We start from the raw sequence: 62,445 nt of genomic DNA on the forward strand, positions 1-62,445 counted from the left end.
TTCACATTCATTACTTCTTATCTTACATGCATATAAAACGAAACCCACAAGATCAAATCATGAAACATATCATTATCGATACCATTGAAGCACAAAATTAGCAAATTCAGAATCAAGATCTAGATTATCGAACAACAAAAGACATTTTTGAAAATAATCAAAGAAATCAAGAACTTACCAAGAAAGTAGAAATGGCTCATTCAAGTAATTGTAGACACTAATAATCAAGTTATCATTAGTAACACAGTTGATTTGAGGTCCAGGAAACTGCCCATTTATCATTATTCCCTGCAAATCAACACAAACCCCAAGAACATTCAATAAACCCCCAAATCAAAACACCCAGATTCAATATGTGTAAATTAGAGAGAGAAATCAATCAAATTATACCTGTTGTTTAACACCCATTGGATAAATGTCGCCATAAGTGACTTTCCAGGTGAAAAATCGATATGGGTCTTCCGCATTGATGCCATTTATGGCCAAAAACAGAAGAAAAACGCAAACGAGATTGCTCTTTCTCACCATTGTTAAAAGCTTTCAAGATTTCTTGAAAAAACCCCTGTATATAACCTCTACATACACTCTTTCTGTGTGTATATGTGTGTGTGTATCTACATATAACGGAGGGAAGAACGAGAGAGATGAAGAGGGAGATAACAGTGGCTCGTGAGTTGTCAGTAGTGTGATTGATAATGGAACAAATATATAGAGAAGAAATGAAGAATTTTGAGGTGGGTTTTATCGGGTGTGAGATGGGGTATGGTAGAAATAAATGGATGCTTGTTAGGTATTCTACTTCTATTTTCAAATAAAGTTTAATAAACTAAATTGTTAAAAATTGTTTTAATATGCAGAATGATTGTTTTTTCAAATTATTATTATTATTATTATTATTATTATTATTATTATTATTATGGAATTTGAGACATTGTGTTTTACTTTTTATTGTCAATAAGTCATGATCTTTATGGAAATTTTTAAAAGGAAAAGTAATTTGGACAATATGAGAAAAATATAAATATGAAAGAAACATGGTGTTTCATTTTTTTTAGTCGGAATAAATTACTTTTATAACATAAAATAGTATTTTTATGGTTTAGAAAACTATGATTTATTATAACTATAAAAACGAACACAAAGTTTTAGATAAGAGAAATATACACTCTTTGAATGATACCAACCACGAAAAGTGACAAAGATTCTGAAACCCTAAATCGCCTCCGGACTTTCTCCTTTAGCACTAAAATTTCAGCGGTAAAAGAAATTTAATTGTATTTGTATTTAACAAAATAAATATAAATTGCATTAATTTAAAATTTATGATTCTAATTTACATATTAGACCCTAAAGTATCAAAATAGGACTCCGGCAACCTTCGTATATATTTCTTTTATTTCCACCTTCCTTGCTGGTGGTTATTGCGCAACATTGTAAAATCAACCTTTGTAATAACATTCTTTTTCATTTTAATATTCCTAGTTTCCTACAAGAACAATAAATATGGCAATTAATTAAGATTATTTTATTTAAAGTCTAAGATTGTCAATTAGTTATTACTTTTATTAAAACAACATAATGGTAAAAAAGATACATAAACACTATAAAGATAAATTCTTTCGATTACTATATTAAAGGCGTATTTGACACAAGTAGCTGTTAGCTGGAAGCGGGTAGCGGTTAGCTGGTAGCGAGAAATTGTAGCTTTTATTTTTTATATGAGTGTTTGGAAAAAATAGCTGATAGTTTTTGAAATATATAAAATTACATAAAAGAACAACTGATTAAAAATATATAAATATATAAATATATTTTTAAGGATAATTATGAAAATTGATTTCAAAAGCTCAGTAGCGTTTTGTTAAAGGCTACATGAAATAGCTTTTAGATTTGGAACGTTTTGATTAAACTAAAAGCTAAATGCTCGTACTGTCAAACGAAGTTTTTTGTTTAAACTACAGCGTTTTGTTAAAAGTCAAAATTTAGAAGCTCTCAAACGCTTCCAAAAGCTCCGTGTCAAACACGTCATAATTTATAATCACTATTAAGATGCCTTAGTATTGATAATTTGGAAATTAAGCACTTTAAAAGAGTAGTTTCATATTTGAGTCCCTCTAAGTTTCAATTTTATAATGACTTGTAAGGCTACAAAATATTATATCAATTTACAAAGTTATTCACCAAAATAAAGATACATGAAGGGTCGTATACCACATGCTTTGTGACACACAAAGAGAAAATAAATTGCCCCCGCCTATATAAAGTCCCTTCCCACCTTTTGTGTTGCCACTTTTCGACGAAAGTCAATCAAAAATACTCTATCTCTACAACATGTGAAGCTTTTTGTGAACGATTCAAATAAGCAAACGAAAGTGTTTCAAGTAAGAAGTTCATATCTAAGTTAAGTACATAGAACATCCAATGACAACTGAGTATGCACTTCATCGATCATGAAAGGTCTTGTGAAATGTTGACGACATTGTGGTTTCTTTTAGTACCGTAAGTATACATTGTTGATTCGTAACTTAAAATGGATTATGGTTTGGAGATACCTACTCCATGAATCAAGGCAATAAAGCAAAAGAAAAAATAAATGTAAAAGTGATTTTTGTGTATAATATGTGAGTACAAGCCAAATTGGGACTTTTGAATTTGACATTTTGGTTTAGAATTATTGCTTTGCACATGATGATGCACCCACATATCCAATGAAAAAGGGTCTTAGCCAAATAAAGATGTTTACGATTTTATGCTATTTAAGCATGTTTCATACATGCCATCGCGATGTAGATTATTCATATTTCATGTATATCGCTTCTAGCACGAAGTACATGCATCATCTCTGATATTGTATTTATGACATTTGTAATTGGATTTATGTACTTCATGTTAATTATTTCCAAGGGAATGTGACTCTTGTCATTTATATTTTAGTTAAGATGATACAACTAAAATATGAATCTTGCATTTCATAGTTGTTATTAGTGAATAGTCATAGAACAGTGAAGTGATTCCTTTGGGAATCTAACAATTGGTATAACAATTGCGTAAGACATAATACATGGAATATATTGATATCGCGTTATGTAAAAGCAACAATATAAATGAAATTTAACTAGAAACACATGCCTTGATTTACATAGTTGCAGACCCACCATTATACACCGACAAATTTTTTATTATATAAAAGAATTACTGTAATATATCTAATGTATATATTTCTTTTTAAAAATTGAGTCACATTATTGTGATCCGTAGTTAGTGGATTAAAGTAATGTACACCACTCAATGAAGAGTTGAACATACCATGTTTTATGTTCAATAATTCATTTCTTTTATTTTAGTAAGTTTGACTTTTTTTCTGTTTGGTAAGTTACAAAATGGACCATTGGTTTATGTTCTTCATCAAATAAGATAAATCACTTTTGAAATATATTGTGTATCCATTCAATCGATGAATTAATAATGGGGATCTTAAATATTAATATAAGATAAGATTAGTTTGTGAACACAATAATAAAGATCATTTTACTCGATAGTGGAGTAAACAATCGAAGGATCAAAGTGTTAAATGATTTATCGTTGAAGGGGTGTTAATGCAATATCTAAAATTAAGAGATGGAAATGGTAATTTACAGAATAGTCAAGGGACAATCCTGTAAGTTTTCAAGTCAACGAGACCTTGAAATCATAGCATAATATGTCGTGAATCAATTCCCGCCGGTGATTGTATCATTGTTACCTCCTTCCTCACTTTTGATGGAGAGTGCATGTGAGACATTTAAAATAACATTTTTTGTCCTCTATTGAAGTTATAGTGTGGGACACTGGGATGTGCATATAGGGACAGCAATGGAAAATGCTTTCGTGAAGTTTTCATAATATTTGGAGTTAATTAGGCATTTTTTTTAACGGCAAATGTGATTGACACCTATTTGTACTTTGATTCTTAATTTTAAAAAATTGGTGTGGTTTATTCCCAAATTTCTCAAAAGTTGTACATGTGGTTTCTAGATTAATTCCCAAAGTTTTTGTTATTTAAACGCCTGTAAAATGATCGGTATTCTTCTTTTTATTCACTTTTTATTAACATTATTTGATAACTTTAGGTACCATTTCTATAAAAGTTGAAAAAAAAAACTATCGCCCCATCGAGACCATTTACTCATGTGATTGGCTAAAAAGACACCAAATTTACTTATTCAACACCTTTCTTGCTCCTGACATCTCCATCTACTAGGTCTGGCAATCGTGTCGTGTTCGGGTTGGCGTGTCGCGGGTTGGCGGGTCAAAATATGCCAACCCAAATACGACCCATTTAAATATACAGGTCACGGGTTGGTGGGTCACGGGTTGGCGGGTTTGGAACATAAACCCATATATGACCCACCAACCAATTTATTTATACGGGTTCACAAGTTGGAGGGTTCGTGGGTCTAAATTTTAGATATTTAAGTCTTAAACATCCAAATGAAAATTAAAAACATTCGTAGAAACATGTTGCAGACTTAGCCTTATAAGTTACGACTTATGACCTTAGACCATCCACCACGAGTAATAATGTCGAAACAATCAAATGGTCTATGAATAAATGGTATATATTATATAATACTTATTAAATATTAGTACTTGATACATAAATACATTTAAAAATATAATAATGTTTTTATTAAGAATATAAACGGGTTGGCGGGTCAACCCGTTTATTTTTTAAGAAACCCATATATGACCCGTTTAATAAACGGGTTGGCGGGTTGACGGGTTAGCGGGTTGGCGGGTTGAAAAACTCAACCCAAACCCATTTATTTCGTGTCGTGTCGCGGGTCGTGTCGAGAATTGCCAGCTCTACCATCTACGACAGTCCATGCCAAAAATTCCCAAACCCATAGCTCTTTGTCTGTGTCAATCCTACCTCTTACAAGTCCGATGACTACCTAAGCCACACATAACCGTCATTCTGTCAACTCCAACGCCTCCCGTCGTCATTAGAACCCACACATATATCTATGTGCCATGTAACTCCGGCCAGCGATGACACTCTCTTCTATCTGTTTGTGGTTATTGAAAAATGATTTCCATCACATTATGGCCGGTTTTGAAGCAATGCATGTTTTAGCATCTAGGATCCAAACTAGGGTCATAAGATCTAACCTCGATTTTATCCAATGTTTTTTCTCTTTATTCTATAATCAAGTCTTTAGTCTTATTAATATGAAAATTCGTTATCTTGCTATAAAAATCTCATACATAACCAAAAACAGTTGCTCATTTGAATTGAAATCTAACCTTAAAAATTCATTCATTCAACTCGAAATCTAGCATTACATATTAAATGAAGCTTTGTAGTGGATCACAACTTTATTTATTCATCTCAATTTAAACAGAGTACCGTGACATGTGTGCTAGTCCCTTTGTTAGCCAGTGCCTTAAGTTTTTTTTTTTTTTTTTTTAATTTTTTTTTTTTTGGAAAAGGAACTTCCCTAACGAGAGTTTCCAGGCCAGCTTTCACGCACCGACTAATCCACCACTTCGAACATGAGGCTATGTCTCATGCCCTAGGGTCACTGCATGCGAACTTTCATGGCCACAGTGACTGAATAATGTCAGGATTTGAACATGAGTCAATAGGTTATCCACCGTATTTTTCACATGTCTTACCAAGTTGTCACAACTCAAGTGGTTATCTAGTACCTTTAGTTTTATATGGTCCCAATGATTTTATTTCTTTTTCTGCTTAAAATGTTTTCTTTCTAATTGTTGTGGTTTGCATGTTTCTACCAAATTATAGAAAATACTTAAGAACCTAAAGTTCATTTCACCATTGATGTTTTAATCAACATCAAGTTATAATGAATTTTGTACTGACAGACCGCGCAAGCAAATTTAAAAATTAGTTCAGTTTGATAGGATTTTTCAATTTTAAGATCATGATATTGTATGTAAGATTTTGATCTTTACAATCCCACAGTTATATGTAAGATTTTGATCTTTACAACTTTGCTTCAATCTTTTTTGGAAATTTCAATTATTAAAATTAAATAATTATAAGTTGGGATTAGCCCGCTTGATTAACAAAGTGTCTAAGAGTTACTAACAAGGATCTATTGGTTCTATCCCAAACGTATACTCAAGGCCGGTCCTGAAAAATGAAATATTCTTAAAGGCCAGTACGAACAAGAAAAAAAAAGTCTTTATCTTTATTATAATTTTGTATTTTTAAATAAAGATATATAATGAAAAAAATTAGGTTCTGTGCAGCTGCCCACTTTGCCTCCTTCTAAGTCTCCTATTCGTATACTATAGCATGTATCATTTCAATAGTATTTAGATCTTACAATATATTTAGAGAAACAAAAATTAATTTTTGCTATTTTTCTAACCAAGAGAATACTGATTCTCGATGAAAAACGAAAGAACCACCGACCAAATAACTATACTTTAAATTTTATTGGTAAAAACAGTATATATTTTTCTTAATTTATTTCGGTTATTTATTGTATATTTGGCATCCTGTGAGCTCATCAGTCATCAGCGGCTCAGTGCCTAGAGGTGGACACTTGTGACATTTTTATTTCTCATATATTTATATTATTTTAAAACAAGTCAATATTTTAATCTAGCAATAGTTTTAAGGCACGTGATATTACTCTGTTCTCATTACAATAATTCTAATATTTTCTATTTAATTGCAAACAATGTCTTTCAAGTTTAAACAAATCTCAGAGTAAATAACAAATCTAATTCAAATGGTACACTCTTTGTTTTGAACTTATTTCAAAAAAGAAACATGTTGCCTTTTTATTTATATGGTTTCATTTAGTTTGGGCTACTATCCTTTCTATTCATAAATTCTAATGTGGGTTAATACAATTCAAACACTATCTTGCTTTTATTGTTTTGGAAAATATTTATTAAAGTCTTAGGTTCATTAACGATCATGTTCCGATTTTGAAAATAAATAAATAAATAAACTTGTAATAATTTATATATTTATGATTTTATATGGTAAACAAATCACCTAGATCGGCTAGAGGTAAAATAGGATGACCTTTAAAATACGATCCAAATTTTAAAAAAATTAAAAATTATTTATTTTGTAAATTTATTTAAATCTCATTTTATTATATCACTGTGTAGCAGCCATGATGAACAATTGATAAATAATTTTGCAATTGAAATTTAGGAACAATTTAGGGTTTTTGTGTGATTTCTGGGAACGTAAAGTGGTAAATGAAATGATCATCTCTCTTAAATACCCGGCGTCAAATTTGAATTCAAAACGTTATTCAATTAGAGAAAGTCATGTGTAAAACAGGTTACTTAACCGTCACCATATTAAGGGGTGTTTGGTTTATCTTTTAAGAGGCTAAAAATTCTTTTAGGAAAAGATAAAAAATAAAAGATGTTTGGTAAAAACATTTTTAAAAGCTACTTTTGGATTTTAGATATAAGGAGAATGAACCTTTTGAAAAAGTCAGATTTTTTGCAACTTTTCCTAAAAGGACTTTTGGCCTCTCAAAAGATAAGTCAAACACCCCCTAAGTTGCTATTTGTAAAAGTGATGATCACTTTTTGTCTTGAGCCACGTGAAAATATTTAACCGTCCCATCCAACATATATTTTGCATCCCCCAACAAAATTGAACTGTCAAATGTTTCAACCCTAATCAAGAACCATTCGATGATATGGAGGTATGGATCTTTCACTTATGGGAATGATAAACAAAATCATTTGCCAGACTTTGTGAAATCTAGGTTTGAGTTGGTAATACTCATAACCTCGAGAATTCCAGTGTGTGTGCCAAAAGAATAGATAGAAGCAAATTAACAAAATTTTAGACATCGTGATATCAAAGAAACTTTGATATAAAAGCAGATAGATCACAGACAAAGATACGTTACATTCGTCATCAAGAGATATGTCGAATTACTTATATGGTTTCCTGTGAATTACAATTGAATACTCATTGAGCAGTATCGAATGGTCTCTTCTATAAGGTTCATAGGTGGCTTCATTTTCACACAAATTTGCAACTTGACATAAGTGCAAATAAATATGCAAAAATACTTGGATGATCAATGTAGTAAAAAACAACTAAGCTTTGAAAGTTTTAAAGTAACGAAAGAGTTTTAAAATAATGTTCACATGGAAATCTCATTTTATAAAAATAAAGAGTTAGATCTATTGGGAAAAAATGAATTGGGATGAGTACATTTCATTAAGATCACACAAAAGAAATAAAAATGAGATATTGAACATCGAAAGTGATACAGTGAAACAAATGTTTCGAAATAATCTTGAACATAAAATGTTCACCGTCAATTCATTCAGTTTTGGTTTGTTGGGTTTCACCTTCATCATGGAAAAATGATGTTAGGTCATAAACATACAGTTGTGACATACATATATCCTGGTAGGTTTTGACCAGAGATATCTTTGGCATGTGTCATTGTGCGTGACCGTGTTAGAAATTTTGGATGAAAAAGATTGGATAAGAAAAACTCATTGTACCTCTGTGAATAATTGGATTTAGCAGAAATTTCTTTACTTAAAATGAGAATTGAAAGATGGCTCTTCAACTAAAGTTAATACAACCTAATTGAAAAGAAATTTTCATAAGAAAATTTTCATTAAGGCTTCGTACCCATAGAGTCTCTATGACTTGATGCCAACATGTTGCATTAGGCTTTTAGGGACACCTAACTAGTACAAAAAAAATTCGTAACATACCATTTCCCTATAAATCTTTTCATTAGACATGCGGAAGTGCAACACGTGATTACAATGAATCTCTCCAATCTCAAAGGAAAATAAGAAAACAATGTTTTAAGCTGAAAATTCAATAAAAAAACAAAAATATTTTTGTAATTTTTTATTTTTATAAAGAAAAGACAAAAATAAGAAAATCTTTTTGGATTTTTGAATTTTATAAAGAAAAGACAAAAAAATTGGATTTTTTTTAATTTTATAAAGAAAAGAAAAAATAAATAAGAAAATGATATCACCAATATTGATTAATTGTTATTGAAAACATATATTGCATATACGAACCAATGCTTACTAGAACTATGCACTTCCATCGTATTCGCTAATTGTAAACTGTTGTTGAACGAATCAAAGACAAAGTCGAATGTGAATCAAATCGAACGCTTAACGGAAACAGTAACATCTAAACAAAAATTTGAAAAGTAACGAAAGTTAGTCCAATTAACGAAAGTTAGATCAAAAATTTTGCATCTCAAATTCAGAAAGAAATTATGTAGAATTAGGAATAGAACAAGCTTCTATCATTCCCAACTCATGTAAATTTCTTAAAAATGATTTTTCGTCCAATGGTTTTGTAAAAATATATGCAAGTTGATCAATTGTTTTAACAAAATGAACTTCAATATTCTCATCTTCATCATGATCTTTTATGAAGTGGTATCGAAGTGCAATATGATTAGTTTTTGAATGTTGAATTGGATTATGACATATATGAATTACGCTTTGAGAATCGCAATAAAATGGAATTTTCTTCATGTATATCACATAGTCACGCAATTGACTTTGGATCCAAATCACTTGAGAGGTACAAGCCGCAATAGCAATGTACTCAGCCTCAACTGTCAAAATTGATACACACATCTGCTTTTTCGACTGCCAACTCACAAGTTTCCTATATAAGAGTTGACATCCTCATGAAGTGCTTTTTCGATATAATTGACAACCTCCAAGATCAACATCCGAAAAAAGCTTGAATAAAGAATCTACTATTCAAAGAATACCATAGGCCAAGAGTCATTGTTCGATAAAGACAGCGAAAAATATTTTTCACCGCTGTAAGATAAGGTTCTCTTGAGTTCGCTTGATACCTGGCACAATTAGACATAGAAAATATTATATCATATTAACTTGCAGTTAAGTACAATAACAAACCAATCATGTTTCTATATGTTTTGATATCAAAAGTTGGCTTATCCAACGATGGACCTAATCGAGTGCCGATTGCCATGGGAACTTTTGCTTTCAAGCAATTCTTCCTTCCAAATATTTCAAGCAAGTTTCAAGTGTAGTTTTCTTGATTAATGAAAATTCCATGCTTTGACGAATGTTAAATCCCAAAAAATGATTTATTTTCTCCATCATACTCATTTCAAATTGACTCTTCATAAGCTCCTTAAATTCCTTTGACAACGAAGGATCAGTAGAACCAAATATAAGGTTATCGACATAAATTTGAACAAGCATTAGGTGATCACAAAATTTCTTACGAAATAAAGTGGGATCATCTGATCCTTGCTTAAATTTAGCGACTTTCAAAAAATTGGTTAGAGTTGCATACCAAGCACGAGGTGCTTGTTTTAACCTATATAATGCTTTGTCAAGGATATATCAATGATCAGGATATGTATCATTTACAAATCCAGGAGGTTGTTCCACATAGATCGTCTCTTCAAGAACACCTTTAAGAAATGCACACTTAACATCCATACGGTAGACGTCGAAATTTTTATGAACTGCATAAGCAAGAAAAATTCATACAGCCTCAAGTCTTGTTTCAGGGAAAAGGTTTCCTCATAATCAATTCCCTCTGGTTGACAACAACCTTTTACGAATAATCTAGCTTTTTTTTCGAACTATATTTCCTTCTTTATCCATTTTATTTTTAAAAACCCATTTAAGACCAACAATCGAAACATCATTAGGTTTAGGAATTAACCTCCAAACTTTGTTTCATTCAAATTCAGCCAACTCATCCTGGATTGCAACAACCCAATTGAAATGTTCTAATGCATGCTTGACTGTTTTCGATTTGATTTTTGAAATGAAGACATTAAACATATAGAATTCCTGATGAACATTTAGAACTTCATTCATGGCCAGAACATGTGCTCGTGTTAAAACACCCGAACTTGGATCACCAACAATTTACTCTTTAGGATGATCCCTCGTCCATTTCTCCATAGGAGGAAATGCTAGATCAAACTCTAAATGTGCATCCTTGAATGTATCTTTTTGTAACACTTGGTTCTGAAAGTGCTTCGTTTCTAAGGGCTACGACCTAATCATCAGTTGTCATGTGGTTAGGGCCTTGGGAAAGGAGGTTTTTTTTTCCCATTTCGGATGTGAGTAGAAGGGCATACGAGATCTAAGTATTTGATTGTGGCTTCGGAGGCTAAGGGCATACTCGTAAACTGAGATCTCGGTCTTCTGAAGATTTTGGGCTGTTGTTCGGGAAGTTTTAGGTAATGAGGAGTTGCTCACAGCGTAGGGTTTCTCGCCACCTTTTCATGGATATAAAGTTTGTCGGAAACGGACTTAGAATGAAGAAGTTATAGCACTTTGAAGTTATTGGCATTATTGGTCCTTAATGGAGAAGGATGGCAAGAAAGGACCATGCATGCAAGGTGGCAGGCGTGAAAGTACGCCCAACGTAGATGAGGGGTACGCCCATCGTAGAGAAGTACGCCTAATTTACGCTCAAAGATCCTAAACCCTGGTTTTGGGGGCTAAGCACTATATAAAGAACATAATGCCCTAGATATCAGCCTCCCTCTCATTCTTAGACAGCCACCACGAAAACCTAATCCTCCCTTTAGTGTTCTTGGAGCTTTGGAGGCCATTATAGAGCATTTTAGTGTTGTGAAGCCATTTTCCAAGCAAGTAAATAGCAAAGCAAGGTGGTGGTTCAAAGGAGAAGCTATAGATCCGAGATTGTTGCTTCATTTTAGATCATATTGAGGTATAAAGCCTTGAACTTTCCTCACGTATGCTTAGATCTAGTGTAGTTTGGTTTTGGATTCATTTTGGTCCCAAGTATAGAGCTTTGGTCTAAATCCGACTCCTAGGCTTAGAGTTGCTACTCTCAGTTCTAAATGAGTCCCTAAGGCAGAAAGTTGCCATATTGGATGTCCTATTGGGTTCATGGATGAGTTAAGATCATTTTTATGAGAATAGAATGCCATTTTAGAGTTTGGGCTTATTAGGGTCATGTTAAGTCACCAAGTCAGTGACTTTATGGATTAAGACGCTGAAAAGGACTTAGATCTATGATTGTAGCTTCTGGATTAGAGTATTAAGCACTTAATGGGAAAAGTGGCTTAACAGGGAAGTACGTTGGGCGTATATGTAGGTATGCGTAACGTACACACCACTCATCCAGTACGCTTAGAGTACAAAGGAGTACGCCCCGCGCACTCATCAGACAAGGGCTTAATGTGTTTTAGGCCTCAGTTTGGACCATGCATTGGATTTTGGTTATTTGGGCCTTAGTGGGCCATCAAAAGTTAGATAATTTGGTCCAAGATTATGTTTGGGCTTAGGGTAAGGCCCATTAGAGGGACTGGGCCCAATTTAGCAAATTGGGCCATTAGTGTGCCACTAGTGGGCTTGGGAAGCCTACCTAGTGTTGGGCCATTTTAGATCATGGTTTGGGCCTGAGATATGGACCAAGTTGGACTAGGGGTAAAATGGTCATTTTACCCTAAGAGAATTATTGGTTTGGACTAATTGTCATTTTGGGTAATGGTAGCTCGGGAGCCGAGGGAGCAACAGTTCGGGGAATTGCCAGTTAGCAGCCAGCGAGAGGTTTGTCCGCAGGATTCTTCAGGCAGCTTGTGAGGTGAGTTTTCTTCTGTAGGAACGGGTCTAAGGCACCAATGTCAGTCCGTTTATGTATGTTAGTGTATACCGGATTTAGATCCAATGTCTGGTTAGCCCGATGTAGTTTTTATGCTTCTAAATTATGGTCCGATGTCGGGCGGGGCCCGGGGAAGGTTTACATGTATGTTCCGAACTACGGTTCGATGTCGGGTGATACCCGAGGAAGATATGCATGTTTAGTTATACTTGTTGTCCTTGTGATACTTGTATGTGCCTGGTAGGGAGATGAGTGTGGGCGGGGGCCCATATCTCATCACTAGCTGAGTATGGACGGGGTTCTATATCTCATTAGTAGCAAAGTAGGGGCAGGGACCAAGATAGGTGGGGCCTTGAGACTAGCAGTTATAGTGTTGTGTTGCTTGTTATGTACTAGCTTGATTATGATTATATGTTTGCATGTGTATAGCGGGCAAAGCCCAGAGACAAGCAGGGCCTGGTAGAAACAGATACGTATGCCGAGCGGGGCTCGATGCCAGCCGGGGCCTGATGTCGGATGTGTCCGATACCAGGCGGGACCCAAGGTAGCAGGCTAGACCCAATGTTTGCAGTATGTGATTACGTGTATGGTATGTGGTAAGTTGGGGAGACTCACTAAGCTTCGTGCTTACGGTTTTCAGTTTTGGTTTCAGGTACTTCCAGTTGCAAAGAGAAGAGCTTGGGATGACTGCATTGCACACAACAAGATGTTTTAGCCTGGGATGTTTACTCTGATGTTTTGAAACTCTGATAACAATGTTTGAAATATTATAACTTATGTTTTTTTGAAATGGGTTGATAACTGTGGTTTTAGTATTTAATAAAAATGAACTTTTGGACCGTATTTTTGGGATGTTACAAGTTGGTATCAGAGTCTTGGTTTGAGGGATTTGGGTACACTCTTGGGTGTGTTTGAACTCAAATTGAGGACTTAGTCCGGAAATTTTCAAAAGAAAATCATTTTTATAAAAGATCGTTGAGAAAAGGAAAGAATTTTGAAAAGAGAAAATAACCTTGAAAAGAGAAAACGGTGTGGTGCATGCAATCAGCCGAGCTCAAGTAAGTACTCCCAAATTACACATACAAGTTTATGTTATGATATGTTTATCATCTTTATGAGAACTGAATGCTAGAATAGGACTAAGTATCTAGGAAGGATGTCTTATGTGCCTGTTATATGTGTATCAGCTTTAGGAACTGTACGCTAGTACAGATTAGTCAGTATGATGGTCTGATTAATATATGCTTGATTATGTGCACTCAATGCTCGAATGTTGCTTGCTCTGTGCTCTTAGGAGTTCTAGTTATCTTTTACTAACTAGTAAATGAATATGTTAAGTTACTGATAGCTTATTTTATTTCCTTATTTTTATTAGTTTATTTTAGATTTTTAGCTCTTTTTATTAGTATTGCATTGTATATTCTTTATTTTCTTTATCATGGATCGTATCGGGGACTTTTTATTTTGCATGAGGAATCTTGCAGGGTTTTGGAGCTTATCGCGATTGTGGATTAGAGTGAAGATGGACTTGTGGGCTCTCGAGGCGCCATTGGGCTTGGCGGATCCATAAAAGGAGATTTGGGCTTAAAAAAGATAAAGGCTTAGATGAATTGGGCTTGTGAAGATGGATCATGGATAATGAATTTGGGCTTGGAGTATCCATTTTTGTAGCTAAAAGATGATTAGCTAGTTTAAATCACATGGATATGGAGGGGACCAAAGGAATCTTTGGTAGTGGAAGGGTGGAGTGCAGGAATGAAGGACCAATAGCATATTACATATTACGAGGACTAAATAAATTCAGAAGGTTAAGTTTAGCCTTATTTCGCAGCTTTCATTTGAGTCTGACCGTTGTAGGGTAGAACCTGTCATTCGAAGAATTATCTAGTCTTAGTGATATGTAATGGTATTTGCGAGCTAGTTAGGGGGGATCGTAGGGCTCCCTAATGGCTTTTACTTCATAAAGTCAGTGGCTTTAAGACTTTGCATGGCTTATAAGGTCACCAACACACAAAACTCTCACTCCTCTATCACAAAATACTTATATCTCATGCATGGCTTGATTCCAACGTCCAAGTCTTGATTTTTATGACATTACACCACTAAATACACTAAAAGGGATTGATCAAAGTCTATGGAGCTCAATATCTCATAAAGTCTCCAACTTTGGGACAAAAACCCTAAAATACTCTACTAAGATGCACAAATCAAAAGAGTGAGAAAGTTTGAAGCTTTATACCTCTATATGAAGCTCCCAATATAGATATGCTCAGATCCAAGGGCATGGAGTCTCGCTCCTTCTTCTCCAAAGCTTCTTCTTCACTCCAAGAACACACAAAAACACTCAAAGGATCTCGAATGCACTCACAAGCTCCATGAAAAAAGGTTTAGGGTTTAAGAGGGTTTGAAATATAAGGATGGTGGTCAGGAATGAGGCCATCTCATTCTTTATATAGCGACGCACCCAAAATTGGGGTTTTCACTCTGTGCCTAGTACGCCCAGCGTACTAGGTGGCTCCGCTTAAAGATCATGCACATGAGTATGCTAAGCGGGCACACATGTACGCCCAACATACTCAGCTGCCACCTTTCTCAAATAAGGGATTATTCCTGCCAAAAATTCAAACTTCCATTGCTCCCTCGGTATAACTCCGTTTCCAATGATCCTCATATCCATAGAAAAGGTGATGAGATTCCCTACGCTTCTAGTAACTCTTCGCAACCCCGAGACTTCCTCATGCCCGGGTTGCAGCCCACGAACCCTAATCACGGACGATCCAAAACAGGATGTTACAATTCTCCCCCACTTGAATTAGATTTTGCCCTCGAAATCGCTACTTATCAAACATAGATCGAACTCAACAACCCAAGAAGTACCACCGAAAGGACCTCATATCATACAACAATTCTTCCAAAGACACCTGAACCCAACAGGGACTCTCGACCCCGAAGAAAGACAGACCCTTCTGCCGCTGCGGTACTCGATCTGACTATCCAGAACTTGAAAACCTTAGTGGTCTGTCTCCCTGCCAGACCACGCTCGTAAAACATTATCATGTTAGTCGCTCATCAACTATCAGACTCTAATAACACTCTACCAACTCTGATTCTCTAATCGGTCCCATTCGAACTCAAGAGGAACGGAAAGGTCAAAACCAACTAAGGAGCCTGAACAACTTTCAGAACTCTTCTGAAGGAATGATACTCAAAACTCTGCCCTCAGACAAGGAAGCGGTCAAGCCAGTGCGGAACGATCCTCTGACACCCTTAATCATAAGTCCAATTCATCTCAAATGTCCTTTCCAACAATGAGCACCAGGTCAACTCCGATCCAATAGTTGAACCTCTAAAGGTTACCCACTGCATACCCAATAAAACATTTTACCAGATTCCTTCTCACAATAACTACCTCAACTCATTATGACACACAAGTCACGAAGTTCACTTTACCCCAAGCGAATACTACAACCCCATCTGAAGTTGTCTCACCTCCGACCTCTGTCGTCTACCATCTACTGGTTCCATGTGTCTCACGGTTCTTCCCCTACCAACGAAACTAACCCACTCCAGTCTGATACATCAGATGGAGATCATTACCCCTCAAAATGAAACCCATCTGCGAATCTAGAACCTCATCCCGCCTACTTAATACACGAATTGTCCCAAACTCAGCTCGAGAGTCTGATTCCACAACAAAATTGGAACCACTCATTTCCAATATGATACTCACCCCAAACCCGCGATTCGCGAATTTAAGCACACACCATCTTTTCAATTCCTTCCGATTACGATAATCCCTCCTCAACCCGGGATACAACAATCCTCGACCGACACGGAGACCCCAGTCTCGCCCCTGGTCCAGCAATCAGGTTCCCGAAGACTCAAGCGGTAAGGCTACCCCAGCCTAAGAACTCCTCTACATCATACTCTGACTAGTGAATACTACAGCTCCCCGCAGAACATTATTCACTCCTATCGACTACTGAGTGCTATGGTTCCCCCCGTAGTCTTAAGATGCTCCTGATGGGTTTTAAGCAATTCTAACACTCATAAGTGTACATGCAACCTTAGAAAACCTTGGATCTTTGTTTGTCTAAGATACATGCAAAATACTTTTTCCAAGGTTCATAAACCTATCTAGCATACATGGGGAACTTTATAATATAAAAGATAGCTAGAAATACATACCTTGTTGTTATTATAATTCCTTGAAACCTTGAGAGCCTAGCACCCCAAGTGTCATGCCTTAAATGCTTCACACAACACCAAATGCTTTGGAATAACTTTGAGAGAATGTGTAACACTCTAAAAATTGGTCGAGCCCTCTTGTCACTCTGTGTAGCCGATTTTGGTGAGTATGATGTTCTTTATATAGTGTGTCACATCTAGGGTTACACCACATAAACCCTAATGTGGCATGACTCTTCATTTCCATGACCCATGGGTTTGTAACTCCCATGGAGCCTCCATGGAGAATCCAATGGGTTTAACCCAACTTGATTATCCATGGAGCCTTTTAGCCCACTATATAAGTTATGGATGATTCACATAATCAACCCATATATTTAATTAGTCACCATTTGATCACTTAATTAATTCTAGATTAATTCTTGATCAATATTAATTAAATAATACTATTAATATATTAGAACTTATAATATATTAATAAACCACAAGTGTTAATTCTCTCATTTAGTCTATCCAAATGCATGATGCCATGCAACCTAAATGGACCATGCCTGGTCGGGTCAAGTACATACCAGAAATAGTTATGGACTTAGACACCTTATCCAACGGTCTCCCACTTGGATAAGTCTAATAACTATAACTGCAAGTATGACTTCAGGAACCGATCGACAATCGTAGCTCTTTTCAAGATTTCTCGGAATTGAGAAGATGATGATACGCCATTTCAGATAAATGATCATATAATCCTCTGTTCTAGATATCAGTCGGACAAATACATGGAACAGTGTCTTACTTTTGTCCAGCAGTTTGTTTCCCGATTTCCAATTTGTTTGACATAGAACTTAATTGAACACATCAACTTAGTTCTGATCGGGCCTGGTACATGGGTTAAAACAAAATCATCGAGGGGCCCAGATATCGCTTCTAATCCAAGAAGGAACATATAAACTTCGACTCATATGCTTGATCTTCTACTTGTTAAATTACACACAACCGCACGTTTTATAACATCGAGTTACCAATGCATTTTCGCACGATCAATGCATAACTAACTCATAGTTAACAAGTCATATATCTAGGTTTGAAGACTTATATGATATTACCGTCTCACGATCACTCGAGATAAATTCCATTAAGTGATACAAGTGAGTGTGGGTTGAATCCAATACTCAAAACTTATGAGCACTCATGAGTGTTGAGGCCATGTCCAACATCTTAGACCTCTACAACCAACTCATTACAGTCTTACTTCATATCTACTTCCAACATATGACTGACTGTGGATAATTTGAATAATATGTAAAACTCAACATAGATATTCTGGAAGTCAAAACATGCAAAAGAAATAATAGTAAACGATTGACAAAGGATAGCAACACTTTACTCATAAATAAACACAACTTTTATTCATCATCAAATGTCAATTACACTTTACAAATTTCAAAATTATCTAACTACTAAGACTAATATCATCCTTCAGCCCCATGCTCCTTGCATGCTGGAGATGCTTAACCCTACCCAGTTCCTTCGTGAGGGGATCTGCTGGGTTCTCATCCGAAGATACCCTCTTTTCCACGAGGAGTCCTTCTTCTATACGATGTATGATGAAATGGTATTTTCTGTCAATGTATCTGGATCTCCCTTGATCCCTTGGTTCCTTTGCTAAGGCAACTGCACTTTCACTATCACAGAAAGTTGGATCCATCAAAGATGACTCTCCCACAAAGATTCATGAGAGAGAAGGAGCTAGTAGGGTTTGAGCCAGAAGCATTGTTATTGGAAGACATCTGAAAAAAAAAAGAGGGAATAGATTAGATTATATTTATAGGTAGTCCTTAATAAAACACCTAAATGTAATATTAAGGCTAGGACCCAACACAATATTTTATAACTTAGAAGAGGGATGCCGTAATCTAAACTATAAGATATTTGAAGGTAGGTGAATGACGATTCACCAGTTTCCACCATGAAAAACGAAATATTTAATTAGGTTTTAATTGGTTTAAAAACTCCTAGATTCTTTGAGATTCATTGAACGTTCTTCAATGGCATGTTTCAATCTCGAGTGTGCCCTTCAAGTTTTGTGACTGGGATGCCGAGGATCACAAAACAAGGTGTGAAGTAACCATGCAAATTACTTGGCACCCTTAATGTATTACCCTTCAATCGATGTGCCAGTTAACCACACACCCTCCATCGATACTATGATAAACATTAAGTCACCCTTTACCTACCTTGTTAAGTTCAAGTTAGTGTGCCGATTAACCACACACGCTCCACCAATGACTTAATCGAAGTGCAAAGTGTAATTTCATGGATTAGCACCTTATTCACATTTTTCCTAAAGTAACTAAGATTAGGAATTTATAAAACATTTAGTTACTTTATAATAATCATTATACTTTTTAATGAGAATTTTTAAGTCATTGTCCTACCCGTTCGGCTAACGACCCTCCACCAGTCAAGAAAGCGGTGGGTGAGAGTGGACACCCATTAAGCTGCCATTTTATAGACAACAACCTTATACCCCCCTTATAGACCGGCTTCGTGAATGAGGCCTACTAACGGTAAAACAACTTCTTATACATATATATATATATATATATATATATATATATATATATATTATTAAACTTATAATATTATAAAGTATAAGGGTTGAATTTTAACATTTAAAATTCTAGGGGTTGGAACTAAAGTTAATTAGGTGACTTTACAAGTTCCAAAACTTGAGGGAAAGTTTTGTAACTTAACAAAACTCTTCAATTCATAACTTATGAGATTAATTGGTTCATTAAAATGAGTGACTCTTCATTTTATGTAACCTATGTGTTTCTTTAATGGACATTAAAAGATAAAACTTTTAGTAATCCATAACTTGAGGACAAATTATGGATTCCCTTAAAACACATAATGATCAAGAATTAAAACTAGCAAGAAGTTACACATAATTCCTATGATCATCTAAACTCAAAAGAACATGGATATGAATATCAAAATTTCAAGAACACATAAAATCATGGAATTTTGATATTGGCCATTGTAAATGGATTAGAACAACCATTACACCATCTAAAACAGGTTTAATAACACCAAAACAGTCTAGGGTAATGTTTCTAGTCCATTTCCAGCAGCAAAACTCGAAAAACTGCATTCTGAGGCTCCTACTCGTCGAGTGCACGAACCTACTCGATGAGTATGATGAGTTTTCACATGAACTCGGCGAGTCCCCCCATGGACTCGGCGAGTTCAACATGCAGACAACAAAAAATCAACTTTTTTTCACTATTTTGCATCAAGTATCAAACAAGCAAGCCTAGGCTCTGATACCACTGATGGGTTTTGAGCAATTCTAACACTCCTAAGTGTACATGCAACCCTAGAAAACCTTAATCTATGTTTGTCTAAGATACATGCAAGTTTCATAAACCTGTCTAGCATACATGTGGAACTTTATAATATAAAAGATAGCTAGAAATACAAACCTTGTTGTTATGATTCCTTGAAACCTTGAGAGCCTAGCACCCCAAGTGTGATGCCTCAAATGCTTCACAAAACACCAAATGCTTTGGAATACCTTTGAGAGAATGTGTAACACTCTAAAAATCGGTCAAGCCCTCTTGTGACTCTGTGTAGCCGATTGTGGTGAGTATGATGTTCTTTATATAGTGTGTCACATCTAGGGTTACACCATGTAAACCCTAATGTGGCATGACTCTTCATTTCCATGACCCATGGGTTTGTAACTCCCATGGAGCATCCAATGGTTTTAACCCAACTTGATTATCCATGGAGCCTTTTAGCCCACTATATAAGTTATGGATGATTCACATAATAAACCTATATATTTAATTAGTCACCATTTGATCACTTAATTAATTCTAGATTAATTCTTGATCAATACTAATTAAATAATACTATTAATATATTAGAACTTATAATATACTAATAAACCACAAGTGTTAACTCTCTCATTTAGTCTATCCAAATGCATGATGCCATGCAACCCAAATGGACCATGTTGGGTCGGGTCAAGTACATACCAGAAATAGTTATGGACTTAGACATCTTATCCAACAGCTCCTTCATTGACTCATGAATGCTACGGCTCCCCGCGGGCTTATGAAACCCTCTCACTAACCAGTGAGTACTACGGCTCCCCGCAGTATCACAACACTCTCCCACTAACAAGTGAATACTATGGCTCCCCGCAGTGTCACGACACTCTCTCGCTGACTAATGAGTACTACGGCTCCCCGCAGTATCACGACACTCTCTCGATGACTAGTGAATACTACAGCTCCCCATAGTACCACGATACCTTTCCCACTGACTCATGGATGCTATGGCTCCCCGTAGCCTTACAACAATCTCTCATTCACTGACTCACCATGGGCTCACTCCATGGTTTCTCCTAATAATCCCAAGTGATTACTCCCACCCGGATCCACTTGCTCTCTTACCACTCCATAATCTTATCATCAAGACATCACTACACTTAGTTCACCAACTCATGCTCCGTAGCTCAACATAGATAGGTGCTTACACCCACCCAGCTTATGCACCACCACTCCATGATGTAAATTCTCGAAGGCAAGGCACTTTTCTCAACATAGATACATCCTTAGATAGTCCCACTCTGGTGACACTTAACTGATGGGTTCCCACTAGAACAAGAATTTCTCGATACTCCACTCGCTATCTCACACTCGAGTCTCAACATGACCAAAAATTTGGACATCATACTCGGGTACCTCGGTACACCATCACAGCATCTCATGATGTCTTGTCTCAACCACTGATCTTCCACTTACATAACTCGAAACCTCGAAATACTCCCATATCCCAAATGGAAATATGGAGGAATCGTCAATGACTAAATACACGTTGACGAAAATCCGAAGCTCCATCCTCTACTGATCACCACCCATAGGAAACTACTCATACTGACTCTGAAATTGGTTGACAAATCAATTATTGCCCCTCCTGAAGTATAGATCACAATCTATACCTATACCCGCAAATCTCAGCTATTTCACCCTAAACTCAGCGACCTAACCACCTCGAACTCAACATTTGTAGACCCGAAAAATTCCCTAGCCCCAATAAATTCACTGACCAACGGCCACCCGCCGTGGATTCACTCATCCTTTCTTAAGCACATACCCATACATCATCCCGCCTTGCATGTGACGTCATCCACCAATAACCCAGGTCTCATGTGTCCACACCACAGATCTCCATAACCAATTCCCTAACTGCACTTGAACGGATCACAGATCCCCTCAATAGAATACCCAGTTCTCCCCCACTCAGGGTTCGAACCATCACCAATTGGCATACCAACAATCTACTCCACAGGCTGTTTCACTAGTTACACCACACTTGACTCTTGGAACGTACCACATAATCACTCAATGATCTTCCCAATGGAATCCAAGCAACTCCAAATATCCCGTATCTCAGACAAAAATCTTGGAATCATCCCAACGTGACCACCTCTAGTCATCTCGAAACCTCAGACCGACACACCACTGGATACCCCAACTGTCCCAAACGACTCCTGACACTCAATCTAAAAATAAAACACTATCACACACCTCGTCTCTAATTTCCTCGACCAGCCTCCCAATACGGGAATCATCATAAAAGCAAGAGACCTCACTCTCTTAGTCAATACACAACGCAGACAATGAGGGCCACCGCCCCGATATACTCCTCTTAACCACCTGAAACTGCCGCTAAAAGTATGCCTCCCTTAATTAGGCACCTCCTAGTTCTCTTCCATCTTAGACCCACAAATGACTCTCTCAATGTATAAGAAATATCTCGCTGCAAACATACTTCCCAAAATACTCTGGTGAAAAGGTTGCAACCCTATGCTACCCCACGGGGCTTACCTCCAAACTCTGAAATCGGAAGCTTGATATCTCTTTTGCTTCTCCCAGGAAACGGGGACATCACAACTCTTGCCACAAAAAATGACGCCTCATCTATCAGTTGATTTCTCAACTCAGACCGCGATCCTCCAGTACGCATCATCTCTACTCATCCCTGAGTCTTGCGACTCCAGTTGGCATATCACCGATAAAATCTCTCGGAATCTAACTCAATCTCCCTCTCAAGGTATGATCCATTGAAACTCGCTCGACATGGTCCTCTGGCCCCACACTCCATCATATCTGATCTCAGACTACTCGATCACAACAGGATAACTGGTAAAACAATAAGCACTAACCACCACGAATCATGGTACTCAAACCATGTGATCACTTCTCAAGCTGCTACGAATCATGGTACTCGAACCATGTTATGACCTCTTAATCTTCTACTTAGACTCTCTGGAATTATCCCTGTTTCGAGTACGGGTACTTTGCTTTCAATAGTACGGGCCCATACTACCTACCACATCTACCCATACTTTTCACACGGATCGTCCCAGATTTCCTAAGTAGCTTCTCAACCTTCTCGATCACCAATCCCGTTAAACCTGGTCGCTCCCAACGAATACTCTCCTCTATCAGCATACTCATCTGACTAAGGTCACTCTCTAGGGTCTTCCTAGGTTCTCTCATTTCTCTACCATCAACTGTTGAAGAAAGCCTTATGATGCCAAACATCTACCTCATGAATATCGTCATATTCACTTAGTAGTTGACTCCCATCATCAAAAGTTCCACAAAGCACAAAGCAAGCAACATTCGGGCATCGAATAATCTCTACCAACACGTAAAACCACTCTAGGTTACAACTTCACTTACTCTACTCACACTCAAAAGGTATCGCCAATGTAACGCCCGCGTTTCCAGGCTAGGCATTTTCGTTGATGTAATAGTCTAGGTTAACCCTTGTAACTCTTTTTGGAGTATTAGTGATGAAATATTTGAGTATTATGTGAATTATGTGTATTTGTGTGCTTACTACTTAATTATAAAGATATAATTAATAAAGGATAAAAATAAGCGTCAAAATAAAATGTTAGATAAAGCTGATATCTATGGATAATGTTGTAGTAGTTGAAACGAGGTTTCCGAATATATAAAGAATGCCGAAATCCGAGTTATAACGAAGAAGTTATGACATGTCGAAGTTTCGCGACAGAACCGGCATGATGTTGAATGACGTAAAATAGGAAATTAAGATAGAGTGATATCTAGCCTTAATGATCTAAACGGAAGTTGTAGGGTTCGTTAAACCGAGAGCGTGCATAAAAAGAACGCCCAAATCTGACTTCGTATGAGGAAGTTATGATTTTCCAAAGTTTTGACTTAGTAGTATGCAGCCCGAATCCTCGATTTGAGATCGAGTGATTTTTTAGCCGAAACAATCTAAATGAGATTCGAATATCTCATCGATAGTAGTGAAACGATAAAAAGATAGGCGAAAACGGACGTCGGATGAAGAAGTTATGAATTTCTAACAGAGTTTTCCTATTCCGGCCTATTAAAAATAATATATTAAAATTAAAGTCAAAATTAGCCAATGAAGTCTAAACGAGATTTGTCGAGCATAATCTCACCTACGCGTGGATATAAAGAACGTCAAAAACGGAGCTCGTATGTGAAAGTTATTAAATTTTGAAGTTCGGGGCATGAACCCCAAGGTTGTGTCAGAGCTCACGAGGTGAGCAGATGATGGACGTCTTCCAGGGCAAGTGGCTATGATGAACGCAATGACGAATCGAGCTCACGAGGTGAGAATTAAAAACTCATGAGGTGAGTTTAGCATTTTTACCCTATAAATAGAAATCAAGGGTCAGCCGATTTAGGTTGCTCATCTCTTACTCTCCCACTCTCGATACTCTCTCTAAGCCATATTTTAACCCCCAGAAGCCCCGGTGTTCATCCCGAGACCCGAAGCAAGTCCCGAAGCTCGAAGATCCCGTGAAGAAAAGAGTTTCCAAGCCGAAGCTCTGCCCGCGAGAAGCCCGGTGTGTGAAGTGATCCCGGTTTCACCGAAGAATACTACCATTACAAGTCGTAGTGTTGTCTGATCGTCTTCTGATCAAGTGAGTGTGTAGTTACTTTCTTCTAATACATAAATACAAAGTATTTACTATGAAATACGTGTTATGTGTTTATATATTGGTGTTGATTTGAAGGGGGTACATAATCTCTTTCAAATGCACGATTTTATACAAGTATCGATTTAACGTACTAAGTATATGTGTTATGTGAGTGTATCTATGTTATCTCCTAATCTCATAGATATGATTTATTCTCTATGAAATACGTGTTATGTTTATGTGCCTCATCTTTTATCTGGAATGTGTTTTGAATGAACATACTATACAGGTTTTAAACTATGTATAAAAATGTATATTTTATCTACTAAAATGTTGGGTAGAACATGGGTAGATAGTTGTCTTGTGATAAAAAGATGAGAGGCCTCGATGTTTTTGATTTAGTCATCTAGCGGAGTTTAGATGACAACCACAGACTTTTCTAGACAGTCTTGTGGAACGCTAGCAGGCTCGCCACCTGTAGGTGTTAATGAACTTGGGTGTTCATTCGCTGTACTCCATCCCCCTCATGTTTGCCTTATTTGACATATATTGCTGGGGAAACCCCCAAATGCATGTGTTGTCGCCTAGATGAAATATTATAAGACTAGGTCCCTTGTATTAGTTGTTTTAGGGACGTAAAGTGAGAATAACGGGAATGGGTAATTGGGTTATTGTTGGTTGGTGGAATTAAATATAATTATTTATTGTGGGTTGAAAACCCTATATGCTCACCAGGCTCCCAAGCCTGACCCACTCAGTTTTCTTTGTATTACAGGTAGTGGCGCCAGAGCATAAGTTGGATGACTTGTCAAGTTATTTTTGGATTATAGATTTGTCGTTATATTTAACTGTTGTAAGGTCTATATTGAAATGTTTATGCTTTTGGTCTGTTTATCGGAACATGATATCCCGAGTATTGTAATATAATGAAAAATACATTTCTTTAAGAAATGCTTTGGTAAATCTTAATTTTATCAAATTTTGTTTTGGGAACAAATTCCGCAACTCTTTTAATCAAAGGATTACTCTGAAATTATTTTAAAAACAAAAATTAAACCGGTCTTTTCTGGCCGTGATTTTGGGGATGTCACAGCCAAACTCAAGCCAGTCTCCCCCTCGCGGGTATCTAACTACTCTCTCAGTAGTCTCCTGTGACATCCCATTTTCATGGAAAGAAAAGACCGATTTTGTTTATGCTTTATAAAATTCAGAGTAATTCTTTTAATAAAAATGTTGCGGAATTTGTTCCCAGAAAAACATGATAAATACGTTATCAAAGCATTTTCGAAGAAATGTATTTTTATTCATTTGAAACATATGGGATGTCATCGTCAATACAGAAACATAAGCATAAACAGAACTTACATTCATTTACACTAGTGATCTACATCTCTTTTAAATCTTTCAGTGCAAAGTAGCTTCGTATCGACACCTGTGATACAAATAAGCTGGAGTAGGTCAGGTTGGGAAACCTGGTTAGTACATAGGGTTTTCAACCCACAATAATATAATTATTATATTTAAACATAAAAAAATCAACCCGATTACCCATCCTCGTTATCTTCTTTAATATTCCTTAAAGAATTATCTAAAGGGTCATCTACTATATCATATTTACCTCTCATCTTTTTACCACACATTTCCTTATATGCTCGTTCCTAAGGCATGAATACGTAGTTACAACGTCGCCTGAACTCGTAATTCATAGTAAGGGTTAAAGTATCATCACATGAATATACAGTCACAACATCACCTGGACTCGTAATTCATCACCTACAGGTTGTAATTCTGCTGGTGTTTCCACGGGTTGTCTAGAATAATCCGTGGTCGCCATCTATACTCTAGTAGATGACTACATCTCCAAATTGTCGGACAAGGTTATAGTATCTTTCATCCTACATCACCGATTCATCATCACCTATCCATCACCTAATTATCATCACCTTCCTATCATCACATATCTCTCATCATTTTATTTGATCACACACCAACTATTTCATCTACCTATGTTTTATCCCAACATATTTGTAGATATAAAATAAATATATATTTAAATCATTTATAACATGTATAAAATCATTCATCCATCATAGACAGCAAGTATTTAGATAATATGCACACATATCATGTAATTTATATAAAATACTTCATATCTATGTGTAAGATGAAAGGGACCATGCACTCACTTGAAAAGATGGTGAATCTGAACTTAGACAGCGCTTCGCTTCTTAAAAATAATTTCCTTCGACGAAACCTAGTATTATTACCACTAGAGTTTATTCTATTATTCGCTGAGACTAATTAATAGTCTAGCTATTATTACTATTATATAAACGTTAAACAATACTTATATAACCCATAATAATAGCCCAAGTACTTATTATAAGTTCCTAATAACATTACTATAATTAAATAAACGATATATTAAAAATAGCGTAAGCATAGCTCACTTACAGCGGGTTTTATAGAAAACTGGGTTTTGCTTGGAGCCGCGTTCCCGAGCCGAAAAACTCTTCTTCTCGGAGCCGTCGAGCACTCTGGGGCTTCCGCCTCGTTCTAGGGAGGTTCCCTAGGCTTTTCCGGGGGGGGGGGGGGGGGGGGAGGGTTCGGGGCTAGAGAGAGGTTCTAGATAGAGAGTAAAGAGAAGAAAGAATGGGAAAAGTGTGAAGAAAATGAGGGTGGGAGAGGTTCTATTTATAGGGTGAAAAATGGCTGAACTTGGTGCCACATGTCACCATCTAGTGGCAAGACTTGGGGAGAAAGCAATGGTCAAGATTGTGTCACGTCACCTATTTCCGCACAACACACTTCCGATTTCTAAAATCCGTAACTTTTACATACGAGCTCCGTTTTTAACGTTATTTATATGCACGCATAGGTAAAAATAAGATCTACAACTTTCATTTTGACGCCGTTGGCTAATTCTCGACCGCTATTAAATTTAACAGTACGAGGAGATTATACTATTAAATGTCCGCGTAAAATTCATAACTTCTACATACGGACTCTGTTTTCGTCTGTCTTTTTACCTTTGAGTTCCTATTAATGAGATCTTCAGTTCTCATTTAGGTCGCATAGGCCAAAAACCGCTCGATCTAAAATTCGAGTTTCGGGTTGTGCACTGCTAAGCTAAATTTTAGAAAATTAATAACTTCCCCATACGAAGTCAGATTTGGGCATTCTTTTTATGGACGCACTCGTTTTAACGTATACTACAACTTTGGTTTTTATTACTAAGGCCAAAAAGTACTCCATCGTAAATTCAGTATTTACGTCTGCCGGTATCATGTCGGTTTTGCCGTAAAACTTCGACGGACCATAACTTCTTCGTTATAACTCGAATTTCGGTGTTCTTTATATGTACAGAACCCTTGAGACATATTCTACAACTTGGTTAAAATTATTCTAAATAATATTTTGTAGAAAATTCATTTTTGACCCCTATTATCTCTAAATTGACTAGCTCGGATTTACGGGCGTTACAATTATCTCCCCCTTAGGATGATTACGTCCCGGAATCATCAACGAAACATGGCTCACATGATGACTCCATATGTTATCTCTTCATCCTAAGTAATAACCGTAACTTTGATGTTTCTTCGAACAAGTATCTAGCTTTAAGACTTCCTGATTGCAGGCGGTGCTCGATCTTGCACTTTCTTCCTATCTCACGTTAGACTCCAAATTATGACCTTCAAGTCACAATCTCGATCCTTAGTGGAGACTGCTTCTTCTTTTTAACAAACTTAAGATAAGTTACTTTATTACTACAATGGACCGATTTGTCATATTCTAATGACTTATTATCGTATGTTCCCACACTTAGACGCAGGTCTCTTAGAGTCTTCCAGAACAGACTATACATTTCTTCATGTTCTAATCACATCTTAAAAGGTAGCATTTCTAGTTACAAGCAACTATCACGATACCTCTATCGACCGCTTTGATTATCTTTTATTTCAATCTTCCGGCTGAAGTGAGATGTTACATCAAACTTCGTTCTCTTAACCACGTAACATACTCATAGTAGTCCGATTCAATTCGATATGACCACTAGGGTCGGAATAACAATCATCCTCTTAGTCATTACCGAAATAATGGTAACGACATATTTGAATAAAACGGTATCAATTACTAGCTTCTTGGTAAGCTTGTGACTTTCCCTGATCCAAGCGTGAGTCCTGTGCTTTCGGTAGTATAGGCCTCTACTACCATTCACACCTACTCATACTCGTCCCAAGTATTGTCTCACAGTTTTTCCATGTCACCATACAAGAAAACCACACAACAACTTAACACATCAGATAACAAAATGAAGGTTTTATATTATTTCTTGAAACGATTACATAGGTGTTCAAGTTCACCCTAGACTATGCCTCTACTAGGCAACATCATACGAAACTATGGCTACTACATAATCCGATCTTCGGGTAAGAAGTCCTCATTCTTGATTCCTCGCGTTCTTGTCTGGTTCATCGAGGATCATGTGGAATGCCCTTGGTTTCGGTGGTGCATTTGGTCTTGCAGCTTCGCTTTTCTTTGGACAATTCTTTGAAATATGCCCATCATTTCCACATTCGTAGCACTTCTTGTTGTCGAATGTACAATCTCTGGAATAGTGATCGGTCCTAGCACACTTATAGCATGTCACTTCTCCATCGCATCTTCCGAAGTGCTTCTTCTTGCAATTCTCACACCACTTGGCTTCATTCCTTCGGTCGTCCAGGTTAGACTTTGAGAACTTTCCCTTATTATCAGGTCTTGAGGATCCTTCCAGATTCCTCTTCTCACCAACTTCAACTTTCTCCAGACCCTTTTCTCTTATTTGGGTCTCAACATTCTTGGCTGCCCAGATGGCGGCTTTCAAAGTTGTTGCTTGTTTGACCATTAGACCAAAGTCTGTTGGTAATCCATTGACAAACCTGTTGACGTTGGAAAGTTCCGTTGGAACTAAATAAGGAACAAGCTTCATCTTCTCCATAAAACTTGTAGCATACTCGGTGATGCTCATTTTTCCTTTTTTTTAGGTTCTGAAACTCGTTGTTGATCTCTAGTAGATCCTGCTCAGAGCAGTACTGCATTTTCAGTTGCACCAGGAAATCTTCCCAATACATCTTAATTGCTTCTCCCTTGGGCATCATATCTGCCAATATCTTCCACCAGCTCAAGACTCCGCTCTTCAGTTGCCTGATCGTAAAGACGGTTTTTTGCTTGTTGCTACAGTCGCAACTCTCAAACACCATCTCCATCTCGGAGATCCAGTCCATAATCTCAACCGGCTTCGGGCTTCCGGAAAGACTTGGTGGTTTTGCACTCAAGAAGTTCTTATACCTTCGCCCATCCTTGTCGTTTCCCCACTCCGGGTCATCCCTTCGTACACCTTGAGTCCCTATTTGACTCACTTGGCGGCTGTAGTTCCCTTCCTCCGACTGCTCGGGAATCGGCTCGGTCTGCTCGATGGGCATGGTAGGTTCGTCTGTATTTTCATGCAACATCTGTCTCATTTCCTCCCTTTGTTCAGCTAACATAGCCCGAATCATGGCTTGTACTCTAGCCATGGTGATTGGATAAGGTGCAGCTCCCATTACAACAGGCATTTGCTCAATCACTGGGGGATGTTAATTCCCATTTCCGTTTGCGTTCCCGACTCCGCTTCGGGTTCTAGCCATTCAACCCAGTTACCCGTTCCCGTTATCCTCACTTTTTGTCCATAAAACATCTACTTCAAGGGACCTAGCCTAAGGATTATCATCGGGAAGACACTACTTCTTAGGGGATTCCTCAGCAATATATGTCAATAAGGCAACCATGAGGGGGATGGAGTACACCTGGTGAACACGTAGTTCAAAAACACCTACAGGTTGCGAGCCTGCTAGCATTCCACTAGATTGTCTAGAATAGTCTGTGGTCGTCATCTATACTCCGCTAAATTACTGAATCAGCTTAAACATCAAGGTCTCTCATCAATTATTTCATCATCTATATCATCTACCCATCTTTACCCATCATAATTATAAGTATAAAATACATCTACAGTTTAAATCGAATAAAACATGTATATTTTGTTCATCCAACATAGATATCAAGAACACAAATAATATGCACACATAACACGTAATTTATATTAAATACTTTATATTTATGTGTAAGATGAAAGTAACTACTCACTCACTTGTTAAAGTGACTACTCGTAATTCGAGCAGTGCTTCGCTTCTAACAATTTTATTTTCCTTCAACGAAACTGATGGGTTTTATACAAACAATCCTATGTGTGCATGCAACCCTAATTTGGATCTATGTTTTCACTATTAGACATACAACAAATGAACACAAGAAAAACCCTAGCATGTATCTAAAATTTCGAAATACACAAACAAAAGATTAGAATACATACCTTTGTTGCTATATAGTAATAACAACTAAAGCTTGAAGTTCATTTACTCTTGAGAACAAGTACCACAAATGTAGTACCTCTAATGGCTCACAAATACACAAGAGTGAGAGGATGAGTATGAGAGAGAGGAGAGAAGGTAGCTTGCTCTAGAAATCGTCTCTTCTAGGGTTTCTCAAGGATGGGACGAAATCTTAAGCCTAGGGGGTCTATTTATACTTGAGGCTAGCTAGGGTTTCAGGGTGGAAACCCTAATCCCTTAGCTTAGGGCCTAAGCAAGTCCATGGACCTCCTTGCCTTAGGTCTTGGACGAAAACTCCTAGATCCTTCTAGGATTTTCGGCCTAACCCTAATAAGGGTGATCCAATGGCCCAAAGCCTCAACTATCAAATAATTACAAAACATCCCATGTACTTTTAATCAGTTCCTTTAATCCCAAAATTAATTCCAAATTAATTTTTGATTAAATACTAATTAATAATATGATTTCTAATTAACATATTATTCTTATAATATATTAATAAATCATATTTACGCCCTAATTTATTATTCTTATAATAAATCAGCCTCTCTCCTTAACAGTCATCATGTCCAGTCACCAGTGTAAAGGCAACCCAAAAGGATTATGCTACTATCGGGTCAAGCACATCCCAAATATAGTTATGGGCGACACCTAATCCAACAGAAACCTAGTATCATTATTACTAGATTTTAGTCTAATATTTATTGCGACTAATTATTAGTCTAGATTTATCATTAACTCAAGGTCTACGTCATGATCCATCAAGTGAGGAAGAACCATGTAGGATCATAGATGTAGGGTCCGTTTGGTATACGTAGTATACTGTTTGGAAAGCCCACTTTAAACACCTCACTAAATCACAGCCTAAACATCATCCTCGTAAGTAGATCAATCAATATAACGACTTTGAATCACTGATAAATCTTTTTTATAGGTTCATAATAACGATAATGAACTTAAACATAAGTTATCCTTAAAGTAGGGTAAGCATAACTCACTTACAAGGGGGTTTAGCTAGGAGTCGGGCTCTGCAGGGGCAGAACTTCTGAGCCGACAGCTCTTCTTCTCGGAGCCTTTTGGCGCTCCCGGTGTCGCCTCTAACACTTGGGAAGCGCTAGGTAAGGGGAGGGGCTAAGGGGGGTATTTGAGAGAGAAATAATGGTTTTGGTGTGAGGAAATGAGGTGATTTACGCCTCTACTTATATGCTGAGAAAATGGGTTACACGGGGCGTAATTTTGTTGTACGTGGGGTGTACTCGGTACGATGGGTGTACCAAGCCTTACGTTGGGCGTACCAGCAACACATGTCAAGATCGTATGTGAAGCCATGGGGAGGAAGGTGGGGCTGAGATGGTGTCACGTGGCACTCCGGGGTTAAACCCAAAAATTAATTATCTGCTAAACTCCGTAACTTTCGCATAGAAGTTCTGTTTTTGACGTTCTTTATATTCACGTGTAGGTAGCGATGTGATCTACAACTTTCTTTAGACTCCATCGGCTAATTTTGAATTTATTTTTAAAGTTATATTTTAACAGGCTTAGACAGTTAAAGTCCGTTAAAAATTCATAACTTTGTCATCTGACGTCCGTTTTCGTTTCTCTTTATATCATTGAACTCATATTAATGAGATCTTCGATTCTCATTTAGATTAGGAGCCCTTCTAGGGCTAGTTTCGGTTATAGTTTTGGAAGGATGTTGTATGTATGAGTTGATTTCTCACAGCATATCGGGATTGTGGGAGAATCGCCCAATTTGTCTGGCGTATCTAGAAGATAGTAAGGAGTGACTTCGAGGACGAAATCTAATTTAAGTGGGAGAGAGCTATATTAAGTGGGAGAGAGCTATAACACCCATTTTCCTGGAAGAACCGAATTAAGGTTTCAAAGAGTCAAGAGGCTAGATCTTGGATGAAAAGAAGTCTCATTACGTGAGACATAGAGGCTCACGACGTGAGAGCTGCTGCAACCTAAGCCCATGATCTTTTAGGATTTCCTTCGTATTTAAGAATCTCTAACCTCATTTCAGGATTTCTTATCAGCCTCAAACCCTCTTTCCCCTTAGAAAAACCCTAGCCTTCAACCTTGCTCGATATTTGGTCATTTTGGAGCTTTTCTTAGCTTGGAAGAAGGAGAAAAGAAGAAGAAGAAGAAGGTGATCATGTGTTGAGGCTTGCAAGGAATCATCATCATCATCATATTACATTGTTTCTGTACCATTGTGGGTATCAAAGATTCCTCATTTATTGTTAAATGAGGCTAGATCTAGTTTTGTCCCACTTTTCTTCTTGGTTGTGCAAGTTGGAATGAATGGAAACCGTAAAGTTGGCAACTTTATGGGTAATATAGGTCTTAAGAGTGTTGTGGAGTTCAGATATAGAGAATGGTTGAGTTTTGGAACCTTGCATGAAAGTTGGATGTCTTTTCTTCAATTTTTGACCTAATGAGATCTAGACATGTTTTGGACATATATGTCTTAAAAGTATCAGCTTTCTAGTGTTAAGAGGTTATAAGATCTTCTAGAAAGTTGGGGTTCAAGGCTCAATGGATAAAGGACTTAAAAGTTGGACTTTTGCTTCAGATTGTTCTCACGATGTGAGACATGGGGTCTCATGATGTGAGTGTTGAATGACCCCGTTTCTGGTTAGTTTCTTGGAGCTCATGACATGAGAGGAGGCTTCTCACGACGTGAGGTCGGCTCCATTGGATTTTCTTGACTAAGTTGGCCAGGGTGAGTCAAGATGAGTTGGAATCGAACTGAATGAGATGTTTGTTGGATAAGGTGTCTAAGTCCATAACTTATTTGGTATATACTTGACCCGACCGGCATGGTCCATTTGGGTTGCATCTCATCCAAACTATTATGGATAATTTTATGAGAGTTATACACATATGTTTATTAATATATTATGAGGTATAATATATTAATATGAAGTTACGTTATTTAATTAGTTTTAGTCTTAAATTAATTATGGATTAATTTAGAGATTAAAAGGAATACTAATTAAATTATGGGCTATTTGTTTTATGTAGTGTGGGCTAATACTCATTTGTTAATGGGCTAGGCTTATGTGGAAGTCCATGGATGATCCATGGAGCTTTTAACCCATGGATCCTTGGAATAGGAAAAGACATGGGTTATTAGGGTTTCACCCTAACCATGCATACTATATAAGCATGCTTATGGAGCATGAAAGAGGGCAAAAAAAAAGGATAGCCTAAGAGAAAGCTAGTGTTCTAGTGTGTGTGTGCATGTGTGTGGCCGAAAATACAAGAGTGTGTATACTCTCTCAAAGTTTTCCAAGAGTTTGTGGTGTTTGTGATTCCATTTGAGGCATTCACACTATTGGTGCTTGGCCCTCAAACTCCTAAGAACCCAACACAACAAAAGGTATGTAATCTCTTCTAACTCTTTTATGTTGAAATGTTCCCCATGCCATGTTAGATAGGTTATAAACCTTGGAAAATTATTATTTTGCATGTATTTAGACAAACATAGATCCAAGGTTTATTAGGGTTGCATGCACACTTAGGAAGTGTTAGATTGCTCAAAACCCAACAGTGGTATCAGAGCCTAGGCTTGCTTGTTTGATACTTGATGCAAAATAGTGAAAAAAGTCGAAATCGTTGCTGTCTGCATGCTAGACTCGCCGAGTCCATTGGGGGGACTCGCCGAGTCCAAGGCAAACTTCAACCTACTCGACGAGTCCGTTCGTGCACTCGGCGAGTAGGATCGAAAGAATGCAGAATCTCGACTTTTGCTGCTGGAAATGGACTGGAAACATTACCCTAAATTGTTTTGGTGTTGTAAAACTTATTTTAGTTGGTGTAATGGTTGTTCTAATCCATTTACAATAGCATATATCAAAAATCCATGATTTTATGTGTTCATATAATTCTTGAATTTTTGATGATCATGTTCATGTTCTTATGAATTTAGAAAATGATAGGAATTATTTGCTGAATTGTTTAGAATTAATTCTTAATCATTTATGTGTTTTAATGGAGTCCATAATTTGTCCTCAAGTTATGGATTACCAAAGGTCACTTTCATTTAACACACACTTAAAACACATAAGTTACATGAAAATGAAGAGTCTTCATTTTTATGAACCTTTAATTCATAAGTTATGAAATGAAGAGTTTTGCAAAGTTACAAAACTTGTCCTCAAGTTTTGGAATTTGTAAAGTTTCACACACTTTAATAAACTTTAATTCCAAACCTTAGAGTTTTAATAGTTAAAATTCAACCCTTATACTATTTATAACATTAATGGTTAATTATTATATATATGTATAAGAATAAGTCGTTTTACCGTTAGTAGGCCTCATTCACGAAGCCGGTCTATAAGGTGGGTATAAGGTTGTTGCCTATAAAATGGCGACTTAATGGGTGTATACTCTCACCCACCGCTTGCTTGATCGGTGGAGGGTCGTTAGCCGAACGGGTAGAACAACGACTTTAAATCCTCATTAAAAGTATAATGAATATTATAAAATAACTAAACTCTTTTAATTCCCAATCTTAGTTATTTTAGGAAAATGTGAACATGGTGCTAATCCATGGAATTCACACTTTGTACCTTACCAAGTCGTTAGTGGAGCGTGTGTGGTTAACCGGCACACTAATTAGACTAGTAAGGATCACGAAGGGTAACTTAATGTTGTCATAGATCAATGGAGCGTGTGTGGTTAACCGGCACATTGATTAGGTGATAATATTAGGAGTACCAAGTGAGTTAGCATGGTTATTCACACCTTGTTTTGTGATCCTCGGCATCCCAGTCACAAAACTTGAAGGGCACAATCGAGATTGAAACATGCCATTGAAAAGTTCAATGAATCTCAAAAGAATCTAGGAATTTCAAATCCAATTAAACCTAATTAATCATTTCGTTTTCATGGTGGAAATTGGTGAATCGTCATTCGCCTACCTTTCAAATATATTATTACTTAGATTACGGCATCCCTCTTCTAAGTGTAATATATTGTGATTGGATCCTAGCCTTAATATTACATTTGGGTGTCTTATTAAGGATCCTAAATATCTAATCTGTACTTACTTTCTTCTTTCAGATGTCTTCCAACACTAATGCTTCAGGCTCTAACCCAACTGGTTCTTTCTCTCTCATGAATCTTTATGGGAGGGTCATCTTTGATGGTTCCAACTTCATGGATTGGATTAGGAACATCAGGATGGTTACTCGTTACGAGGACAAGGAATATGTCCTCGATAAGGAGTTAAAAGAACTTGATGAGTCTACTGCTACTCCTGAGGAGATCGCTGAATTCAGGACTCATGAGAGAGATGCTACTAAGGTGGCATGTATCATGATGGCCACGATGACAGCCGAGCTCCAAAAGTCATATGAAGATTTCTACCCTTTTGAGATGCACCAAGACTTGATGGAAAGGTACCATCAGAGTGCTCGTCAGGAGCGGTATGAAATTATCTCCTCCATAATAACTACCCGCATGAAGGACGGTGAATCCGTCACGGGCCACATGCAAAAGATGCAAAGGTATGTGGACCGTTTGCTGAAGCTGAATGTTAACATTCCCGAGGAGTTAGCAATTGACATCATTTTGCACTCCTTGCCTTCTTGTTATGATCATTTTCGAATGACATATCATATGAACAAGGAGGAAGTTACCCTCAGCAAGCTTCAAGGACTCTTGAAGACCGCTGAAACCGGTCTTAAGGGTAAAGCGGTTGTTACCTCTACTACTCCTACTCCAACTTCTACCCCTGTTTTAGCTATTGGGCAAGGCAAAGGGAAAAAGAGGAAGCACTCTTCGAAGGGTACCAAGGGAAAGTCTCTTGAAGGCTCCTCATCCAAGACTAAGAACGATTCTGTCACTCCTTCTGCCATTCCAAAGGATGCTGAATGCTTTTATTGCCATGAAAAGGCACACTGGAAGCGAAACTGCCCTAAGTACTTGCAGGATCTAAAGGATGGGAAAGTGAAACCCACCTATGCAGGTATTTACACTATATTGTCTAATTACTCAACATATTCTAACTCTTGGGTGCTTGATACAGGATGTGGTATTCACATATGTTCTGATTTGCAGGGCCTAAGAAGAAGTGAGGATGTGGAGCACGGGAAGATAAACTTAATCATGGGGAATAGGAAGGCTTCACCTGTTTCCAAGATTGGAGTTTATACTTTGTTGCTTAATAATGGGTTAAAATTAGATTTGAATAAATGTGTATACTCGTCTGAAATGGCGAGGAATATTATTTCTTTTCATGCTTTGTACAAACAAGGTTTTACCTTTTCGTTTGATAATGAATGTGGTGGTATTAATGCTTTCTTTAATAATGTGTTTTATTTTAAAGCATTACCTTGTGATGGCGTGTATGAAACTGTGTCGATTGTAGACAACTTAGGAAATAATGTGTTGTATATTGATTCTTCTACTAGCCTAGATAAAGCATCATTGTGGCATTGTCGTCTTGGACATGTAAACAAGAAACGCATAGACCAACTCCAAAAGAGTGGAGTCTTGGAATCATTTGACCTCAAATCAGATGATAGTTGTGAATCTTGTCTACTTGGAAAAATGACAAAATCACCCTTCACTGGAACTTGTGAGAGGGGTGAAGGTTTGTTGGACCTAATACATACTGATGTATGTGGGCCATTCAAAACCGCCACAAGGGACGCTAATCGGTATTATGTGACTTTTATTGATGATTATAGTAGATATGGGTATGTCTACTTGATCAAACACAAGTCCGAAACCTTTGAAAGGTTTAAGGAATTCAAACAGGAAGTAGAAAATCAATTGGGCAGGAACATTAAGATGCTTCGATCCGATCGAGGTGGTGAGTATCTTAGTACCGAGTTCCTTGACTATCTTAAGGAGTGTGGGATTGTCTCACAATTGACTCCTCCCAGGACACCACAGCTGAATGGTGTAGCTGAGAGGCGTAATCGTACCTTGTTGGACATGGTTCGCTCTATGATGAGTCGAGTTTCGTTACCAATCTCTTTTTGGGGGTATGCCTTAGAGACTGCCGCCCATATCCTTAATCTAGTCCCTACAAAGAAGGTTACCAAAACACCTCATGAAATGTGGACTGGGAAGATTCCCAATTTGGACCACATCAAAATTTGGGGTTGCGAAGCCTTCGTGAGGCGTGAAACTCATGATAAGCTTGAACCCCGAAGTGAAAGGTGTATTTTCATCGGCTACCCACAGAAATCCTTCGGTTACCTTTTCTACAGACCCAGTGAGAATGTGGTCTTTGTAGCACGAAGAGGGATCTTTCGCGAGAAAGAATTTATAAGCCAAGGAGACAGTGGGAGGCAGATTGATCTTGAAGAAATTCAAGAATCAATTGGTGAAGGAACCTCAGACACTAGCAATCAACCTGAGGAAGAAACTCCTGTTGATCCAGCTGACGAGTCTGTACCTCCGAGACGTTCCACACGGGTTAGGAACACACCTTCGTTTTATTATGGTTTTCATATTACTACGGAAGGTGATACGTTTATTAGTGATAGTACACTAGTAAATTTGGATGAACCTAGCAGTGTTAAGGAAGCCATGGCAGGCCCGGAGTCTGCTAAATGGAAGGAGGCTATGGACAGCGAGATACAGTCCATGTATGACAATCAAGTTTGGAACTTGGTTGACAATGTACCAGGCCGTAAAACAGTCGGGTGCAAATGGATCTTCAAAAAGAAGACCGACATGGAAGGAAAAGTGCATACTTATAAGGCTCGACTGGTTGCGAAGGGTTTTACTCAAACTCAAGGTATTGATTATGATGAAACCTTCTCGCCGGTGGCCAAGATTAAGTCTATTAGGGTTATGTTAGCCATTGCAGCATTTCATGATTATGAAATATGGCAAATGGATGTCAAAACCGCTTTCCTTAATGGAAAGTTGGCTGAGGATGTGTACATGAATCAGCCAGAGGGTTTTGTCAATGCAGAGTACCCTAATAGAGTATGCAAGCTTAAGAAATCCATTTATGGATTAAAACAAGCATCTCGTAGCTGGAATCTTTGTTTTGATGAGAAGGTAAAAGAGTTTGGCTTCTTGAGAAGCGAAGATGAGTCTTGCGTGTATGTCAGAGCTAGTGGGAGTATAGTTAGCTTCTTGGTACTGTATGTGGATGACATACTACTCATAGGAAATGACATCCCAACCTTGCAGGAGGTTAAGTCCTGGCTTGGGAAGTGCTTTGCTATGAAGGACCTAGGGGAGGCTACCTATATCCTAGGGATAAGGATATTAAGAGAAAGGAGTAGAAGACTAATTGGACTTAGTCAGAGTATCTACTTGGATAAGGTGTTGAAAAGGTTCAACATGGAGAATTCCAAGAAAGGAGATTTACCGATCCAAAGCAATACCAAACTGAGTAAGACTCAGAGTCCGAGTACAGAGGCTGAGATAGCTGAGATGAGCCAATTACCATATGCTTCCGCAGTTGGCTCGATCATGTATGCTATGACTTGTACCCGTCCTGATGTGGCATTTGCTTTGAGCATGGTCAGCAGGTATCAGGGGAACCCTGGCAAGGCTCATTGGACCGCGGTAAAGAACATTCTCAAGTACCTGCGGAGGACTAAGGATTGGGTCCTTACCCTTGGTGGCAGTGATGACTTGAGAATATTAGGGTATAGTGATGCTGGTTTTCAGACTGATAGGGATAATTTCCGCTCTCAGTCGGGCTGGATCTTTACCTTAAATGGAGGGGCAATTTCTTGGAAGAGTTCCAAGCAGGAGACGGTGGCTGATTCGACTTGTGAATCAGAGTATATAGCAGCGAGTGAAGCAGCGAAGGAGGCGATATGGCTAAAGAACTTCATCGGAGACCTTGGAGTTGTACCAGCTATTAAGGAACCTATAGAGATTTTCTGTGACAACAATAGTGCGGTTACCTTAGCCAAGGAACCAAGAGATCATGGCAGATCCCGACACATTGACAGAAAATATCACTTCATAAGACACAAGATTGAAGAAGGACTCCTTGTGACAAGGAGGATATCGTCAGATGAGAATCCTGCAGATCCCCTTACGAAGGGACTGACGAGGGTTAAGCATTTTCAGCATGCGAGACGCATCGGGCTGAGGGACGATATTAGTTTTACAGATTAGATAGTTTTCCTGAAACTTGTAAAATGTAATCGACGTTTGATGATGAATAAAATTTGTGATTTATTTATGAGTAAAGTGTTACTATCATTGTCAATTATTTACTATTGTTTCAGTTTTGCATGTTTTGACTTCCAGAATAATTAATTTGTTCAAACCTCCACAATCGATCATACGTCGGAAGTAGGTATGAATCAAGATTGTCATGAATTGGGTTTGTAGATGCCTTAAAGGTGTTTAGGCATGGCAATGGTTGCTGCAACATTCATGAGTACTCATAAGTTATGAGTATTGGTATAAACCCACGCTCACTTGTATCACTTCATGGAATTTATCTCGAGTGATCGTGAGACGATAACATCATATAAATCTTTAAACCTAGAGATATGAGTTGTTACCTATGAGTTGGTTGTGCATTGATTGCACGTAAACGCATCAGTAACTTGATGTTATAAAACGTGCCTTTGTGTACAATTCAATAAGTAGTAGAACAAGCATATCAGTCGAAGTTTATCTGTTCCTTCTAGAAATAGAAGAGATATCCGGGCCCCTCGATGATTTTGTGTTGACCCATATACCAGGCCTGGTCAGAACTAAACCGATGTGTTCAGTGAAGTTCTTCGTCAAACAAATCAGATAATCGAGAAACAACTGCTAGACAATAAGCAAGACATAGTTCCATGTGTTTGTCCGGCTGATATCATGAGAACAGAGGATTATGTGATCACTTATCTAAAATGGCGCTTCATAGTTCGACAGAGTCTTCATTGTTCGAGGGAGTTTTCGAGAGCTACGATTGTTGGTTGGTTCCTGAAGTTATAGGCAAATATAGTTATTAGACTTATCCAAGTGGGAGTCTGTTGGATAAGGTGTCTAAGTCCATAACTTATTTGGTATATACTTGACCCGACCGGCATGGTCCATTTGGGTTGCATCTCATCCAAACTATTATGGATAATTTTATGAGAGTTATACACATATGTTTATTAATATATTATGAGGTATAATATATTAATATGAAGTTACGTTATTTAATTAGTTTTAGTCTTAAATTAATTATGGATTAATTTAGAGATTAAAAGGAATACTAATTAAATTATGGGCTATTTGTTTTATGTAGTGTGGGCTAATACTCATTTGTTAATGGGCTAGGCTTATGTGGAAGTCCATGGATGATCCATGGAGCTTTTAACCCATGGATCCTTGGAATAGGAAAAGACATGGGTTATTAGGGTTTCACCCTAACCATGCATACTATATAAGCATGCTTATGGAGCATGAAAGAGGGCAAAAAAAAAGGATAGCCTAAGAGAAAGCTAGTGTTCTAGTGTGTGTGTGCATGTGTGTGGCCGAAAATACAAGAGTGTGTATACTCTCTCAAAGTTTTCCAAGAGTTTGTGGTGTTTGTGATTCCATTTGAGGCATTCACACTATTGGTGCTTGGCCCTCAAACTCCTAAGAACCCAACACAACAAAAGGTATGTAATCTCTTCTAACTCTTTTATGTTGAAATGTTCCCCATGCCATGTTAGATAGGTTATAAACCTTGGAAAATTATTATTTTGCATGTATTTAGACAAACATAGATCCAAGGTTTATTAGGGTTGCATGCACACTTAGGAAGTGTTAGATTGCTCAAAACCCAACAATGTTAGGATGTGACCAAGGACTGGTCAAGATGTAAGGGTGGATAGTTGACATTTTGGGCTGTTAATTTTGACTTTGACCATTGAATTTTGGTCAAAATTCTATTTTTAGAAGGTATACCTAAGGTTTGCCTTGTGTAGATTGATAGGAGGTTTTGAGCACCCATATTTTGGCAAGAGAACAGTTAGTTAAGGTCAGCTTTGTAATTCAGGTGAGTCTCCTCATTGTACCCGTGGGTCGAAGGCACCAATGTCGGCCCCTTAGGATTTGTTATGCTATTTGTCTTTGTGACTCTTGCATGATATGTTGGGTTAGGCTCATTGTATGACGGGCTAGTCCCATTGTATGATGGGCTAGATCCATGGATCAGGAAAGGCTTGGCCCAATGCTTGTTATATAGGGTGCTAGCTGTGTTTGTGACTCTTGCATTTGTATGTTGGGCTAGGCCCATTATGGTGGGTTGGGCCATATGAGCAGGCTAGGATTAATGATAGGTATGATATGTGGTATTTTGGGGAACTCACTTAGCTTTGTGCTTACGGTTTATGTTTATGGTTTCAGGTACTTCCAGTTCAAAATGGAATGTCCCGACTTGATCGTAGCTCATCCACCCATGTTTCCGCAACTTATTGATTTTGGAATTGTACTCTGATAACTGTTTTATTTTGATATACTTTTAAAAGATTGGGAAAAGGGAAATTGGTGTTTCTGGTTGAATTAAAATTGTAAATTTTTTACTTTATAAATTTTAGGATGTTACACCGTGTTTAGTTTGTGGTTAATTTCAAGAATTTAGGGCATGTTGAATGAAATAAAACGCTACATTTTGAACTTTAATAACTTTTTGGGTTTGTTTTTTTTATGTTACACATCAACTTTGGATTCTTTTATCTGATCCGGTTAGGTTGGTTGGGATTCAACCTTTTGGAATTTGGGGAAACAGTCACATATCAAGTAGATTCTAAACATTTCACTAATATTGAAATATTTACCTCTCACCCAAATGCTTTGAAGTTGTTTGAAAAATGTTGGTCAATTGAGGTTATCAGATTCAACCCGGGATACGGGAGAAATATTCCTTTATCACCGCATAAACTAAAACATTTGATAAATATTAAAATAACTTTTTATAATAATATATATTATATCCAATGATTTTTCAACAGAGGAAGATAATGATTTTTATAAGTATATAGAAGCATGTGTTTATATTCTTTGAATCAAAAGAATTTACCAAACAAAGACGTCTACTCTTATCTTTGTATACCAAACAAAGTGAGTACAAGATTGGGCATATCACAATGTAATTCATAATATTCAAGATAACAAATAAATACAACATAAATGTAAATTAAAAAATTGTAAGAGCAATACTAGTATTTTAAGTGGCATAGCTACACATCCCATGCATGCATAAATTTCTTTCATGCACTTGTTACCACAACTCCCACAATGCTTCTTATCCAATCTCGGGTTGACACACTTCCCTTTGCAACAAATTTCTGAATACTTACATTTCTTCCCACACAATCCACAATTCATACTATCAGTCATCACATTAACACATTTCTTCTTGCAACAATCAGGTCCCGAACTTTCTTTTGCCCTACAAAGTCTAGGGTTTTTGTCGCATGTTTGTAACGACGTAAATTTCAAAACAATTTTTCACATTTTAAAAACACACTTTCATTCATAATGGTTATAAAAATGTCATTATATCACATAACAATCCATAACATCACATCCCAAGATCATAACATATAAAACTCCTCATGTGTGTGTACTGATCAAGTCGGCGCCTTCCCGCGATCCTCACCGGTACCTAAAACACATCACACAACACTATAAGCATAAATGCCTAGTGAGTTCCCCAAAATACCACATACAACACATACGCCTTTCCAAGCCATAACTCTGTGGAACCTTCCGGTCCAAGTGTCTCAGGGGACTTCCGTACCGAATCTCGGTAGACCTTCCAGTCTTACTCGTATCGACCTTCTAGTCCGTAACCTCATGACCTTCCGGTCCATGTCCTCTTGACCTTCCAGTCCATATCATCTTGACCTTCCGGTCCTTATCATACATAGCATACATAACACATACATATCACATATCAGTATATAGCACATATATCTCATAACATATAAGACCTTCCGGTCTCACATAGGAACCCTTCCAGGTACAGTATAGTGAGAAGACTCACCTCGGAATCTCGGATATTCTCGCACTCGATCACACTGGTCTAGCCCCCGCCTAAACACATAACAATACTCTCAAATAAATAATGGCTCTCAAAGGCTAGATTAAATCCACTCCACAATTTCCACAGAAGGGTAAAAGACCATTTTACCCCTCCCTGACCCAAAAGTCCAAAGGTTGACCAAAACCCTAAAAGTCAACGAAAGTCAACAGGAGGTAGTACGTGGCACGTACCTTCTCTGTACGCGGGGCGTACGCCAGCGAACCACAATCGGGGCTTCAACCCCTTACGCTGCGCGTACTGAGAGTTACGCCCAGCATAAGTCCCAGTTCAGCCATTTCATAGGTTTTGGTCTTAAACGGTTAAGACACTCCTTCAACTTCCAGATCTGACTCTCTTACAACCTCTTATTCCATAAAGTCGGAACCTTTAAGCCTTTGCATGGCTGTAAAGGTCCCTACACCCTCAAACCTCTTTCCTTTTTCCCTCCAAAGGTCTAGATCTCATGCATGGCTCCATATTTACATCCAAGATTGCATTTTTATGAACATACAACACTTATAGTCCTGAAATATGATAGATCTAGGCCAATGGAGACCATTTGCTCATAAAGTCTCCATCTTGGGACCAAAAACCCTAGAAATTGGTCCAAGAAGCACACAACACAAATAACAAGGCAAGATTTGAGCTTTTTACCTCAGGAAGAAGCTCCAACCTCTGAAAAGCTTAGATCTATTCTTTCCCACAAGCTTCTAGCCTCCAAAATAGCCTCTTCTTCTCTTCCACCACCTTGAAATGACACTTAGAAGCTTAGAATACCAACACTCTAGCTACAAACGAAGGAGGGCACTCTTTTAGGGTTCACTCTCTGGAATGGAGGTTGAGGTCAAGGCCATAGCATTCCTTTTATAGTGCACAAACCCCAAATTAGGGTTTTCATCTGGGCTTGCTACGCCCAGCGTACCCAGGCGAGTCCGCGTCCAAAGTAAGCGCGTGAGTACGCGCAGCGTACTCCTCAGTATGCCCAACGTACTCACAAGCCTAACATTTACTTAAAGGACTTAACATGACAACTTCGGAAAAAGAAGAAGGGTTAAATAGCTTTACCTGAATTTCGGGATGTTACAATGTTATTTTGATGGTTTGAGTTTCTGAGCAAGAAAACGACTAGTCCTTAGAAAGACTTGTTGCTCGGGTTCTAATGTTGGGGCTTCCATGTTTTCAGTATCCAGATTTTCATCATCAATGATCAAAGATTCTTATTTGGTTGCTTGTATCACCAACACCAAAGCAAGAAGCATACCAGTCTTTATTAACTTTGCATGCTTCATCATGTCGTTGCAAGTCTATAAGGATATTAGGGTTTGATAATCAGTTCGGATGAGTTTGATAGGTGCTAATAAAGAATATTTATAGGCATTGATTAGCATTGAAATAAGCATATGGATTAATTTTCTTTATAAATGTGTACACATATGTAGTGGGGTGGTCATATTTCTAATGCTATATTCAAAGTTAGGTTCTTGTAGAAAATTATACTCATTTAGTCCCAAAACAATTTAACTCCTTATTCATATAAAACGTAAAAACGAAAATGTTAATCATCAAATCTTTAACATATACTTTTTCAACTACAAGGAAAATGTTTACGTCATTATGAAAGGAAATAAAGTTTAAATTCAAGAGATCTTTAGAATATTCTTTAAAAATAACAAATCAATATAATTTTACAAATCAAACCCAATCGTTTCACATTATATAATTTTAATTTATATTTTTACATCATATAATTTTTATTTATACGCTGTAATCAACTTCCCATACAAAAATGTATATGTACTTCAACATCTAATGTTGAATGGAGTTAATGAATTTTTAACCATAATAATTAGATTTCTAGAGATACAACTGGTCGGGGACTAGTGTCAGTTCCCTAATGAGCCCACGGCGGGGCGAAGCCAGTTGGCATGCGTAATCTGGGAGGGCTGGTATCGAGGTTTTATGGTGGACCTTGGTATGTCGTACATGCAAGAAGTAATGTTGAACTTGCATCTGTGACAAGTGGTATCAGAGCCAAAAGAGTAAGGGACATGCCAGTATGGTCATACATTTTCGTAGGGTCCGTAGAAGTACAGACTAGCTGGTGGGTTGTTGCGAAGTAAGAGGCGACTTGTCGATGAATGCTCCGCCTCCTTGGAATGAGGTATCAAGGGTGGCTACTTGTCGATGATTCCAACTTGAAGTACAAGGGTTGGGATTCAATGTTGCGGTGTGTGGTCGTACATGGCATTTGAAGGAAGGCCATTTCGAAGGGACAAAAGTTCATCATCCATCGCACGAGGACGTGCGACAATCTTGCGGTAGGAGAGTATCACGGGCCGAATATCTCGTGACCGTGTTAAGAAAGAAGATGAAGTCCATGCCACTAGATTAGCTTAGATTGCGTTTAAAAGGAGGTGTCCTAGCTCAAGGGCGTTGTTATGCTAGTTATTGTTGTATGTCCGAGTCGTGGAAATGTGTGTGACAATGAAAGGGACTGTAGCGTTCTAGAGATACAGCTGGTTGAGGACTAGTGTCGCTTCTGGTTGGGGACTAGTGTCGCTTTCTTGATGAACCCATGACAGGGCGAAACCAATTGGCATGTGTAATCTGGGAGGGTTGGTATCGGGGTTTTATGGTGGACCTCGGTACGCCGCACGGGCAAGAAGTAATGTCGAACTTGCATCTGTGACAACGTGCTACCCCTGACAATAGATTAGTTCTACCACTAATCATAACATTTGTTACTTGATAATCAGTATTAATCTAAATATATTATTAGACCGTCCAGTTTTTCTCTACATAAGTACATAACGATATAAAATTGTGTCAATCCCGAAATTAGTGTTTTACGTTTTCGTACTTTATATTGTTGAAATATGATATTCTAAGAGTGGTCGAAATTACATAAGTTTAATAAAGTATATGTCATTTTCTATTGAACACGGTACTTTAAATAGTCTCATTTCAAAATTAATTCGTTGTAATCCTCATAAATCGTCTAATTCAACCAAAAATATACATAAGTTATCTTAAGACAAAATATCACCAAAGTACAGATTTCGGTTAATTTCTTATCCTTCTTTTATAAAATATATTTCTTTTAAAAATTGTTTTCCAACATTGTACATTTTTATTTTCATTCATGTAGGGTTGAAAAAAATATATAAAAATTTATTTTGTATATATTCCTTTTCACAAACAAAAAACACTCTTATATACAAATATATAATTACACATAACCTTGTTATACATACATAAGTCGGTTTTTGTATTATAATATCAAATATAAAGACGATGAGGTTTTTGTATTTTAAATTCAGATAAATAGATACTTATTTGATTAGAATAACAAACTTTTTAACAATTTTATGAATTAATAAGTCCCATCAAATAAAAGCGGTTGCCAGCCAAGATCAATAAAAGCTATAAGTAACAATCAACTATAGGCCCGATGACATTGTACTATACTAGTACATTTTTTACATAGGCCCAGTTAAGGCCCATTCAAGTTGCATTTACCTTAAATGTGAACAGAATCACTAATTCCAATCCATTGGTTCAAAAACCGGAATCGGTCGTCTTTTGTTTTTTTTTGTTTGTTTATTTATTATTTTTTTTTCTATCTTAATTCTGACTTTAAACTAATAATTTGATTGTGTTCTATACTTGATTTTTAATTTTCGTCTAGGCCAAATGGGTGTATGGAGGTTTTCCCCCGCTTGTAGTTCTCCTCTTCCTGAAGAATATTCTCTTATCACGGCATAAACTAAAACATTTGATAAATATTAAAATAATTTTATTATATTAATATATATTATATCAAAAGACGTTTACTCTTATCTTCATATACCAAATAAAGTGATTACAAAGTTGGGCATAAAAAAAAACGTAATTCATAATATTCAAGACAACAAATAAATACAACAATAAATCAAGATAAAAAATAAATACAACATAAATGTAAATTAAAAAATTATAACAAGAAACAATATTAATATTTTAAGTAGCATAGCTACACATCCCATGCATGCATACATTCCCTTTCATGCACTTGTTACCACAACTCCCACAATGCTTCTTATCCGATCTCGGGTTGACACACTTCCCTTTGCAACAAATTTCTGAATACTTACATTTCTTCCCACATAACCCACAATTCATATTGTCACTCATCACATTAACACATTTCTTCTTGCAACAATCAGGTCCTAGACTTCCTTTTGCCCTACAAAGTCTAGGGTTTTTGTCACATGTCATTTTGGTGGCTTGTTGTTTTTGGGCAAGAAAACGACTAGTCCTTAGAAAGACTTGTTGCTCGGGTTCTAATGTTGGGGTTTCCATGTTTTCAGTATCCAGATTTTCATCATCAATGATCAATGATTCTTCTTTAGTTGCTTGTATCATGAACACTAAAGCAAGAAGCATGGCTATCTTTATGAACTTTGAATGATTCATCATGTTGTTGCAAGTTTAGGGGATATTAGGGTTTGATAATCAGTTGGGATGAATTTGATGTGGTATTGATAAAGGATATTTATAGGCATTGATGAGCATTGAACTAAATCATTCATAAATGTGTTCATATTATATGTAGTGGGGTGGTCATATTTCTAATGCGCTACAATGAAAGTTAGGTTCTTGTAGAAAATTATACTCATTTAGTCCAAAACAATTTAACTCCCTATTCATACAAAACCCAATAGCGAAAAGGTTAATCATCAACTAAATCTTTAACATATACTTTTTCAATTACAAGGAAAAAGTTCACGTCATTCTGAAAAAAAATACTATACGAATGAAAGTTTTATTTTTTGTTTTTTCAATAGATCTTTAGAATACTCTTTAAAAATAACAAATCACATTAGTTTAATAAATCAAACCCAAATTTACCCAAATGTTTCACATTATATAATTTTTATTTATACGCTTTAATTAACATTTAACATCCCATAAAATTTGTTATAAGTACTTCGATATCTAATATAGAATGGAGTTAATGAATTTTTAACCATACTAATTACATTTTTAAAATTGTTATTAAATAAGATATTTAGTTTATATGTACACATAGTATGACTTATGATTTGGCTACCAAACTATGGTAGACATTTTGTTGTCAAATGGAATTTCATTTAACAAGTTTAATATCAAATGGGACAATTTGCTTGTGTCAACTCGTTTAAGATAAGTCCAAGTCCATATAGCAATCTGGTAAACAAGCACTATGAAGTTTGGTACGCTGTTTCCTGATTTAAATTGATTAACAAAGTTTTTAGTTATCCTATTCCTATTTGTCTTTGATAACAAAGTATTAGTCATTGCTTTTATAATTTCACAACATTTAATTACGAATTACTACTAATATCGATACGCATTCGTATTCACATCAAAATTTTCACAAAATCCGTGAAAACAATCCATCCACAAAAACCCTACACAACCAAGATTACTAACCGATACAAAAACAAAGAAACGATACCATCAAAAACCATAAGGACAAAATAGTATTTTCACGTCTACTTTCACCGAGCCGACATCGTCAACAACAAACCGAAATGATCACTTGGCAAAACCGGAAGCTCCAATTCCTTTCCGCCTTTCTTCTGTTTCAAATAAGTCACCTCCGGAATCGGTTCAGTCCCAACCATCACAACACTCTCAGCCTTCAAATCCCTCAAACAAATCAAAAACCTATCGAGCCTTTTTTGCAGTTTCCGATTAGCAGTCAACATGGGGTTTGACTTTGTGTCATAAGTCCACCCGATTTCTTTGGGATTCAATTCCGTCCACGCATCATTCCATCCATCCGGGAGCGGAAACTCACCGTCCAATTTATCGTCCCAATTCATATCACCGCAAAAGATCACGTTTGGGTTTGACTTTAGAAAGTCAACGGCTTCGTTTGCTTGTTTGACCCGTTCTTTGCTGTACATTTGGTCCCACTTTGGTGGGCCCGGGCATGGGCTTTCAAGATGGGTGGTGGCAATTACTAAAGGGGTGTTGTTTTCTTGGAGGGAAACTTCTGTGATGCATAACTCTCTTCCCATTGCAGAATAACTGAATTGCTTACAATTGAAGGATTTCACGGGTAATTTGGTAAGCTGTGAAGTGTGAATTTTATTAGGATATATGTGAAGGGTAATATAGACAATTTGATATTTGATAAACTAAAGTAAAATAAAAACAAAAATGCGATATGATACAAATGAAGCTAACCTGCATGCAAAAGTAAGGCCTTGTGATCGCCTTCTCAAAAGAAAGTGAGCATTTATACGACTTCCACCAATTCGATCTTTGAAAGATAGCATATATGTCGGGAGTGACTTCCTACAAGATATATTTTATTTTTTTTATCAAATACCTATAATACCCTTTAAACGTTATATGGACCAAAAGCAATAGCATATGAGTACTACTATGTAAGTAACAATGAGAATGGGCAAACAGGTCATTTTAGGTTTGAGGTATTCCCAAAAAGGGACTTTGACCTTTATAGATTATATAGTAAGAGGATACCTGCAAACATATGACATCTGGGGTATGCAATTGTATAATGTCACCTATGGCTCTCATTCTTATTCGAAGCTCAATATCTTCTGCAAACCACACATTGTAACTCAAGATCTTCAACTTCCTTGGACTTGGATCCACTTTTGGTTGAATTTCATCTGGAAGTACAGAATTTTGGACCTTTTAATCATTTCACGTTTCAATATTTTGTGGTTACTTTTTTATGGTATGAAAAGAAAACACAAACAAACGAGTTAACAAGAAATTGACTACATAGTAACTACTACACATTTACATAAATGAAAATCCTACCAGTAAAAGTCATAAACAACAATAGTTTGAAGTTTGAAGTTTGAACTCACCAGAATCAATCACCTTTTTATCAGCCGATTTTAACCCACGAGACACACTCAAATCGATAGAATTATCAGCAATCTCAACTGGATCATCGCGAATCTTCCTCTTAGCGTTATTACATCTTTGTAACAGAGGCAAGAAAACATTGCCAACAGCGGAGGAACCCACCTCCATTTCTTCATCGTCAAGCCCCAAATTCGACGAAAACGATGAGTTCCTAGTCCCACAGATTTCACAGCTCGACACTTTATATACGTTTAAAAAAGTGCAAGCTTTACAAGACCATTTTTCTTGGTTTGAAGACGACGAAAACGGCGGTGGGGACTGTGAGGATGAGCAAATCTGGCAATTGGGTTTTAGCGAATCGGTATTGATGAACGTGCATTTAGAGCAGGTCCATGAAGAAGCCATGGATTTGATTGAAATTGAAAAAGGGTTTAGGGTTTTTCTAGGGTTCTTGAAGAGAAACGGCAACGAAAGGGTTTTGGTTAGTGGGATTGAGAATGAGAGTGCGATTTTGAAAGACAACATTTGCCCGCGTCTCTCGTACTTTTCGATTCTTGAAAGATCACCCCCATTCAACCGTTTGAAATAAATTCCATCTTCATAAATCAATTCCATTTTTTTGGCAAGGGATAAGTCTATATTTTTCGATTTACACACATTTGGTCACACAGATTTCTTTTTTTCGTTTATATTTACCCCTTCAACTTGTTAAACTGTATACATCCGGTCCTTATGACCGGTTATTCCATGTTAGCCGAGAAAAATGACTTATTATGGTAATATATTTCTCATTTTGTACACATTTAGTCATTAATATTTTTTACACATTTAGTCCTTAATTTTTTTTTTTTAATTTCAAAATAAGTCATTTTTTGTTTTTGTACCAATTCAGTACTTATGAAGGATTTATTTAAAGTTTTTCTCACAACATCTGACATGAGACTATCATTGATGACAGGGACGGTTCTCTTTGGGTGCCCGCAGTGGCACCGAAAACCCCTGCTTTTTCTATACGCAGTGTAAATTTTTCGATTTTTTTCTTTTTTCTACTTACTGACAACACTTACTACCAAATCCTACGTCCGTCCCTGATTGATGAGGTGTTTGGGGTTGTTGATGTTTATGTTCATCGCGGCCTCGACTGCTTGGTTGCATAGGTCTTGTGGTTTGGCTTAGGTTTTGTATTCCGAACGTCATAACTTCTTCATACGATATCTAATTTTAACGATCTTCATGTCTACGTGTTCGTTTTTTAAGTCTGCTATAACTTTCGTTAAGATTACTCCCGTTAAAATATAATATGTTTTTACTTACGATTTTATAAAAAAAAACATCCATCAATGCATTCATAAAAAAACGTATGAATATAAAGATCGTAATTAAAAAATATATTATTTTTTAACGGAAGTAATCTAAACGAAAGTTGTAGTAGACTAAAATACAAACACATAGATATAAAGATTGTTAAAATCCAAGATAATATGAAAAAGTTATGATGTTCAAAACACATGACCTAAGCAACCAAGTAGTTGAGATCGCGATGGACATAAGCATCAAAAGTCTAAAACACCTCGTTAATGATTGTTCCTGTAAGATGTTGTGAGAAAAAACTTAAAGAAAACATTCATAAGTATTGAATGAGTACAAAAAAATATATTTTGCAACAAAAAAAAATTAAAGACTAAATGTGTACAAATATATTAAGGACTAAATGTGTACAAAATGAGAAATATATTACCCTATTAAGACATTTTTACTGGTTAACATCAAATAACCGGTCATAAGGACTAAATGCGTACACTTTAACAAGTTGAAGGGGTAAATGTGAACAAAAAATAAACTCAGTGACCAAATGTGTACAAATCGAAGAATATATTACCCTTTTAAGTCATTATCCCTTTTGACAAATAAAATGTTTTTTTTAACAAATTATGATAAAATGAGTTTTTTATTATTATTATTAAGTTGGTGTAACATCTATGTATTAAATGAATTGATTATATATATATATATATATATATATATATATATATATATATATATATATATATATATATATATATATATATATATATATATATATATATATATATATATATATATATAAAAGTCTAAACATTTAAAAATTTTGGATTAAAAAAATAAAAAAAAAATAATGAAATATTAAAATTGATTTTTTTAATCTTTTAAATTTAAATAAATAAACAAAATAAACTAATAAACTTTAATTTGATAATTTTGAAATAAGAAGGTGATTATATTAATTAAATTGATATCCATTTATTACTACATTTAATATAATTATTACATTAAAGTATTATGTGAAATTTATTAAAATAGAAAAAACCATAAAATGACATGTGGAAAAGAAATTAATTCAAAATAACCACAAAATGACATTTGGCAAATTGAATGAGAATGTGACGTGTATCAAAAAAACCATTTCATTTATTAGAGTAGATTTACATAATCATTTAAATTTGTTATCAGTTTATGCCACCGGTTTTGTAAGATTATGTTATAACTTGTAGCAAATTGAAACATATCGCAATAAAATTATAATAATAAATATGTAGTTGCGTTCGAGAGTGTTCTTACTTGTTACAAAGACTTATTAATTTTTTTTTTAAACTAATAGCTCAAAAAATGTTTGAATTTTTTTAAAATTTAATCGCTTTTTGGCAAAACAAAATATGGAACTTTTAAAAAGTTAGTGATAACTTTTTTTTTTTCAAAAAAATCAACACTTTTGAGAATAAAAAACACTCTCAAACACCCTATAAATTGTGTTTGTAATTCTTTTTTTACGGTTTTGTACATGTAAATGTAACATTCAAATCCTGAGGTATGACTTTTATTTGTGTTTGGAAACCTGGTTGGCCACAACGTGGCAAAATGGTTTGGAACCACACATCTTAAATGGATGCCACGACATAGCACTAAGTTGGCCACGACGTGGCGACCATGTAACAGCTCAAATTTTCAAATAAATTTTTCATTAAAAATAACACTTCATTATTCGACAAAAGGGTTTAATCCAAGTTATTTCAAAAATATAAATAAATAAAACTCCAGGATCTTCAACTGTGGCAGTGTGTACGTATCACGCCGGCGCCTTTCCACGGTCATCACTAGTACCTGTAAAAACATACAACACAACTGGTAAGCATAAATGCTTAGTGAGTTCCCCAGTATACGACTTACCCACATACGCCTTCCGGCCCGGACCTTTCGGTCCACATAACATTGCCTTCCGGCCCATAATATAATCGCCTTCCGGCCCATAATATATATCGCCTTCCGGCCCGTAATAGATTGCCTTCCGGCCCATAGTATTTTGCCTTCCGGCCCAAGATAGTATAAACATAATACATGTAACATAATACACATAACACATGATTCATACATCACACCAACCTCCCTATCACATAAAGTCCTGCCTTCCGGCCCGGACGCATACATCACATATGAGCACACACCGCATATAAAGCATTTGCCTCTCTGAACATAGCATGAATATAACACATACGACCTTCCGGTCCAACAGTCAAACCCTTCCGGGTGTAGTATAGTGAGAAGACTCACCTCGTAATATGCAAGCTATAAACTCTTCGAGCTACTCGCACACGATCCGCTAATCCGCAGGTTCCCTATAATACCACATCCTTTATTAATGACTTTATCAAACAAGACAACTGACCCTACCAAGTTATATACAGGTCAACTGTCAATCTTGACCGGACTCGTCGAGTGCAAAGGGTGACTCGACGAGTATAGACACCCTGACACCACTGGCCGAGTCTGAAGAACGACTCGACGAGTTCTAGTAGATCTTCAAGCTACTCGCCGAGTCTGAAGAACAACTCGGCGAGTCCTAGTGAACCTTCAAGATACTCGCCGAGTCTGAAGAACAACTCGGCGAGTTCTAGTACATCTTCAAGCTACTCGCCGAGTCTGATTATTGGACTCGGCGAGTCCTCGCCATGCAGTCAATCCACCGCCTCCTGTACTTCACATGATTACGCAGCATATAGATAGGGGACTTCCTGGGCTTTCATATATACTAATACAGGGTTTTTAAACACTTACACAACAACATAATATAACAAACCCTTAAATGGGTTTCCTAACCCTAATCACGCATTCAACGTAAAAACTACAGATTTTCGATCCGAATAATACCTGGAACGTGTTCCCTGTGTCCCCAAGCCTCCAACACTTAATTCCTTTGATCACTAACTTGCTTCTCCTTGTCTAGCAACTTCTTCAAGCCTCCTCAAGTCTTCTCTCTTGCCCCCAAACGCTCACACGCTCCCAAGATGTCTTCAACCGGCCAAAAGACGTGACATGACGGCCATAAGATCGTTATATACGATCAGAAATGAAACGGCTAGGTTTCAGCTGAAACAGCGTCGACTCGCCGAGTCCTTATTTGGACTCGCCGAGTCCAGTCGCGTATCTGCGACTGCGACCAAGACTATGACCCTACTCGGCGAGTCATGCACCTACTCGCCGAGTCCCCCTTTGAATATACCCAAAAATAATTTAAATAAATACCTGGAAATTCCGGGCTGTTACAACTCTCCCCCACTAGGACTAGACTTCGCCCTCGAAGTCTCTCATTCTGCGAATAACTCCGGATGTTGCTCCCGCATTTCCCTTTCCGGCTCCCAAGTCATCTCCGATCCTTTCCGATGTTGCCACTGAACCAACACCAGAGGTATCTCCTTGTTCCGTAGAACCTTGACTTTCCGATCCCTGATAGCTACTGGTCTCTCGGCATAATTCAGGCTCGCATCCACCTGAATATCTTCTAACGGAACCACTGCTGCCTCATCGGCTATACACTTCCTCAACTGCGACACGTGGAAGGTATTGTGAATCTGGCTCAGCTCCACTGGCAACTCCAACCGATAAGCTACCCGACCTACCCTTGCAATTACTCGGAATGGGCCTATGAACCGGGGCCCCAATTTGCCCCTCTTCCTGAACCGGATTACCCCTTTCCAAGGGGAAACCTTTAGGAGAACTAAATCGCCGACCTGGAATTCGAGCTCGGATCGGCGTCTGTCCGCATAACTCTTCTGTCGACTTTGGGCGGTCAATAACCTCTGCCTCACTCGCTGAATCTGTTCGGTTGTCTGAAGTACAATCTCTGTACTGCCCATCACTCTCTGACCCACTTCTCCCCAGCAAATGGGAGTCCGACACCTCCTACCATACAACAACTCAAAAGGTGGCATACCAATGCTCGAATGATGGCTGTTGTTGTAGGAAAACTCAGCCAACGGCAGATGCGCGTCCCAGCTACCCCCGAAGTCTAACACACACGCTCTAAGCATGTCTTCCAATGTCTGAATCGTCCGCTCGCTCTGACCGTCGGTCTGAGGATGGTATGCGGTACTAAAATGCAGCTTAGTACCCAACTCCTCATGAAATTTCTTCCAGAACCTGGAAGTGAAGCGTACATCGCGATCCGAAACAATCGAGGTCGGCACTCCATGCCGAGATACTATCTCTCTCACGTACAACTCCGCCAACTTCTCTGCTGACGAACTTTCACTAATGGCAAGGAAATGTGCACTCTTTGTTAGTCTATCCACAATCACCCAAATCGCATCGACTCCCCTGGCAGTTTTCGGCAATTTGGTGATGAAATCCATCGTGATCTGATCCCACTTCCACTCAGGGATCTCCAAAGGTTGCAACTTACCGTGCGGTCTCTGGTGCTCGGCCTTAACTTTACGGCAGGTCAAACACCTCTCCACGAACCAGGCAACGTCTCTCTTCATGCAAGGCCACCAATACTCCTTTTTCAAATCCAGATACATTTTCGTGGCACCGGGATGGATCGAGAATTTCGATCTATGTGCCTCCTCCATCAAAATAACACGCGTACCGCCCACGAATGGCACCCAGATCCGACCCTGAAATGTCAGTAGTCCCCGCCCATCCGTAACGAACTCCGAAATCAACCCGACGACCCGCTCCTGTTTCTGCATTCCAGACTTCACAACCTCGGCCTGTGCCCCACGAATAGCATCTAATACCGGAGTCATCACCGTCAATCTCAAACACACATCCCGCAATGGGGTACTCTCCGCCCTACGACTCAATGCATCAGCTACCACATTAGCCTTACCTGGGTGGTATAGGATCTCACAGTCATAATCCTTAACCACGTCTAACCATCGCCTCTGGCGCATGTTTAGGTTGGGTTGATCCATCAAATACTTCAAACTCTTATGGTCCGTGTATATGGTACAACGAACCCCGTACAGGTAGTGACGCCAAATTTTTGAGGGCGAACACTACTGCCCCCAACTCTAAGTCATGCGTGGGATATCTCGCTTCGTGAGGCTTCAGCTGCCTCGATGCATAGGCTATCACATGGCCCCTCTGCATCAACACTGCACCCAGTCCTGAAATCGATGCGTCGCAATATACGACAAAGTCCTCCATCCCCTCCGGAAGAGCTAATACTGGTGCTTCGCACAGTCTCTGACGAAGTGTCTCGAAGGAAGTCTGCTGCTCGGGTCCCCACGAGAATGTAACACCCTTTCGGGTCAATTTGGTAAGTGGCACCGCGATCTTGGAGAAGTCTCTAATGAACCTTCGATAATACCCCGCCAACCCAAGAAAACTCCTGATCTCCGAAGGTGACTTCGGTGCCTCCCATCTCATCACCGCTTCCACCTTGGCCGGATCAACCAATATCCCTGCCTGATTTACAACGTGCCCCAGAAATTGGACCTCCCGTAACCAGAAGTCACATTTGGAGAATTTTGCATATAGCTTCTCCGACCTCAGTACCTCCAGGACCTCCCTCAAATGTCCCTCATGCTGTTCCCTAGACCGCGAATACACCAGGATGTCGTCGATGAATACAATTACAGACCGATCCAGCATCGGCCTGCATACCCTGTTCATGAGATCCATGAACACTGCTGGGGCATTGGTGAGTCCAAAAGGCATCACCACGAACTCGTAATGCCCATACCGCGTCCTAAAGGCTGTCTTCTGGACATCCTCATCCCGCACTCTTACCTGATGGTACCCTGATCTCAAATCAATCTTGGAAAACCAAGATGCCCCTTGCAACTGATCAAATAGATCATCGATCCTCGGTAACGGGTAACGGTTCTTAACTGTCACTTTGTTCAGCTCCCGGTAATCGATACACATCCGGTGTGAACCATCCTTTTTCTTGACGAATAGAATCGGTGCTCCCCATGGCGAGCTACTCGGCCGAATAAATCCCTTCCCCAACAACTATTGAAGTTGCGAGGATAATTCTTGCATCTCTGGAGGTGCAAGACGATAAGGCACCTTCGCAATAGCCGCCGCCCCTGGTACTAGATCGATACCAAACTCCACTTGCCTCGCAGGAGGTATTCCCGGCAAATCCTCGGGAAAAACATCTGGGAACTCGCGCACCACCGGAACCTCCTCCAATGTCCTCGGTCTCTCGGAACTCTCCCGCGTATCCATCACATACGCCACAAAACCATTACATCCCTGCTGTAGGCATTGCCTCGCCCTAGCGGCCGAACAAAAAGCTGATTTCGAACGGGTACCCTCGCCGTATACCGTAAGAACTCCCCCACTAGGGTCTCGTATAGTCACCAGCTGACGCTCGCAGTCGATGACGGCGCTGAATCGGCTCAACCAGTTCATGCCCACGATGACACAGACATCACCCATCGCAATAGGAATTAAGTCAATCGGAAATGCGACCCCGAAGATCTCTAGCACACATCCCCGAAGAACCTCCGTAGCACAAATCACCCTCTCAGCCGCAATAGAAACGCTCAAGGGTCGACTTAACGGCTCACGACTAATGCCGATGTGCTGACTAAAAGCTAACGATACAAACGATCTACTCGCACCCGAATCAAATAACACTAGAGCAGGCACAGAGTTCACAAGAAAAGTACCTACACATACATTAACATAAGCATAACATTTCGACCTTTAATTAAATACATGAATGATAACATACCTGCCACAACATCGGGCGCAGCGCGGACCTCCTCCGCAGTCAGCTGAAAGGCTCTCCCGCGAGCCCTCGGGGCCTCGACCTTCGCCGGTCGGGTCTCAGTAGTCCGGGTAGTAGGTGTAGCTCCCTGACGAAGTTGCGGGCACTCGGCCTTCCGATGGCCCGTCTGGTTGCAGTGAAAGCAAACCATAAACCCCTTAGGGCAATCCCTGGCAATGTGTCCCTCCTTGCCACACTTGTAGCAACCGCCAGCTCGACACGCCCCCTCGTGACTCTTGCCGCACTTCGCGCAAGTGCGACCCTTCGAACCTCCCGTCCTCGGATCAGCGAACTTAGTCCGCTTGGCTGCCGGCTGAGACTGGGCCGGCCGTCGATCCACCTGCCGAGACTCAGTCTCCTCCCTCGCTTGAGTCTCCAACTCAATCTCGTGCTTCCTAGCATTCGCCTGAAGCTCAGTGAACGTACGATAGGTGGAGTTTGACACAAACTCCCGGATCTCCCTCTTCAAAACACCTAGATAGCGGCTCATACGCGACTGCTCCGTGGATACCAGCTCGGGGCAGAACATTGCCCTCTCATGAAACTTCCGTGTGATCACTGCCACGGAATCAGTACCCTGCTTAAGGGTCAAGAACTCCTGAATCAGTCGCTCCCTCTCCACCGGGGGAACGTACTCGTCCCTGAACATCTCCGTGAACCTGTCCCATGTCACCGCCGAAATCTCTGCCTGAGTGAAGTTCGCCGTCACGAACTTCCACCAATCCTTCGCTCCCAGACGGAGCTGGTTCAAGGCGAACCGTACCCTCAAGTGCTCCGGGCATGAGCAAGTATAGAAACACCCCTCGATGTCGGCGATCCACCTCATAGCCGCAATCGGATCCTGCGTTCCGTCAAATTCAGGGGGTTTCGTGTTGCTGAACTCCCTGAATAGTAATGAATCACCCCCTTGTGGCCTAGCAGCGGCCACAGCTGCGGTAGCGGCAGCAACTGCAGCCTCAGTGAGTGCGGCGTACCGCGCCTCAAACTCCTCCATCAGTGTGGTCTTAATAGACCCAAACATCTCCGGGATTTCGGCCCGGACCGCCGCAGCTACCTCCTCCTGGATAATCTGACGAATCTCCTCGTCACTCCCACCGCTCGAACTCGCCCCATTGCGTGTGATAACCATGATGTCTCTGAAATACAACAATAAATCATCAGAGACTCCACCAAGTACAATTGTACCCGGTACGCGCCCTACCCAGTCTCCGATTTCCAGGGATTCTTATTTGAGCCTTCCACTGATCCGGTGCCTTCGATAGTACGGGCCCAATACTACCGACCACACCGTATCAGCATTCGTCCCAAATCTTCCTCCCCAAATCCCGAATAATGAGTACTCTACCTCTATTATGCACTATCTACTTACATGCTACCAAATATCTCATATAAGCAATCCCCTAGACTAAGGCATCACAAAACAGGCAATTCTAGTCCTATCATGTATACCTAGTCCCTTAGCATGCATAACAATTCATGATTCAGTGCATAACATAAACATTGTAAGGTATTCTGGGGATCTTTACCGTTCGGACGCTGGCTGCTCGTACACACTGTTCCACCCTTGTTTTTACCGCCTTGTCCTTATTATTTTAAGAAAAAGTTTTTCTTCAAATCCTCGGTCTGAGTTCAGTTGCACCCAAAAGTACACCCGAGTCCCTCAAACCAAGGCTCTGATACCAATTGTAACAGCTCAAATTTTCAAATAAATTTTTCATTAAAAATAACACTTCATTATTCGACAAAAGGGTTTAATCCAAGTTATTTCAAAAATATAAATAAATAAAACTCCAGGATCTTCAACTGTGGCAGTGTGTACGTATCACGCCGGCGCCTTTCCACGGTCATCACTAGTACCTGTAAAAACATACAACACAACTGGTAAGCATAAATGCTTAGTGAGTTCCCCAGTATACGACTTACCCACATACGCCTTCCGGCCCGGACCTTTCGGTCCACATAACATTGCCTTCCGGCCCATAATATAATCGCCTTCCGGCCCATAATATATATCGCCTTCCGGCCCGTAATAGATTGCCTTCCGGCCCATAGTATTTTGCCTTCCGGCCCAAGATAGTATAAACATAATACATGTAACATAATACACATAACACATGATTCATACATCACACCAACCTCCCTATCACATAAAGTCCTGCCTTCCGGCCCGGACGCATACATCACATATGAGCACACACCGCATATAAAGCATTTGCCTCTCTGAACATAGCATGAATATAACACATACGACCTTCCGGTCCAACAGTCAAACCCTTCCGGGTGTAGTATAGTGAGAAGACTCACCTCGTAATATGCAAGCTATAAACTCTTCGAGCTACTCGCACACGATCCGCTAATCCGCAGGTTCCCTATAATACCACATCCTTTATTAATGACTTTATCAAACAAGACAACTGACCCTACCAAGTTATATACAGGTCAACGGTCAATCTTGACCGGACTCATCGAGTGCAAAGGGTGACTCGACGAGTATAGACACCCTGACACCACTGGCCGAGTCTGAAGAACGACTCGACGAGTTCTAGTAGATCTTCAAGCTACTCGCCGAGTCTGAAGAACAACTCGGCGAGTCCTAGTGAACCTTCAAGATACTCGCCGAGTCTGAAGAACAACTCGGCGAGTTCTAGTACATCTTCAAGCTACTCGCCGAGTCTGATTATTGGACTCGGCGAGTCCTCGCCATGCAGTCAATCCACCGCCTCCTGTACTTCACATGATTACGCAGCATATAGATAGGGGACTTCCTGGGCTTTCATATATACTAATACAGGGTTTTTAAACACTTACACAACAACATAATATAACAAACCCTTAAATGGGTTTCCTAACCCTAATCACGCATTCAACGTAAAAACTACAGATTTTCGATCCGAATAATACCTGGAACGTGTTCCCTGTGTCCCCAAGCCTCCAACACTTAATTCCTTTGATCACTAACTTGCTTCTCCTTGTCTAGCAACTTCTTCAAGCCTCCTCAAGTCTTCTCTCTTGCCCCCAAACGCTCACACGCTCCCAAGATGTCTTCAACCGGCCAAAAGACGTGACATGACGGCCATAAGATCGTTATATACGATCAGAAATGAAACGGCTAGGGTTCAGCTGAAACAGCGTCGACTCGCCGAGTCCTTATTTGGACTCGCCGAGTCCAGTCGCGTATCTGCGACTGCGACCAAGACTATGACCCTACTCGGCGAGTCATGCACCTACTCGCCGAGTCCCCCTTTGAATATACCCAAAAATAATTTAAATAAATACCTGGAAATTCCGGGCTGTTACAGACCATTT

The 62,445-nt window shown here is 38.3% G+C and overlaps 3 protein-coding genes across 3 annotated transcripts in view; all 3 read right to left on the reverse strand.

Annotated features, from left to right (window-relative positions):
* Positions 1-706, reverse strand: part of LOC111890914 (L-ascorbate oxidase homolog) — a 3,705-nt gene extending 2,999 nt beyond the window's left edge. The window contains exons 1-2 of the mRNA XM_023886981.3: positions 391-706; positions 179-288 (exon numbers count right to left, since the gene is read on the reverse strand). Of these exons, the coding sequence (XP_023742749.1) occupies positions 179-288; positions 391-528 (248 nt within the window). The 5' untranslated portion in view covers positions 529-706. The remainder of the gene's footprint in view (positions 1-178; positions 289-390) is intronic.
* Positions 707-48,002: 47,296 nt separating this feature from the next.
* On the reverse strand, positions 48,003-48,749 carry LOC111890973 (stigma-specific STIG1-like protein 1). The gene has a single exon (XM_023887052.3). The coding sequence runs from the start codon at positions 48,684-48,686 to the stop codon at positions 48,228-48,230; it is 459 nt and encodes a 152-aa protein (XP_023742820.1). The 5' UTR covers positions 48,687-48,749; the 3' UTR covers positions 48,003-48,227.
* An 831-nt stretch (positions 48,750-49,580) lies between these two features.
* LOC111891005 (uncharacterized) lies at positions 49,581-51,693 on the reverse strand. The gene is made up of 4 exons (XM_023887087.3): positions 51,101-51,693; positions 50,745-50,896; positions 50,445-50,555; positions 49,581-50,329 (listed from the first exon to the last, which is right to left on the reverse strand). Exons 1-4 carry the CDS (start codon positions 51,624-51,626, stop codon positions 49,751-49,753), a joined length of 1,368 nt encoding a protein of 455 aa, XP_023742855.1. The 5' UTR covers positions 51,627-51,693; the 3' UTR covers positions 49,581-49,750.
* Between the last annotated feature and the right edge of the window lie 10,752 nt (positions 51,694-62,445).

This window comes from Lactuca sativa, chromosome 7 (assembly GCF_002870075.4).
Source record: "Lactuca sativa cultivar Salinas chromosome 7, Lsat_Salinas_v11, whole genome shotgun sequence".
In the NCBI taxonomy this organism is placed as follows: domain Eukaryota; kingdom Viridiplantae; phylum Streptophyta; class Magnoliopsida; order Asterales; family Asteraceae; genus Lactuca; species Lactuca sativa.

Excerpts from the sequence above, each read along its gene's own strand:
- LOC111890973 (XM_023887052.3), bottom strand. The coding sequence starts at position 48,686 with ATGATGAATCATTCAAAGTTCATAAAGATAGCCATGCTTCTTGCTTTA.
- LOC111891005 (XM_023887087.3), bottom strand. The coding sequence starts at position 51,626 with ATGTTGTCTTTCAAAATCGCACTCTCATTCTCAATCCCACTAACCAAA. Across the intron at positions 50,897-51,100 it reads TAAAAAGGTGATTGATTCTG|ATGAAATTCAACCAAAAGTG; the intron begins GTGAGTTCAAAC and ends CTGTACTTCCAG. Across the intron at positions 50,330-50,444 it reads GGCCTTACTTTTGCATGCAG|CTTACCAAATTACCCGTGAA; the intron begins GTTAGCTTCATT and ends CACACTTCACAG.